Source organism: Choloepus didactylus, chromosome 2 (assembly GCF_015220235.1).
Source record: "Choloepus didactylus isolate mChoDid1 chromosome 2, mChoDid1.pri, whole genome shotgun sequence".
Taxonomy (NCBI): Eukaryota; Metazoa; Chordata; class Mammalia; order Pilosa; family Megalonychidae; genus Choloepus; species Choloepus didactylus.
The window spans coordinates 49,242,064-49,310,971 of record NC_051308.1 but is presented as its reverse complement, the minus strand read 5'-3'; the positions used below and the strand labels follow the sequence as shown (position 1 = coordinate 49,310,971).

The following is a 68,908-nucleotide window of genomic DNA, read 5'->3' as shown; positions in this document are numbered from 1 at the left end:
ACTAACACCAGAAGTTGCTTTTGAAAAGATCAACAATATTGAAAAACCTTTAGATAGAATGATCTAGAATTAAAGTAAAAATCTAGAATTAAAGCGGGGACATTACTATGTAGCCTACAGAAAATAAAGGAATATTAATATTTCATCAACAAATTTGGAAACTTATGAAATGGACAAATTCCTACCAAAACTCTCAGAAAGAAACAGAAAATGTGAAACAGGTAAAGAAACTGATTTGCAATTTAAAATCACATGACGACACCCACTAGAATGGCTACTATTTAAAAAAAAACAACAAAAGAAGTGTTGGAGAGGATGTGGAGAAATAGCAACCCTCGTTCGCTGTTGGTGGGAATGTAAAATGGTGCTGTCGCTGTGGAAAGCAATTTGGCAGTTTCTCAGAAAGTTTAGTATTTTTACGTTTACTCTGTGACTTGGCAATCCCACTTCTAGGTTTATGCCCAAAAGAATTGAAACCAGGATTTGAACAGATATTTGCATACCGATGTTCATAGCAGCATTGTTCACAACTGTCAAGAGAGGAGCAACCCAAATGTCCACCAGCAGATGAATGGATAAAGAAAACATGGTATATGCATATGATGGAATATTATTCAGTCATAAAAAGGAATGAAGTTCTGATGCATGCAACAACATGGATGAATCTTGAAGACATCATGTTGATTAAACTAATCCAGACACAAAAGTACAAATACCATATCTCACTGATATGATATAATTTAAATAAGCAAATTCTTAGAAACTAGAATACAGGTTACCAGGGGCTGGGGTTGGGGTAGGGTATGGGAAATTAATGCTTAATTGGTACAGAATTTCTGTTTGGAGTGATAGAAAAGTTTTAGTAATGGGTAGTGGTGGTGGTAGCACAACTTTGGGAATGTAATTAACACCACTGAATTATATATTTGAATGTGGTCAAGAGGGGAAATTTTAGGTTGTATAATGTTCCTAGAATAAAATTTAAAAAGAAAATTCACAGAACTATACAGCACAAATAGTGAACCCTAATGCAAACTGTGGACCATAGTTAAGAGATTATTATAATAATACTGTCTCATCAATTGTAATAAAGGTCCCACATTAATCCAAAGTGCTAATAATAAGGAAAACTGCATGAGGGGGACTGTATGGGAACTCTATTATCTGCATAATATTTCTGTAAACCAATAACTGTCCTAATTTTTTAAAAAATCAAATGTAGAAAAGTCCTGGCCCAGATAGCTTCACCAGTGAATTCTCTGAGGAGGAAATAATAGTAAGCCTAAACAAACTCTTTCAGAAAATACAAGAGGAAGGAACACTTCCCCACTCATTCAATGAGAACAGTATTACTCTGATTCAAAGCCAGACAAAGACATCACAAGAAAAGAAATTTTCAGACCAGTATCTCTCATGAACAGAGATGCAAAAATCCTTAACAAAATATTAGCAAATCAAATCCAGCACCATTAAAAAAGGATTATACAACATTACTCTGTGGTGGTTATATCAAGAATGCACATTTGGTTTAACATCTGAAAATCAACAAATGTAATACATTAAGTTTTCTCAACCTTGGCACTATTGACAATCTGTACTAGTTAATTTTTTTGTCCATTGTAGGATATTTAGCAGCATCCCTAGCTTCTACCCACTAGATGCCAATAGCACTAACTACACCCCCACCATCCCCACACCCAGTTTGACAGTCAAAAATGTCTCCAGACATTGTCAGATATCCATTGGGGAGCAAAATCACCACCAGTTGAGAATCACTGTAATCATCATATTAATAGAATAAAGGACAGAAGCCATGCAATCACCTTGGTAGACATAGAAAACACATTTGACAAAGTCCCAAACCCATTCATGATTAAAAAACAACAACAACAAAAAACTCTCAGAAAAGTTGGAATATAAGGGAACTTCCTCAACTTGATAAAGAGCGTCTACAAGAAGTCTAGAGGTAACACCACACTTAACGCTTTCCCCTAAGATTGGGACCAACACAAGGATTTCTGCTCTTACCATTTCTATTCAAGATTTTACTGCCAGTTCTAGCCAGTGCAATAAGGCAAGAAAAAAATTAAATGCATAAAGATCAGAAAGGAAGAACTGAAAGTGTCTTATTTGAAGATGACATTATCTGGCATCCTAAGAAACCTCTAAAAACCTAAAAGAACTAATAAGTGAGTTTAAAACTGCTGCCAACGTCCCAGTGGAGAAACTGAGGTTAACATCAAATTTGAAGTATTTAAAGTATATAAAAAGCTATTTCAGCAATACAGACAATTAAGTATGTTGTTGTGGGTGATGGTGTCATTGATAAAATATGTCTCCTGATATCCTACACAACAAACACATTTCCATCTGAATATGCACTGTTTTTGATAACTATGCAGTCACAGTTATAATTGGTGGAGAGTCATATACTCTTGATACCACAGGACAAAAGAATTATGACGGATTAAGATTGCTGGGTTATCCACAAACAGATGTATTTCTAGTTTGCTTTTCAGTGGTCTCCCATCCTCATCTGAAAATGTGAAAGAAAAGTGAGTACCTGAGATAACTTGCCACTGTTCAGACTCCTTTCTTCCTTGTTGGGATCCAAATTGATCTCAGAGATGAGAAACTTGCCAAGAACAAACAGAGGCCTATCACTCAGACTGCTGAAAAGCTGGCCCATGACCTGAAAGTTGTCAAATATGTGGAGTGTTCTGCACTCACACAGGAAGGCCTAAAGAATATTTCTGATGAAGCAATATTGGCTGCCCTGGAGCCTCCAGAACCTAAGGAGAACCCCAGGTGCGTGCTGCTAGGAACATCTCTCCAGAGCCCCTTCTGCACAGCTGGTGCCAGCATCATACTAAAAGCAATGTCTAAATCAAACTAAAAATTAATTAAAATTCATTTCTGCAATAATGACAAATGCCCTGCAACTAACCACATGTACTTATGTGAGACAAGGCCCATAGGTATGGCCCTCCTCCCCCCTTCCCAATACTAATTAATTTTGAATAATTGTATATCATCAGAAAAGTTATCAGCACTACTTTTTGTTTTCTTGTTTCAAAAAAATTTTTGTTGTTAAAAGCAAGGCATGCATGTGATGACTGTAACAGACAAACTTGAATTGTGGAAGCTGCTCCCTGGTTCCACTCTGGAGAGTAATCTGCAACATCTTAGTGTGGTTTTTCCTTTCTTTCTTTCCCTCTTTATGGGGGAGTGAAGGGAACTTAAGGGAGGTGGGGGGCTATTTTTATTTAGCCTTGTCTTTTAATTCATTAACCAGTGGTGGACAGCCCTTAAGGGGAGCAGGATGGATTGATTCCACATTCCACTTCCTAGATCTAATTTAGAAAACATGTTCCCCACATGGTGCTATTAGAAAGGAGTACAGTAAATGCCTCATTTAATAACATACTCCTTTTAGAAAGTTGCCTTTCTGTCCATCCTTGAATAGGTTCAGTATTTGATGAAACTCACGAAAGTGGGTGGAAACTATCTTGTCCCTCCTCTTTTTGGGGATGCACTATATATGTGACTGTGACTTCCAAGGGAATTTGTTTGCCATTTGCTGAATTTTTTTAAAGTTAATTTCTAACTTCTTTTACTGATAAATGAAGAAAAGTGTTATACCTTTTTAAATACACTAAATGGATTGAGTAATAATTTTTAAAAAATGTTCCATCAGTCATTGTCTAATATGCTTAGCATAGATGTACGACTTAATAGTATATGATATGATGTTCCTAGAACACGACTGAAGACCTGGTATCTACAGGAAATATGGGGGTGGTGCTAAAAGCCAGGTGTTTATGGAATAATTCACATCCTCTTTCAAGTGATGGGGATGGAGGCTCGCTTCATTAAGAAGCTGGGGGTGAGGGTGGGGTGGGAAAACATTTAACAACATGGAGACAGTAAGGGGAATCCCCTTATTTCTATTTTGTGTATGAGGAACTACTAGAGCAGCCAGTTGAGGCTCTCTAGTGCAATAAAAATCATGGAAGGAGTTTTATGAAGACTTTCATAAATGTGTAACAGGGATTTTATTAGCTTATTTGGTTACAGTTCCTTTTTTTTTTTTTTTTTTTTTTTTTTTTTTGTTTAGGTACTCTGTTCTGGGGTTGCTAGAGCTGCCAGAATGCAAAATGCCAGAAATGGATTGGCTTTTACAATGGGGGTTTATTAGTTCACAAATGTACAGTTCTAAGGCCATAAGAGTGTCCAAACTAAGGCATCAACAAAAGGATACCTTTACTGAAGAAAGGCCAATGGTGTCCAGAACACCTCTGTCAGCTTGGAAGGAACGTGGCTGGCATCTGCTGGTCCTATGCTCCAAAGTTGTGTTGCTTTCAACTTCTGATTCCAGTAGCTTCTCCATAAGCATCTGTGGGTTCTTACTCAGTTTCTCCAGGGCAAACTCTGGGCTTCATCTCTTAGCTTAGCATCTCCAAATGTCTGGGTCCGTGTCAGCTCTTAGTGTTTCCTCTCTAAGCATCTCTCTGAGCTCTCTTCAAAATGTCTCTGCCTTTTATCCTCTCATAGAGAATGCCAGTAAATTAATTAAGACTTCTGCTAAGTTCCCTTATGCTTGTGCCATTCAATGCAGTCTACCAAGTAATAGAAAGCAATTTTATTGACTCATAGCAGTGTTTTGCTTTGTACTTTTTCCAGTGTTTTCAATCTTTCACTGTTGGATTAAATATTAGTCTTGTTTGTGAATGTGGGTTTATGTCAAATAATTCTTGTTATTATTAGCTTTTGTTAAAATATATGTTTAGCAAGAGCCAAGCTTTTTAAAATAAATGCAAACATTTTACCATTAATAAAACTTATGAGGTAATATTTAAAAAAACGGAACATGGCTTTTGTGGTGGACATAATGGATTCAAACCAGCATATAATCTTTCCTCCTTCCCCAAATCCTAATTCTTGTAGATTCATTATTATTGAAACTAGGCTTTCTCATGTCTCAATTCTTTGTATATGCATTCTCTATAGATGTATTAAACAAACAAAACTTCAAAAAAAAAAAAAAAAGATTGACAATACCAAGTGTTATCAGGGATGTGGAGAAACTGGAACCTCTCACATGGCTGGTAAAAATGTAATATGATGGCAGCCAGTTTTGGAAATTGGCAATTTATTTAAAATAACTCTGAACTCTGTGCTTAAAATATGACCCAGTGATTCGCAATCCTAGGTAGTACCTGACGAGAAATGAGAATATATGGTCACACATAAAAAGTCACATTTAAATTTCATAGCAGCACTATTCATAATGACCAAAAAATGGAAATAATACAAATGTCCAGCTGGTGGTGAATGAATAAACAAAATGTACTGTATCTATACAATGCAATACTATAAACAAAAAGGATTTATATATGCCACAAAATGGATGAATCTCAAAATATTTGCAATTGAAAGGTATTAGACACAAAATACTATATTTATATAAATTTTCCAGGAAGTGCAAAACTAATAGAGACATAAAGCAGATCTGAGGTTGCCTAAGGCCACAACTGAGAGTAGAGATTGACTGCAAATGCACACAAGGTGATTTATGAGGTGACGGATTTGTTCTAAAATTTCGTTGTGGTTATGGTGGCACAATGGTATACATTTACTAAAATTCATTGATTGGGTGAATTTTATGATATTGATAGCATGACTCAGTAAGTTGTTGAAGAATAAAGGAACAAGAATGGAACACAAGGGGCTGCCCAATCGATACAGTATTCTCAGATAGGATACCACAATGTGGGGTTTTCACTGTGCCTACAGAAGATAACACAAGATGTCAGAGGTGGAGGGGGCAAGGTCATGGAACACTGAGGTGGGGTCTGAGTCAAAGATATTTGAGCGTTGTCAATTTTGCCCAAGACGGATGGGCCCTTCCTGAGGTTATATCTTTCCTTCCTAATACTTCTGTCCTGTTCTCTGTGAAATGGAGAGGATGTGGCTTACCAGGGTTACATGAGCATTGTTTGGAATCTCTCCATATAGAGTAGGCACCATTCTCAAAATGAAGATAAATCGAATAAATGGTCTTCCTTGTTAATCAACCTATTACAAAATCTAACAAATCCAAATTATGCCAGTCAAACCCATGATCTTACTTTATGTTTTCTGAAGGCTAATAACAGTTAAAATTTATATTTAATGCTTTACAGTGACAATACAGAATTAATACATTAAAATGTTTTTCAAAACACTGATGGGAATGGCATGCGTGAATCTTATGAAAGGAACTCTTAAAATAGACGGAATCCACAGTTAACTAGGCATATAATAAAGAGATCAAGCCAAAGTTTAAAATAATAAAAATCTCATTTCTCCAACCAAAAGGCTGTCAGATAATAAGACCATGAACAGAGATGGGTGTGTGTATGTGTGTGTCTGCGTGTCTGTATGTACATGTGTGTATGCTGGGGGGCAGGGAGAACCCCTTGGAGCAAACACAACACAGGGCCACAGGCACAGCATAGGCATGCTTTTTTCAAATTGGTATTGATCCTACTCACAGTAGAGAAGAATAGAGTGAAGCAAGGAAGAAAATAAGAAAGATAGGTCTTTCTTGAGCTCCTAACTAGGATGCAGCTGCTGGATGCACATGAATAGACCCCTTTGGAAAAGGAGTGTTGTTGTTGTTGTTTTTAATTTACATCATGCCTGGCTGAAAATCCCCTATGGTCCTGATTCTCTTATGTGGTCAGCACACAGACAGGAAGAGCTGGAGTAATGATTATTTGATGAAAGCAAAGGGACCATATTTCAGTGGCTCAAGAAATTAAGTACAGAAAAACTATAGGCATTCATTCATTTATTCTCTCCGTGCAGTACCTACTTAGTGAGCAACTGAACATTCTCTGGGGCCCTGAGGTTTTGTTTTTGCCTGGGAGTGGTTTGCTGCTACATAACACTTTCCATGTGTGGTTCCATCATGGGCAAAGACTTTCCATTGTAACTTGCAATGGAAGTTAGGGGTGCACTCTAAGGCCCAATGAGTGGGTTTTTCTTCCTTGTCTGATCTCACTGGTGTTTAGGTGATGACTGGTCTCTAGATATGACTGTTCTACCCTGCTCTAAACCACCAGATTGGTCAGTCTTGTCCCAGAAGAGCAGTCTGACGGAGATAATGCATTTGTCTACTATTCCTGTAGAGGGCATCCTCACCTTTCCATCAGCACCATGTTTCCCCTGACAGCCAGGACAGCAAATTAATCACCCAGGTCCCTCTCAAGTCTGAGGCAATCGTAGGGCCTTTAGAGGTGATAGATAAAAGGGTTAACCCTTTTCTTCTGTGTGAAAATTCAGCATATAGTCCAATCCTTCCTGTATTTTGTAGGCAAATTTAGTTTGAAGACTGAATTCTGTTTATAACAACACACTGTTAAATCTAATGTGGAATTTAATGCAAAATAATTTAAAAACAGTAACTCTGCTAAAATTTGTCTCCTTCTTGAAGCTGCTTTGTTTGAATTCACACCCCAGCCATTTCTTTGAAGGGCAGGTTGATGTAGTGGCAAAAAGCACAAGTACCAGACTCTTGAGGTTCAAATCCCATTTCTCCCAAACAAAGAGTTTTGCAATCTTGGAGAAGTCATTCAATAGATGAGTTTTCTCATCTATCAAATAGGACTGATGATTAAGTGGGTTAATAGAAATAAAGCATTCAGAATAGTACCTGGCATATAATAATAAGACTTAATAAATGTTAGTTATCATTTGCAAGGATTTCATGTTGGTTTATATGTACATCTATGTCCTGTCCTTCTCATCCACCTTCAAGATCCTTAAGGAAGGGGTCATGTCTCCTCCATCAAACTGGGCTGTGTCCCAGGGTTTTTATTCTCTGTTCTCTCAGATGCCCTGCCTAAGATTCTCTGATCAACAAGGGGAACTGGGAACATGTCCTTGATCCTGACTAAAATTCCTCTACCTCCCCACTTAGACTCCTAGCCCTAGAGTCTTGGTCCCCCACTTCCCAACAATCTAAAGATTCACCATCTATCCCAGCTTCTGATTCCACATATTTAAAGTTTGGGTATCATGCCTGGAACAAATTGATGACTTGATTCAGTTGGTGGGGAAGAGACAGTGAAAATACCAGGGGCCCTGAGCATCCCTGCATGTATTCATACTGGGCATTGACGTTTCTAGCTGGTGAAAATAGATATAACATCTTAAAAACATATTGACTTGTATTATGCTGTGAGAGTAATTAGAAAGCAGGCACAAGTAGGCAACCAAAAGAGAAGTGTATTGTATGGTGCAGCAGGCAGAGGAACCAAAGTCCACTAAGCACAAACCTTGTGTCAGTTCTATCAGGAATGTCATCTCATTTAATTCTCACAATATCACTGTGAGGAGAATCTGGAGTCCCAAACTCATGCCCACAGGACCCATCCCTCCATGGAGTAGTTAATCTGGCTCACAAATTAAAAGGTTTGGAATCTGGTTTCTGGCTGTTGTTGAAAACAGGAGACCAGGCAACAACAGGCTGGAATTCTTCTCCTCTAGGACAGGCTTGGTACAGAATTCCTTCCCCTGATCTCCAAACCCCCAGCCCACGCAACCATCACTACCACCTTGGCCTCTCTCCTATAGGTTTCCTGCCTTGCTCCTGTGCACATCTGAGATGTTGACCTCCAAGGCAGATATTATTCTCCCCTGTTCCTGATGAGTAATTGAAGCTCGGGGACAGTTAAAGAACTTTCCCTTTGCCTAACTAAAAGTGAATGAGGTAGGATTAGAATTCTGCTCCATTTGGTTCCAAACTCCATGCTCTTCATGCTCTTTAAATCTTCATAGAAGAGAATTATTTAGAATATAAATACTTTTCATAATATGTGCTCTTGGAGAATGTGTTATATGAAAGGCTTATATATAGGAGCCAGGAGACATGGATTTAAGTTCCAACTAATGGCACTTGCTAGGTGTCTAGCCTTGGGCAACTGCGAGTTCATCGCACTACTTTGTACTTCAGATACCTCCTCTGTAAATTCTCAAGGTTGTTTTGAGTATCAGATGAAATGTCTGGGAAGCCCTCGCTATAATGGCAAGCTCTACTACTCTAAGGGATAGCTAATATTAGTTCAACATCTAGGAAGGAGGGCTGGCAAAGGAATGTCGGGGAAGGATTGATTTGAGCCAGACCTCAGGCTTGGAATTAATGGGTCAAATACGAAAGGATTGGCGGGGACTGGCTATCCCTGGTTAAAAAGCAAGATGTGTATAATCCAAAAGCACCTGAGGAAAATCCAAATGATTTTTGTTTATAGGTATTAGTGAGTCTGGAAACGGCAGGTCAAATTACTACCTGCTTCGGTAACTGTCTTCTGCCTAGCACCTTCCTTCGCGTCCGCTCGTCCCCTCCCGTCGCCGGCGCCCCTCCCCCGCGCCCCTCTCCTCCCCTCCCCACAACCGCTCCCCTCGGCCCCGCCCCGGTCCCCGCCCCTCCCCTGGCCGAGCCCGCCCCTTCTTCCAACCCCGGCCCTGCTCTCGCGCGCGGCGGCCCCCAGGGCTGAGAACTTCGTCCGCGGCGCGCCCCGCCGCAGCCGAGAAGTACCCGTGCGCCTCCGGGCCGCGGCGGCGGAGCCCCCTTGCGCCCAGCCAAACGTAAGTCCTGGCTCGTCGCCGCCCAGGTGGCGGTTGCGCCACAGGAATTCAGCCTGACGGCTTTGGGGCTAGGGTGAAGAGACCGAGTTTCGTTCTTTTTACTTTTCAGTTTGTCTCATTTACTTTGAAACCGAAAGCGAGGCAGCACCGAGATTCCCCGCAGCCCCTTCCCCGCGCCGGGCTTCGGGGGCCCGGGTCCTGCCCTCCTCGCGTCCGCGAGTCCCCGGGAGGGCGCGGGGGGTGGAGGGGAGGAAGGGGGCAGTTCGGGCGTGGCGGGGCCGGCGCCCGCGGGGCCGGGCGTGACATTGGCGGGTCCCCTGACCGAGGTCAGGGGAGACCGGCGGGGCAGGTGGCTTTTGATACGGGCGACTGGATGCGGTGCTGGCTGCAGCGCTCTGGTGTGGAAGCTGGGCTTGGAAGCCTGCAACGGGTTTTCTTAGCAGGGGAGGGGTGTGGTGAGGACGGAGACGAACTCCTGAGCCGTGCAGCGCGGTTGTGGTCTGGAGGGACCAGGTCAGGTGGAGGATCACTTTCAGGCATGCCCGCACATCCGCACTTGCAAACCCTTGCTCCCCTCCACACCCTTAGGCGTTCCCTTCGCCTTTGCAAGCCCTTCCAACCAGAGCTACGCCAGAATGAAACTTTAATATTGGAGCGAATAGAAACCTCTATGCACTTGTTCGACCCCAGAAGGTGAGCTCGAAGAGGGGTCTTGGAAGAAACCAAGTGTCAGAGAAGTGAAATGAGTTACCCGTAGGCAGCCAGAGAATTCGTGGAATCTTGGGTTCTCTCCACACCAGTCTCCCCTTGTTACCTCTCTGCAGGGTCGTGGCGATTCTGTGAATTTTCAGTGAGTATCAGGGCCACGCTCTTGCTGCTGGCCCCACTGGGCCGCTGTGGCAGACTTTCACCGCTCCTGCAGTTTCCATATTTGGCTATTTCAGATTTACTTTCATCACAACCCAGTTATCGCGCCGAGGCAGGCAGAGCTCCCGTAGGCGAGTGATGAAGTTGGTGAGATGAGGCGTCCTGCCCAGGCTTTCCTCTGCACACCCCACTTTCCATTCCCCCAGGCTCTGACCTCTGTGAGGACAGGCACCTAACGACCAGTTTAATGCAGTAAATATTTATCAGGTGCAGGTGCTGCATGAGAACTAGGCTAGGGTCAGTAGAATACGGTTCCTTCCTCCAGGCATATTTGCATTTTAAAAGGGTTCTGGAAGACATAAAATGCAAATAAATTGGTTGAGGTACCAGGACAGATCTGTGTGTGTGTGAGAGAGACAATTTTAGGCAGAGAAAAGCTGAGCTACTACAACCTCTGAAATAAAAACTGCAGCTGTCTTGTCTGCCTTATACACACACTTTCAAAGATAGTGGTGTTAGCAAGATTGATAGTTTGGGTGAAGACCTCATCATCTAAACACTCCCACTCCCAACTTTAATTTGAACGAGAGACAGAAATTGCTGCAGGAGATGGGTGAGATAGAAGGAGATATATGTCTAGACTCTATAAAAGTTTTTTTGTTGTTTTTGTTATTGTTTTTGCTTTTGACTCTGGAATGGGTTGATTCTCAGATTCTGGAATGTCCGTCCCTGGGTCTTGGACAAAGGCAGGAGAAAGCCTCCTGTCTGAGCCACTGCCTGGAAGTCCTGCCAGAGGAGAGGTGGTAGAGGAGGCCTTCCCAGGTCCTTTGGACTGAGGTCTGTGGTAATGGGCGTAGGGTGGGTGGTTTTTCCATCACTTGAGTACCCATTGTATGTGGGTGGTAAGGCGGTGGAAAGAAGATGGAACAAGAGATGGGGCCCCATCCCCTGCAAATACTAACGATAGTGATTGGGAAATTCAGTGGAGATGATTTGCAGAGTGAGGGAGCTGGATGCCCTTCCTGACTCTGTTTCAGTCCCATTAGGCTTGCAGTGGGCAAGGCATGTCAGCATTTAGATGAACAAACTTTGGATGATTATCTCAGCTTTAGTTGAGAGGACCCTAAAGAAAAAAAAATTCCTTGTTTGTAAAGCTCTTTCCTTTTCAAAGCAGTTTCTCACTGCTCATATCATTTGTTCTCATTTTGTCCTTTACCATAACCTCATGAGTCAGGCCAAAGCAGGATTATTCTCCACATCTCCCAGATAGTGCGGGAAACACACCGGAACTGTAAATAAGCCCTTGAGCTCCTGGCAGGGCTGGGCATGGATCTCCAAGGTCTCTGGTTGCCCTGCTCCAGGCTTCTCATCCTGGTTTCTCAGGGAGCTGAATCCACCATCTTCTGCTCAGTATGAGGAGTCAGCAAGGGGACCCAGAGGGCCTGCTCCCTGTTGGAGACTGCACTGGCCACCACATGAACGGATAGATGCCCACTATGTTGGCTCCTCCCAGCTGAGGAAACTCAGGGCCAGACCTGTGTCTGTTCTTTTTTGTATCCTGGAGCCTGGCATAGAGTAGGCCTAAACAAGTGTTTGCTGAATTGCACCAAATTCATTTGGCATGTGCTCCTTTGGGCTATGAGCTGCCAGGGACATGTGCTCCATGGGACTCACTAGAAGAGGGAGGTTGGACTGCCAGCAAGACTTGCTTAAGTCTCAGAAATCAGAAGAGCACTGTACAGTTTACACCATCTCATTTGATGACCCCTCACTACCTCCTGTGAGGAGAGGCAGGTGCTATTCCTTCCACTTTACCTGGTTGTATCTCACAGCATGTGGGGAAGAGTGGGGGAGGATCTAAGGTCTAGTCTTCTGACTCTGATTCCTGCTTTTCCCATGGTATCTTGGCTAGAGAGAGCCAGGAATCTGTGCAGGCGGAAGGTGAAAGAACCATTCCATCAGGAGGGTGAGGTGCAACAGCTGCTCCACATCATTGTCACTGATCTGGGAATTTTGAGAGTTAATAGATAGGGGAAGGGGGAACAGTGGCAGACCCAATCTCTGGAGAGCTTTTTTGCCCAGGGTGTGGCTTTCTCTGGGTTCCCCCTGGGGGCAGGAGCTCAACCAGAGTAGAGCTGTAACAGGTGGATATGTGTGTGTGTGTTGTGGTGTGTGTGTTGGGGTAGGAATGTGCTCTAGGGCGGAGGGTCTGCAGCTGTTCCCGGGAAGCCATCACCAGGCTGGTGGGTTCCTGCTGCTGCTGCTGAGGCCCCGTGAGTCTTTTGCTTTGCCCAGAGGAAAACCTTAGTTGGGGGGCCAGACAGTAGTCTTGACCTAGACCGCCTCCAGCAAGCCCTGTGCTGTGGGGGAGAGGGACCAGGGAGGAGATAAAGGGAAAATATTCACCAGTCCTGAGAGAGTAATTCAAAGTCCAATTGAGTGACTGCCCAGATTATATTTTACCTCTAGCTGTCTGGAGGTAGGCAGTGGTATCCGCATCCTTAGATCACGCTGTAGCAAAAGCAATGTCTGTCCGAATGTCTCTGGAGATACTGTGGACCCCATGCTTAATGACTGGGCAGGTGGGAACTCAGCAATCTACCACACCCTCAAGGCAGAGGCCAGTGAGCGCCCCTCTGCAAGGTGTGTGTGTGGGGGTTGGGGGTACACATTCTCACTTTCAGCAGATCCCCAGACTTCATTTCTTGACCTGACAGAAGCAGTCTACCTGGGCTCCAGTAGCTTCCCTCCTCACCAATTCAGACCATCCCTGGAACTTCCCTCACAGCTTCTCTCTGTCAAGGAGAAGGCTCACTCTCATTCTTACCAAAGGGAGAGACCCACCCTACCTATACACTCTCGATTCAGTTCTTCTCCCACTGAGACCCATTTCCTCCATCACTCCCTCTTCACTGACTTCTTTTCCTTTCTCACGTGCTCAGTCTTCAATTGAACAAGAAGACCCCATGCTTCCCCACCTCTCTTTCCTCTCTCTCTCTGTCAAGCTTCTGACAAGAGGAGTCAGCACTTGCATTCTCTACTTAGAGGGTGCCGTACACCTGCTGTGCTACTCAGATTGCCTCTGGTGTTCCCTGCCTGACTCCGAGCTTCTTGTCCACTGGTGTGGGGCCGTGCTCCAAACTTGGGCCTGCTTTCTGTTCCCTGTGCACTTTTCCTTTACTCCTGAGGCTTAACCCAACACTCTTAAAGGCTGAAGAGCTCTCCATCTCTCATCCAGCTCTCTTTCTTGGCCAGTTTCATTGTGATATATAAAATCTTAACCATGATGTCTCGAGAGCCTCTCAGACACTCATCCTAAACTCCCCCTTCTTCCATATCCTCCCTAACTGTTGCAGCTTGCTGCTCTCCCTCGGTCACCTCTGCTCTGTGTCAGTTCAGTCCTGAGCTGCCGTCCATTCCCAGGGCCACTCTCTGAGTTCAAGTCCACGTGACCTCTCTCCTGGACAACTTTAATAGTTTACTTGCTTTCCTGCCCCAGGTCCATTTTTATTCTAATCCCTCTTCCATAGTGCTGCAGAGGGGCCTCTTAACACAGGTCAGATCTAGTGCCTTCACTAATGGCAGAGCAGAAATAGTGTGGATCTGGATATACCACTTGAGAGTTGTATTTCTATGATTTTTGTAATGTCACCCACCTGGGATTGCTGGAAGGCTTGAATGAGACAATATATACACAAGAACCAGCTTTACTGGGTACTATGGGTACCATGTGTACCCAGTAAAGCTGGTTTTCTTCTTATATGTATTCAATAGCATTAGGGAGTTATGAGGTCCCTGGAGAACTGGAAAATGCATGCTTAGTCTGAAGGCACTCTAATTTAAATTAAAAACACACATGCAGAAGAGCTACCAGTTGCCAGGGTACATTAACATTTAAACTAGCCTGTTGCTGCCAGTTTGCCATCTCTGGACCCGGCAGAGCTCAGGGGCCCCCTGGGGTAGGTGAGCAGGGATGGGTTGGGGCATGTTGGGGGTAAGCTGGGAGAGCCCTCATCAGGCAGTGGGCAGAGAGTGGGGCAGACAGCAGCAGAGAATGAAGACTCAGCCATCGGATCTGTATTTCAGGGGTAGGATTCCAGTCCTTAGAAGGACTTGTGGGCAGAGCAGACCACAGCCTTGGAAGAAGAGAAGTGCTGGGCAGGATGCCAACACAGGGACCCAGGAGAAGAAATAAAATAGATGTGGGAAGCCAAATAGAGGTATTGGCTTCATCACCAGGAGCAGAGCAGTTACTTTAGTGGGATCCAAATATGAAGTCAGAGTAGGATGAGCATTGAGTTGGCCTGATGCAAAGCCACCAGCCAGGGCCCTCTCCTTTCTCTCTTAGGTGGCTTAGAGCAGCCTGGGGTAGCCTGAGCCTTCTGTGTGGGAGGCCCTGGACCTGGAGGGTGGAGGCAGATGGGTGGGTTAAACTAAGCAGTTCTTGAAAGTGCCTGTTTGGCTTTTATCTTGTACTATTCTAGGGAGAGGCTAGGCAGATACTTGTGATGTAACTAGGAAAACTTACCATGCCTCTTGGGGTCAAGGCAAAATAATTTAACATGAATTGAATGCTTAAGTCATAGTAGATGCAGAGTAAAAGAAATGATTAAAATGAAAATGATGGTGGTACAACATTGTGAATGCAGTTAACAGCCCTGAAATATATATCCGAATGTGGTTAAAAGGGGAAATGTTAGAGTGTGTATATGGTAACAGAATAAAAAAAATTTTTTAAATCCATGGAATTACACTACGCAGTGAACCCTAAGCTAAACCATGGGCTTTAATTAATAGTACAATTAATTCTATGTATATGGGAGTCCTGTATTTTATTTTATTTTATTTTATTTTATTTTATTTTATTTTTTAATCATCATTTTATTGAGATATATTCACATACCATGCAGTCATACAAAACAAATTGCACTTTCGATTGTTTACAGTACCATTACATAGTTGTACATTCATCACCTAAATCAATCCCTGACACCTTCATTAGCACACACACACAAATAACAAGAATAATAATTAGAGTGCAAAAGAGCAATTGAAGTAAAAAAGAACACTGGGTACCTTTGTCTGTTTGTTTCCTTCCCCTACCTTTCTACACATCCATCCATAAACTAGACAAAGTGGAGTTTGGTCCTTATGGCTTTCCCAATCCCATTGTCACCCCTCATAAGCTACATTTTTATACAACTGTCTTCGAGATTCATGGGTTCTGGGTTGTAGTTTGATAGTTTCAGGTATCCACCACCAGCTACCCCAATTCTTTAGAACCTAAAAAGGGTTGTCTAAAGTGTGCGTAAGAGTGCCCACCAGAGTGATCTCTCGGCTCGTTTAGGAATCTCTCTGCCACTGAAGCTTATTTCATTTCCTTTCACATCCCCCTTTTGGTCAAGAAGATGTTCTCCGTCCCACGATGTCAGGTCTACATTCCTCCCCGGGAGTCATATTCCACGTTGCCAGGGAGATTCACTCCCCTGGGTGTCTGATCCCACGTAGGGGGGAGGGCAGTGATTTCACCTTTCAAGTTGGCATAGCCAGAGAGAGAGGGCCACATCTGAGCAACAAAGAGGCATTCAGGAGGAGACTCTTAGGCACAAATATAGGGAGGCCTAGCCTCTCCTTTGCAGCAACCGTCTTCCCAAGGGTAAAACTTATGGTAGAGGGCTCAACCCATCAAACCACCAGTCCCCTATGTCTGTGGTCATGTTAGCAACCATGGAGGTGGGGTAGGCGAATACCCCTGCATTCTCCACAGGCTCCTCAAGGGGGCACTACATCTTTTTTTTTTTCCTTGTTTTTCTTTTTTTTTTTTTTTTTTAACTTTCCCTTCTTTTTTAAATCAACTGTATGAAAAAAAAAGTTAAAAAGAAAACAAACATACAATAAAAGAACATTTCAAAGAGACCATAACAAGGGGGTAAGAAAAAGACAACTAACCTAAGTTAACTGCTTAACTTCCAACATGTTCCTACTTTACCCCAAGAAAGTTACATAATATAGCAACATTTCTGTGAACTTGTTCCTACTATATCCATCAGAAATTAACAGACCATAGTCATTTCTGGGCATCCCCAGAACGTTAAATAGCTTATCTGTTCTTCTTGGATTATTGTTCCTCCTTCCTTAATTGCTCTCTACTGCTAGTTCTCCTACATTCGACATTATAAACCATTTGTTTTACATTTTTCAAAGTTCACATTAGTGGTAGCATATAATATTTCTCTTTTTGTGCCTGGCTTATTTCACTCAGCATTATGTCTTCAAGGTTCATCCATGTTGTCATATGTTTCACCAGATCGTTCCTTCTTACTGCCACGTAGTATTCCATCGTGTGTATATACCACATTTTATTTATCCACTCATCTGTTGAAGGACATTTGGGTTGTTTCCATCTCTTGGCAATTGTGAATAATGCTGCTATGAACATTGGCGTGCAGATATCTGTTCGTGTCACTGCTTTCCGATCTTCCGGGTATATACCGAGAAGTGCAATCGCTGGATCGAATGGTAGCTCTATATCTAGTTTTCTAAGGAACTGCCAGACTGACTTCCAGAGTGGCTGAACCATTATACAGTCCCACCAACAATGAATAAGAGTTCCAATTTCTCCACATCCCCTCCAGCATTTGTAGTTTCCTGTTTATTTAATGGCAGCCATTCTAACCGGTGTTAGATGGTATCTCATTGTGGTCTTAATTTGCATCTCTCTAATAGCTAGTGAAGCTGAACATTTTTTCATGTGTTTCTTGGCCATTTGTATTTCCTCTTCAGAGAACTGTCTTTTCATATCTTTTGCCCATTTTATAATTGGGCTGTCTGTACTATTGTCATTGAGTTGTAGGATTTCTTTGTATATGCAAGATATCAGTCTTTTGTCAGATACATGGTTTCCAAAAATTTTTTCCCATTGAGTTGGCTGCCTCTTTACCTTTTTGAGAAATTCCTTTGAGGTGCAGAAACTTCTAAGCTTGAGGAGTTCCCATTTATCTATTTTCTCTTTTGTTGCTTGTGCTTTGGGTGTAAAGTCTAGGAAGTGGCCGCCTAATACAAGGTCTTGAAGATGTTTTCCTACATTATCTTCTAGGAGTTTTATGGTACTTTCTTTTATATTGAGATCTTTGGTCCATTTTGAGTTAATTTTTGTGTAGGGGGTGAGGTAGGGGTCCTCTTTCATTCTTTTGGATACGGATATCCAACTCTCCCAGCCCCATTTGTTGAAAAGACCATTATGGCTCAGTTCGGTGACTTTGGGGGCCTTATCAAAGATCAGTCGGCCATAGATCTGAGGGTCTATCTCTGAATTCTCAATTCGATTCCATTGATCTATATGTCTATCTTTGTGCCAGTACCATGCTGTTTTGGCAACTGTGGCTTTATAATAAGCTTCAAAGTCAGGGAGTGTAAGTCCTCCCACTTCGTTTTTCTTTTTTAGAGTGTCTTTAGCAATTCGAGGCATCTTCCCTTTCCAAATAAATTTGATAACTAGCTTTTCCAAGTCTGCAAAGTAGGTTGTTGGAATTTTGATTGGGATTGCATTGAATCTGTAGATGAGTTTGGGTAGAATTGACATCTTAATGACATTTAGCCTTCCTATCCATGAACATGGAATATTTTTCCATCTTTTAAGGTCCCCTTCTATTTCTTTTAGTAGAGTTATGTAGTTTTCTTTGTATAGGTCTTTTACATCTTTGGTTAAGTTGATTCCTAGGTACTTGATTTTTTAGTTGCTATTGAAAATGGTATCTTTTTCTTGAGTGTCTCTTCAGTTTGTTCATTTCTAGCATATAGAAACATTACTGACTTATGTGCATTAATCTTGTATCCCGCTACTTTGCTAAATTTGTTTATTAGCTCTAGTAGGTGTATCGTTGATTTCTCAGGGTTTTCTAGATATAAGATCATATCATCTGCAAACAATGACAGTTTTACTTCTTCTTTTCCAATTTGGATGCCTTTTATTTCTTTGTCTTGCCGGATTGCCCTGGCTAGCACTTCCAGCACAATGTTGAATAACAGTGGTGACAGCGGGCATCCTTGTCTTGTTCCTGATCTTAGAGGGAAGGCTTTCAGTCTCTCACCATTGAGTACTATGCTGGCTGTGGGTTTTTCATATATGCTCTTTATCATGTTGAGGAAGTTTCCTTCAATTCCTACCTTTTGAAGTGTTTTTATCAAAAAGGGATGTTGGATTTTGTCAAATGCTTTTTCAGCATCTATTGAGATGATCAATTGATTTTTCCCTTTTGACTTGTTAATGTGTTGTAATACATTGATTGTTTTTCTTATGTTGAACCATCCTTGCATGCCTGGAATGAACCCCACTTGGTCATGGTGTATGATTTTTTTAATGTGTCTTTGGATTCGATTTGCAAGTATTTTGTTGAGGATTTTTGCATCTATATTCATTAGGGAGATTGGCCGGTAGTTTTCCTTTTTTGTAGCATCTTTGCCTGGTTTTGGTATTAGATTGATGTTAGCTTCATAAAATTAGTTAGGTAGTGTTCCATTTTCTTCAATGTTTTGAAAGAGTTTGAGTAAGATTGGTGTCAGTTCTTTCTGGAAAGTTTGGTAGAATTCCCCTGTGAAGCCATCTGGCCCTGGGCATTTATTTGTGGGAAGATTTTTGATGACTGATTGGATCGCTTTGCTTGTGATGGGTTGGTTGAGGTCTTCTATTTCTTCTCTGGTCAGTCTAGGTTGTTCATATGTTTCCAGGAAATTGTCCATTTCTTCTACATTGTCCAGTCTGTTGCCATACGGTTGTTCATAATATCCTCTTATAATTTTTTTAATTTCTTCAGGATCTGCAGTTATGTCACCTTTTTCATTCATTATTTTGTTTATATGGGTCTTCTCTCTTTTTGATTTTGTCAGTCTAGCTAGGGGCTTGTCAATCTTGTTGATCTTCTCAAAGAACCAACTTTTGGTGATATTTATCCTCTCTATTGTTTTTTTGTTCTCTATGTCATTTATTTCTGCTTTAATCCTTGTTATTTCTTTTCTTGTACTTGGTTTAGGATTGGTTTGCTGTTCATTTTCTAGCTTCTTCAGTTGATCCATTAGTTCTTTGATTTTGGCTCTTTCTTCCTTTTTAATATATGCGTTTAGTGCTATAAATTTCCCCCTTAGCACTGCTTTTGCTGCATCCCATAGGTTTTGGTATGTTGTGTTCTCATTTTCATTCGTCTCTATATATTTAGCAATTTCTCTTGCTATTTCTTCTTTAACCCACTGATTGTTTAGGAGTGTGTTGTTTAACCTCCAGGTATTTGTGAATTTTCTAAGTCTCTGATGGTTATTGACTTCTAATTGTATTCCATTGTGGTCAGAGAATGTGCTTTGAATAATTTCGATCTTTTTAAATTTATTGAGGCTTGTTTTATGTCCCAGCATATGATCTATTCTGGAGAAAGTTCCATGAGCACTAGAAAAGTATGTGTATCCTGGTGATTTGGGATGTAATGTCCTGTATATGTCTGTTAAATCTAATTCATTTATCAGATTGTTTAGGTTTTCAATTTCCTTATTGGTCTTCTGTCTGGTTGATCTATCTATAGGAGAGAGTGATGTGTTGAAGTCTCCCACAATTATTGTGGAAACATCAATTGCTTCCTTTAGTTTTGCCAGTGTTTCTCTCATGTATTTTGTGGCACCTTGATTGGGTGCATAGACATTTACGATTGTTATTTCTTCTTGCTGAATTGCCCCTTTTATTAGTACGTAGTGGCCTTCTTTGTCTCTCAAAACATCCCTGCATTTGAAGTCTATTTTATCTGAGATTAATATTGCTACACCTGCTTTCTTTTGGCTGTGGCTTGCATGAAATATTTTTTTCCATCCTTTCACTTTCAGTTTCTTTGTGTCCCTGTGTCTAAGATGAGTCTCTTGTATGCAACATATTGATGGTTCATTTTTTTTATCCATTCTGCGAATCTATATCTTTTAATTGGGGAGTTTAATCCATTTACATTCAACGTTAAAACCGTGAAGGCATTTCTTGAATCGGCCATCTTATCCTTTGGTTTATGTTTGCCATATTTTTCCCTCTCTCTATTAATATCCTTTATTGTACCCATACCGAGTCTCTTTAGTACTGAACCTTTCTCCAAGTCTCTCTGTCCTGTCTTTGTTTCTCTGTCTGTAGGGCTCCCTTGAGTATCTCCAGTAGGGCAGGTCTCTTGTTAGCAAATTCTCTCAGCATTTGTTTGTCTGTGAAAAATTTAAGCTCTCCCTCAAATTTGAAGGAGAGCTTTGCTGGATAAAGTATTCTTGGCTGGAAATTTTTCTCACTCAGAATTTTAAATATATCGTGCCACTGCCTTCTTGCCTCCATGGTGGCTGCTGAGTAGTCACTACTTAGTCTTATGCTGTTTCCTTTGTATGTGGTGAATTGCTTTTCTCTTGCTGCTTTCAGAACTTGCTCCTTCTCTTCTGTGTTTGACAGTGTGATCAGTATATGTCTTGGAGTGGGTTTATTTGGATTTATTCTATTTGGAGTTCGCTGAGCATTTATGATTTGTGTATTTATGTTGTTTTGAAGATTTGGGAAGTTTTCCCCAACAATTTCTTTGAATACTCTTCCTAGACCTTTACCCTTTTCTTCCCCTTCTGGGACACCAATGAGTCTTATATTTGGACGTTTCATATTATCTATCATATCCCTGAGGTCCATTTTGATTTTTTCAATTTTTTTCCCCATTCTTTCTTTTATGCTTTCATTTTCCATTCTGTCATCTTCCAGGTCACTGATTCGTTGTTCAACTTCCTCTAGTCTTGTACTATGAGTGTCCAGAATCTTTTTAATTTGGTCAACAGTTTCTTTAATTTCCTTAAGATCATCCATTTTTTTATTTAGTCTTGCAATGTCTTCTTTATGCTCTTCTAGAGTCTTCTTGATTTCCTTCATATCCCGTACTATGGTCTCATTGTTCATCTTTAGTTCTTTGAGTAGCTGCTCTAGGTGTGTCTCTTCTGGTCTTTTGATTTGGGTGCTTGGGCTTGGGTTATCCATATCGTCTGGTTTTTTCATATGCTTTATAATTTTCTGTTGTTTTTGGCCTCGTGGCATTTGCTGAACTTGATAGGGTTCTTTTAGGGTTTGTAGACCTATTGAAGTCCTTATCTCTAATTTATCAGATCTACAGCTTCGTGGAGTACACTTTCTCTAACTAACCAGCAGGTGGCGTCCACGAGCCACCTGTTCTCCACAAGCCAGTTCTCCCCTGCTTAGCCTTTTTTTTGGTGAGTGGGGGAGTGAGTCTTGTGGGGCCCAATTGGTGTACCAAGCTTGCGTGTGTAGTTGGTGTTGCCTGCCCTGTATATGGGGCGTGTTTCTGGGCAGTCGGGGAGGGGGGTGGCCCTAACAATCAAATCTCCCTGATGATCCTAGAGTTTTAAAGCTGCTGCAATAGTCTAATCCTTCAGTTCAGTCCTGCCACAGTTTGTCTCTGCCACTGACCCACAAGTCTTTGGTATTGGCGTATGGCTCCTGAGACTTGCAAGTGGGCCCCTCTTCCAGGCCGTACACCCCGGGTCCTCTGTTGAGGGATGACTGTGCTATGTCACAGGTGAGTGCCGTCCCCCCAGGGCAGTTCTGGGCTGCTGGGCTGTGTAGGGAGGCTCCCAGTCTGCTGAAATGATGGCTGAATGGGGCTTTGTTAATTCACACTGCTCCACCTTCCCAGCTCTGGGACAATCAGCTGAGGTTGCAGGGAAGGCTAATGTCCACGCCCAGTTTTGTGGTGTGTGCCTGTTATTTGAAGCACTTCCGTCACACTGGGTTGTCTGGGGCAGCTCTGGGCTATGGGGCTGGCGATGGGCAGGAGTGTTTCCTGTCCACCAGGATGGTGGCTGTGAGCGGACACCCCCCTTTTCTTGTGAAGTTGTGGTGTTTAGTGAATTTTCTCAGCCACTGGATTATTGCCTTTTGTCTCAGAGCTCTCTTAGTTCTGCTCTTGACTTGACGTGCCCAAATTGCAATTCTTTGAAGCTTTCTGTATTGGGCTTCTTAGAGTAATTGTTTTAGAAAAAGAAAAAAGGATTAAAAAAAAAAAAAAAAAAAAAGGGCCCCTCCTCAGAGATCTAATGGGTTATTGAAATGCTAAGAGACAAAGCAACCAGGGCCATTAAGGAAAGGTCCACAGGGCAGAGAGATCAGCTTTTCTTCGGGATTTGCATATGCGCCTCAGGGCCTGAGCTCCGCCCTTCCCCTTTCTGTGTTCACCAGAACTCCAAAAATCCTCTGCTTTTATTTTGGAGTTTTTCGTGTTATTTTTTTTTTCTATGCCTGTCTCCTCTCTGCTGGGCTGGCAGCTCTCAGATTCTCTGGTGTCTGGTCTCAGTCTATCTATGGTTGGAGTTTGAATCAGTAGAATGAGTTTCTGAGAAGGGCTACCACTGCAGTTCTCCCTTCTCCTTCCCGGAGCTGGCAGCCCCTCCTCCCACGGGACTGAGCCTGGCAGGGAGGGGCGCGGGTCCCCTGGCCGCAAAAACTTACAGATTTCACTGATCTCAGCAGTTCGACATTTTCATGAGTGTTGTATGAAGTATGCCCAAAGACAGATTGCTCTGTGGTGTCCAGTCCACGCAGTTCCTGGCTTTTTACCTACTTTCCTGGAGGAGTAACTAAAACTTACAGCTCACCAGTCTGCCATCTTGCCCCGCCTCCCGGGAGTCCTGTATTTTATGCAGGATTGTTCTATAAACCCACAGTGTGGGGAACTGAATCTTCCATGTTGCCTGAGGCATATCTGGGGTGGTGGCTTAGAACGCTGAGCCGTAGGCCTGCATAGAATGCCATGCAGGCCCGCCCTGTAAAGATGTGTGTCTTTTGACTACCATTGTCTTAAACCTAGATTGTATGCACCTGATGTAAATACACTTGATGTAAACAAGTATCTGGTGGGCTCTCCCCCACCTGAGCACCTTTAGCATATACACCTGATCTTCTGAAATAAATAGATGGAGCAAGGCTGCATTGTCATCCACTTAGCACGAGATGCAAGTGGGCCCTCTGCTCCCTTAATTCTTAGCTTTGTGTCCGTGTCTCATTCCTGTGTTGCCCTGTCAGCAATACCACAGCTTCTCTAATAAAGAAAAAAAAAATGGGTGGGGTTATTCCAGAAAGCCCTGAAGGCAGAGGGGTGGATAGAGGGATGAGGGAGACTATTTGACTATGGGCAATGGCATTTCAAAGGAATAGAGGAAGGAGTGAATAGTTTTGCTTAAGGGATGGGAGGTAGATTATTTTGGAGCATAATAATTTGAGATGGTTGAGCTGGTTTATTTAAAAAACCAAGTATCTTATTGGAATGTTGCCTCAAACCCTCAGTAGTGCTCCCACAGACTGCCCTCAGAACTGTTCAATGCCACGTATTAGCTGTGGACAGCCAGACACTACATTCTCTCCTTCCTTGATGACTTTAAGGGGTTCACTCCTCTGGGACTGGGTCTTTCTAACAGGGACGGTGGCTTGAACAGGGGGCTGGCCGTGGGAATGGGGAGAAGTGGATGGAATTTAAGAGGCACATTCAGGAGGCCCTGGGGACTTAGTGGATGTGTGGGAGCAAAGAGAAGGCATTTCCAGGAATGACATCATTTGTCTGGCAACAGTAGCAAAGGGAAAAGTGGGTCTTACCAAGAGGGAGCTCTGAAGAGAGAGTTTAGGAGAGGGCCAAATCGGTTCGGTTCTGAATGTGTTGTCTTTGGAGTGGTTGCAAGACTTCCAAAAGGAAACACTTAGATTTAGCAACATGTATGGGTCTAGAATGCTGAGACTTTCGGGCTGAAAAGAGAGAGGAATTTGAGAGTTGTCAATTTATACACGGTCTTTGATGCCAGGACAGTGTGGTTTCAGGGAAGCTAAATGGAAAGAATATTTGAAAGAGGGAGTGGGGTTCAGCAAAGTCAGATGTTGCTGGGAGGACAGGTAAGATGAAAACTGAAAATTGGCCATTGAATTTAGTGACCCAGAGGTCACTGGAACCTCGGAGAGAGCAGTTTGGGTGGCTTGGAGGCATGTAAGCCAGGCTGGAGCGGATTGAGGATTGGATTGAAGAAAAGCTAGTAGAAATAAGGGGTGAGAATGAGTCCAGAAATGTGGCTGTGAGTGGAAGGAGAAAAAGAATTTTAGGGAAATAGGAGAGTGAGAATTTTTTATTTTGTTTTGCTTTACCGTATCTTAGGAGAGACTCATGAATGTTTAAATGCTGACTGGGAACAGCCAGCCTGAGAGGGAAAGGTTGATGGTAAAGCAGGTGGAGGTGGGTAGTAGTTGACAACACAAGATCCCTGAGGGCTGGAGAGGATGGGCTCCGGGGCAGGTGAGGGGTTGGCCTAATGCAGAGGGTGACTTCTGCCTCTTGGGAGGAAAGGGGAGAGCAGGGCCCGGTGCAGGGAGACCTGCAGGCCTGGTGCAGGAAGCTGAGGTAGTTCTGCTCCGATGGCTTCTGTTTTCTTCTGTGCGGTAGGAAGTCAGGTTTCCTGGTGAGACGGGGGGAGTGGTCGAGGTTTGTGGAGAGGAGAGAGGTCTGAAATAGGCACTGAAAACAAGAGAGTGAGCTGAAAGGGAAGCCCTGGCCCTGAACTGTTTTAATCCTTGACTTGATGAAGTCTCCAGAGATGGAACCTGGCAAATGTATCCTTCCCTCTCCGGCACCTTGGTGAGGGCCCCACAGATGTTAATTGAGTTGAATTGTTGGCCTATTATCTTTCTGTATGCTTCTCAGCCTTTTCCTCTTATTCCCAGATCCCTGGCACCCTCAGGCTGCCCAAAGCTCCCCACGGTGACCCCTTACCTGGGGTCAATTCATGTTAGTATGTGAGTAAGGAATTGTGCAAGTGCCACTCTTCCAGAAATATTTATATTTCAGAGCTCATCCCTAAATGGTTACTCTCCTCCTTTCTTTACTCTGACTACCTCCTACCCCTTTCACCACTCCCCCCAACTCCAGCCCCTGCCCTCCCCGTAGGCAGCTCTCACCAGCCAGCTTTGCTCTGTCTAGATGTCTCTGGTAGAATTTCAGGACTTCCAAATAAGGTGAAGTGAAAAATTTTAGGTACTAGAAAGTAGGCTCAGTGGAGACAGGCTCTCCTGCTTTCTGTTAGAATACTCTGAAGGCAGCCATTCATTCTTTCACTAAGTATTTATCGAGTGCCCATCATGTGCACCATTCTAAGTGTTGAGACATCAGTGAACAAAAAGACAAAAATCCCTGCCCTCATGGAGCTTATATTCTGGTAGGGGGACATAGACAGTAAAGAAGTAAGCATATAATATGTTAGATGGCAATATGTGCTTTGCAGGAAAATGGAACAGGGCGTGAGATCCCAGGGATGTTGCATTTCCATGTAGGGCCTACAATGGCTTTTACCCTGAGTGCAACTGGACCACTGGAGTACGGAAGGGACATTTTGGACTTTCCCTTTAAAGGGATTACTCTGACTGCTGGGTTGTGAATAGTTTGTAGAGGAGCAAGAATGACCCCAAAGTTAGGTGTCTAAGCAACAGGGTGCTTAGTTGGCACCATTATGCTGAGATGGAAGGAGACCACAGGAGGACCAGGTTAGGGAGGGTCCCAGTGTGTTAAATGGAGGTGCCTATTAAACAAACATGTGAAGGTATGGACCGGGCAGTTGGGATGAGTCTGGAGTTCAGGGCAGAGGTCCAGATTGCAGATGGGAATCAGGGCATTGTCAGCCACAGATGGTATTTAAGTTCCAGAGCTGGGATGGGATCACTAAGAGTGTAAAGAGAGGAGGCACCATGGCTGGGCCCCTCAAGAGAGTGGGGAAATGAAAAGTGGCCAGTGAGGGGGGAAGGTGACCTAGATGCTGGCATGATGGTCTAGCCCAGTGCTCCTCACACTCTAATGGGCTACAGAATCTAGCCTGTGAACTTGTTAACAAAGCAGACTTCTAGGTGCTGCTGAGAGAGCCTGATTCAGAAGTATATTTATCAGGGCAGGCTAAACTATTGTAACAAGGGGACACCCCCCCCCCCCTCCACCCTTCCCCAAGCAGAGATCTGTTTCTCTTGGGTAAGGTAGCCAAGTCAGCATTTTTATCATGCTTCTGTGCAGATTCTTAGGCCCAGTGTCCCGGGATCTGAGGATTCTGAGAACAGCTGCTGCAGTTTTAGTATAGGCAGAATGCCCACCTGGACTGAAAACTTGAGGATGGGAACCAGTAACTTGGGCCCTTCTTCCACCTCACTCCCTCCCATAAGAGAAGGACGTGCAGGCCTCTGCACATAGTAAGCACTGAATGAATGCTGGCAAGGAGGGAAAGATGGACATGCATGGATATTAAATGCTTATTTATGTGCCAGGTACTGTGTGCTAATAATTTGTGGTTTGACACATTTAATCATAACTCTAAGCCTTTGAGGTAGGTATTATTGTTGCCCTGTTTTCTGGATTGGAAAAAGGTGGCACAAAGGAAAGTGAATGGCAGAAGCGGTTGAGCCCCCACCAGCCTGACTCATGAGCTGCTCTTTAACAACAGCTGTACTATAGTCTCTCTGCAAGATCTCAGGCTCCCTTTTGGAGCTGGCTGGAATCGGAAGCATTTTCTCCTAGCTGTGGCACAGAGCAGAGAGCACTCTCATTGATTCTGTTTCCAAGGAGAACCCTAACTAATACAACTAATAACTTTGGTACCTCAGGTACTTCCTCGGAAATATGATGATGGTAATATTGCCACAGGATTAGCGGGAGGACTAGGTGTGATAGTGTGTATAAAAGTGCAAACTGGAAAGTACTAATACATGTAAGGTGTTAGTAGTACTAGTAGTAGTAGTAGTAGTAGTAGTAACTTGAAAAATCAAACTGTGGAACCACTAGGATTACCTAAGAGAGTGCCAGAGGGATAAAGATTGTGGGGAGACCCAACAGCTCATGCTTCAGCCAGAACAGCTTCGCCGTTTGCTCTTTTATTTATTGAAGTTTCTGCATTAGATTTGGTTTGAAGAGTTTCTCTGCTTTAAAAAAAAATGTGGAACTCTTGGCTAGCTGATTTCGTAAGTCCTAGAGCTGACTGGCTCAGTTGTGTGTTGGGGGGGGAGGTGAAGCCACGCCCCTTCTTCGCTCTCTTTTCTTGAATCTCCTCTCTGAGCACCCCTCTTCTGCTGTCCCATCAGTCCCAACAGCCCCTTCCTAAGTGTTGCACAGAGGGACTGTGTTCTGTGAGCCAGACTCTGGCGTGGTCTGCCTGGGTTGAGTTGGTCATCCGGGGTGCACCTGGGCTCATGGACCTCAGAAACTGCTATACCCCTCATCACGGCTCTGGTGAGAGGCCCCCCCCCCCCGCCCCCAGTCCCCTCTGCTTTCTCCCTGGGCTTGGGGCAGAGCTGGCCTTGCACTGCTCAGGAGGAGATTGTCCTGTCTGCGTCTCATAAAACACCGTCTCCTGCCCCAGCCACAGACTCTCCCAGCTCTGGGGCAGTGTTCGCAGTTGCCAGTATGTCCCCAACATCTGTGGTCCGCTTGAGAGATAGAAACAAGAAGCAGTGGCAACTGTGGATGTCCAGTTGTGGGAGGTATGGGGCCAGTTAGAATGATGTTGGCCTTGGGTCACTAAAGTCACCAAAAGGTCAAGCCAGGATATTCTGACTACTCACCAGTGCATCCTGTAACCTCTCTGAGGTGGTCTCAGGTCTTTCCCCTTTGCTTGGAGCGCTGGCCATGGACAATGGTCTGGATGAAAGCAGGGCCCAGGCCTCACTTGAAAGTGCTTCTGAATTCTAGCTAAAGCTGAATTGTTGTCCGCAACTGTGTGTCCAGGCTTTCACATCCCTCTGCTTACAGGGCCCCTGGAACCTCATTTGCTTTCTGAGTGTGTGTGCTCTGTCTGCCTATGTGAGAAAATAGGAAGGGAGAAGGGCAGAGAACTGTGAATTTGAGATGACAGCTTCCTAACACAAAGAAGTGGAGAAACCTACTACCCGCATTTGGAAATACAATCTGGCCCGGGGTGGGGAGACTTTCAAGTGAGGTGAGGTTGGAGCTGTGGCAAGAACTAAGAACAGAGGGCAGGCCCAGCCTCAGGGAGCTCCACAGGGAGAGGGGTGCTGAAAAGGAGCCTTCTAGAAGTATGGTCGGGGTGGAAAGAGAACTAAAAAGTACAGTATCCCCAGAGCCAGGACCAAGGGACCAGGGAGTTTCAAGAAGGAAGTGTCAAATGCCACTTTCGAAGGGCAAAGATTTACGAGAGATTAGTGGCAAATCTGATTATGTGATTAGAGTTTAGATCATTAAACTAATATAATATGTGTTTGCAAACTACAGAGAACCCCCCCTCCCCACACATACCCCTTTCTCCAGATGACTCGGGCAGAGCACAGGGTGAACTCAGGAGGGTAGGGACAGTGCAGGGAGGTGCTGAGGGATCTGGTGAGGAACATGGATCTGCACTCTGGAGCAGGGATGGCAGGGAGGGAGGAGGAGGAGAAAGTTGCTGGTGGGAGTATTGATGGGCTGGGGTGCTGAGGGGTGTGAGGGAGCAGGGCCCAACCCTGGTGCATGTCAGTTTCCCCATCAGTGTCTGCATGTGGTTGGTTCTTAGCAAAAGACTGATTGACTTACAAAAAATGATTGACTAATTAAATAGATGTTTAGTGGGAGATTGTCTAGCATAACCATAGATTTAAAATATTGCACCGAGTGAAGTGAGATTCTAGTGAGGAAGAAAATATGACTGGAGGCTGTAATAGGGAAATGAGAAAAATGCATTAGAAAAGCAGCTGTGTGCAGAGGGAGAGCAGTTAGATTAGGGAAGGGTCCCGGATGAGGGGGGCAGCACCATGTGTTCCGGGCTCGGGAGGGTGTCTAATGAAAAAGGGAGTACATATATACCTAGGAAAAAAACACAGAAATGTGCACAGCTTGGTGAATACAAATGACCCAAAGGGTTTTAGAGGTGCCCCTAGGCCTTAACAGAAGCGCTGGCTGCGGCTGTGGTCTGGGGAGGGGATCCCCGGTCCTTGACTCTGTGGGTCACACTCACTTCTGGGCCCGGACAGGCGGTCGGGGTGGGATCTGGGCATACAGAAAAAGCAGAGTCCATTTTCAGCAGACAGGTAGGTGAGGGAAAAAGAACATGGGAAGAAAACAGGAACATTTTGCCTAGGAAAGTTTTGGGGGGTGGGGGGATGTGGTAGCTGTTCCCCCTTGAAGAGGTGTCTTCAGGAGTGGGTCAGGCTTTCTCCCTGTGGTCCCTAACAACTCCTGAATCCCTCCCCAGGCCCTCGCTTTTCTCCATCTCGGTAAAAAGTGCCACCTCTGCCCAGGTGTTGAGGCCCCAGTCCTGGGTGTCAGCCGTGATTCCTCCTGTGCCTTCAGGCCTCCCATTCAACCAAGTTCCCTTGATTCTACCGTGAAAATAAATCTTGAATCCCCTCCATTCGCTCCGTTTCACCCCACCACCATAGTCTCTCTGCAGACTCCTGCAGCTCCTCCGCGTGGGTGTGCACCGGCCTCCCGGCCACTCTCCCGGCCCCCCCCAGCCCGGTCTTCTTCAGCCTCTGGATGTCTTGAGATTAGAAAGCAGACCCTGCCCCTGGCTGCTAAAAGCCCCCCTGAGGGGAATGCTCAGGAACGACTATGGTTTGTTAATTTCTGGGGCGGAGTATGGTAGGAACAAGTTGGCAGAAATGCAGTTATTTTAGGTTATTTATTCTTATTCCTTTGTTGGGTTATCGTCTGTTTATTTTCTTGGGGTAGGGTAGGAACATGTTGGGAGCAATGTAGTTATTTTAGGTTATTTGTTTTTTTTTATTCCTTTGTTTTGGTTTTGTTTGAAATGGTTTTTTTATTTGTTTTTTTAATTTTTTGATAAAGTTGAAAAGCATAATGAATGAGTGTGAAAAAAAGTAAATCAACAGTGGGGGGAGGAGGGGAATGGAATGTTTTGGATTTTACATTTTATTCTAATTTTTATTTTTTGGAGTCATGAAAATGTTCAAAAATTGTGATCAGTGCACTATATGATGATACTATGAACAACTGATTGTACACTTTGAAGGACTGTATGTTATGTGACTATAACTCAATAAAATTGCGTTTAAAAAAAAAAAAAGCCTCCCTGTGGCTTCCCACTGCTCTGCCCTTGAATGACTCCCAACGCCTCCTCCTGGGCCACAAGGCCCTGCGTGATCTGGTTCCTGCCTCATCTCCTGCTGCTCGCCCCTGGCACATAAGCAACACTGGCCTTTCTGGTTCTCATATGTGGCCTTCTCCCAGAACTGGTCTCCGCCTCGCCGTCCCCTCTGCCTGCAGCATCCTCCCTCCACCTCCTCACATCGTCTTCGCCTTCAGGTTGCAGCTCAAACACCACCTCCTCCGTGAGGCCTTCCCTTCTAATGTGGTCACCCCGTTTCTCTCTCTACATCCTGCTTGCTTACTTCAAAGAACTTACACGTCCGTGATGATCTCGCATTCTGTTAGACCGTAAGCGCCACGGGAGCAGGCTTGGACCATCCCTGTCTTGTTCACCGCTGAACCCAGAGCCAGATGCGCACCTGCTCACCACAGTCAGGGTCTCTTCAGAGTGGAGGATGCTGGGGGAGCGCCTTGGGGGCACACACTTAATAGCAATATCAGCCCCTGCAGTGTTTACTGTGTCCCACCATTATAAGCTCTTTATGTATAGCAGGGGCCAGCAAACTTTTTCTATAAAGGGCACAGTACATATTTTAGGCTGTGGTCTATGGTAGTTACTCAATTCTGCCGTTGTAGTGCAGAAACAGCCGTAGATGATTCGTAAATGAATGAGCCTGGCTGTGTTCCAGTTTAACTTTATTTACAAAAGCAGGTGGCAGGCCAGCTGATCCCTGACCTAATCCTCAGAATTTCTTTGCAGAAACTACTGTTATTGTTATCACCATTTTAAAGATGAGGAAACTGAGAAGCATAGAGCCTCAGTAACTTGCTTGAGTTCACACAGCTATGAGGGGGCAGAACCAGGTTTGAATCCGGGCAGGTCCAATCCAGAGTCCACACGTCTAAGCACCATGCAGCACTGCCCCTCAGCAGACCTTGGAGAGGTGGGAGGACTGTCTGCTCCTCCTTATCCCCCAAGGGCTCCACCACTGCCTGACCTCTCCATGTCCCAGTATCCTCAATTGAAAAATGGGGATGATTATATCAATAATATATTATATATATATATATAATATATATTATTGTAGGATTGTTGTTAGGATCAAATGAGCTGATGCATGTAAATGGCCTGGCTCTGTGCCTGGACATAGCCTCATTATTGTGATCCTAACCCATACCCAGTCCAGCACTTCGAGTCCATTCACATCTTTTCATATTGGCCCTTTGCCCTCTGCCTCATTACAGTCCCAGGTTGTCTTTGGCCTCATGCAGCAATCCTACATTTGTTTCTCATCCACCAAATATTTATTGTGTGTGGCTCAGTGCTGACTGAGGCTCTGGAGACTATGGAGAACAGTCCTGTGCTCCAGGGCACTCGCTGAGCCGCCTCCAGATGGCACTGAGGACTGTCGTAGACTTGGAGCTGAAAAACTGAGGGTAGGGCCAAGCTAAGCAAAGCTTCCTGAAACATCAATAGTGTTTTCCTTATGTTTCTTTCTGTCCAAATTCTGAGAGCAAACCTAAGGTCTCTTGCAACACCACTTGGGGCGATGTGGACCCTGGATGCTCCTGAGAAGTAGTTCCACTGAAGGCTTCTCTATGAGTGAAACCGACACGAAGGCTGCACAGCAGCACCTCAGGGCACACGTGGGTGTCGGGCCCAGGATGGACCGCGCTGCCCTTCAGCTGTTTGACCTCCTTGTCTTCACCAGCACTGCTTTGCTGCACTGACAAGAAAATGCGGAACTAGAGGTTTCCTGACCGCTCAGAAAGAAATCACACTTCTCTTCCAAGGAATTAAAATCATACCCACATCATTCTTCATCCTGTTTTCAAGAAAACTCTCTTCTGTGAAAGTGTTAGAAAAAGAAAAGCACCCTCTGCCTCTGAGACGCCAGGGCCAGTCATCCTGGTGACAGGATGGTGGTTGGCGGACTGTTGTCACCTGTTGTCAGCCTGTCTCTGCACAGCCTCCCCACCAGTTTAGGCCTGATGGAAAATGGAGTTGTTACTTCTGCGTTTCTCCAGGGTCCTTCCTCTTTGTCCAACCTGCATGATTAAATGTCCATGAAAATAAAACCACTTTCCCCCAGAGGTCAGACAGAGGTGCTTTTTGTTAGTGCCGTGGGAATCTCTGTCCCCCAGTGGAAAGGAAGAGGAGGTTAAGGGGTTGGAGCAGAGGCCTAGCAGTTGTCTTGAGGCATTTCTTCTTCGCTCGCAGAGGAAAGATCTCTCTGGGGCACTGCAGACAGTCTTTAGAAACAAATTCAAGCCCATTTCAGTTTCCCTTGTGTCAGGCTGTCAAAATAAAGTGTCTCATCCTGTTAGTTTTGTATTTCTTCCTCCTCCTCCTCCTCTTTCTTTTATAAACTTCTCTGATAGTAATCATTCCTCTTCCTGAAAGAGCAGAAGCACAGAATTCAAGGGCCAGAAGCACCTTGAAAGAGGGCACTGTCTCACCTCCCAGCAGGTGTCCCAAGCCAGGGCTGCTCTCCTAGAATTCTGCCTCAGGCTTGGATTCCAGAGTCTCCTTAGGTCACTGCTTACTGGGGACTTGACACCTATGTTTTCCTTATCTCCAACCACCATCTCTCCTTCTTTAACTAAAACCCAGGACACTTTGTTGGGTCTTGGGTGGGTTTGGGGAATAACATAACCCCTTCTCATATTGCTGAATGTGGGTGGTGGGATGTGGGCCCCTTACATGCGACACCTGAGCAGAGCTGACAAATGGGCGGTTTGCTTCTGGCTGCCATCTCATGATGTGGCAGCTCTCACTGGCCACTGTGATAGGACTCCATAGTTGCCCGTGGCTCAGGGACCATCCTGAGGTACCTCGCCAGCCTTTGCTCCCCCACCTCATCATCTTATCCCCGTAAGTTTCACTTCCCAAAGAAAGCAGTCTCTCTTACCTCTTCAGCAGTACCCTACCCTTACAAAGGAACCTGGGGAAAAGGCTGTAGGCCTCTCCCCATCCTCAGACTCCTCCCACGGGCCACCGTACATTTACCAACAGCTCCTGGAGCCTGTGAGTTCTTGTCTAATCCAGTCACTAATAGTGGGAATCACAGGCTGAGTAAGGGGGCTGGTGGTTCATGCAGGGCTGAAGGGGCGATGCTTTGGTGGAAGGGACACCAGTGAAATCCCATTAGAATGTGACACAAGAACTGTGCTCCAGAAACGGGTGTGAGTGGGCAGGATTTGGCAGCAGATCTCAAAGTCCCAGCTTAAAGGCATTTTTCTGTGCTCTCTCTCTCAGGTGTCTTACCTATCCAGATCTTATTTTCCTGGCACAGATCTAAAACAACTACATCAAATTGTTACATTGCTAAAACAACAAAATCATCTGTGAAGTGAAAACATTTAATGTCCTGGGCAGTTTTAAAACCATCATTGATACTACAAAGGAAATGTGGCCATTCCTGGAAATCATATAATTTATCCTGGAAGAGATGTCAGGTGTCAGCTGGTCCAACCCAACCCAAGGACCTAGGACTATCTGTTAGGCACCCCAGCATCTCTTGCCATGTGCACCCTTCACTTCTCTCTTTCATTCTGTCTCATTGGTGTCATCATCTGCCTAGGCTCCTAAACTGGAACCTGGGAGTTGTCCTTGACTCCCCTCTCTTCCAGCCCTTCCATCGATTCCATCTCTAAATCTGCTTTTTATCTCAGAAATACCTTGCAAGCATGGCTTTTCCTTGCCACTGCCTTAGATCAGGCCATTGTCATCCTCCTTTGGCCTGATGCACTAGTCTCTTCCCCTAAACCCCCTGCTCAGGTCTGCCCTCCATGTTTATCATCCCTAAAAGATCAAAACCATGGAGTAAAACTTGGAATTCCCAACTGTGGCCACATTCAGGGCTCCTCATGATGTGCTGCAGCTCCCCTCCCTCTCCACACTTAGACTGCACAGCGCCCTTCCTCGGTGTTTCTAGTTATGCAGGAATTGGTCACACAGGTGATGGGGACGCTAGGAATCCAAACAGGGGACTCAGAGTGAGCAACTCTGAGATAAACTCCAGAAGGGAGCTGTCTGTCTGCTCTAGAGCTGAGGGGGCAAAGGAGATAGTGTTTTCAGAGCTCAGGAGCTGGGGACCATGCTGGGCTTGCTGGCAGGACCTAGTCCACAGCCAGAGGGGCCACTGGTGGTTGTGAGGACCTTGGAGAGACCCAAGACCTGCCAGAGATGCTGCCCAAAGCCAAGGGATGGGGAGAAATGCCCTGGCTTCTTCCTCCCACCCACCCTTCAGTCCCCTGCCAGTCCCTCTCACTGGCTATACCCCACCAGAAGCCAGGGAGCAGGGGAGCAGGGAGCAGCCCTCACCCAACCTCAAGGTAAAGACCAGGGCAGAGGAAGAGCAGGGTGTGGATCTGGGAGCAGACGGACAAATGATTGGCATATTCCCTTCATTCCACTCTGCTCCAGGTTAATTGTTAGCCATTCCAGAACTTTTCTGATACCCTCTGGGAAACTCTTTTCTCTCCATCTAGAAAATACCTACTCTTTAATTATGACCAGCTGAGACGTTTTCTTCTTGGTGCACCTGGTACAGATACCCCAGAAAGTGTTAGCTATCCCTCATCTGAGCTCCAGCAGTTCTTGGCTTAAATCTCTTTTTATGGTACTTGCCACCTGGGTACTGTAATTTATCGTTTCCATGTCTGATCTCTTCTCAGCTTGGAGGGCCTCAAGGGTAGATGCAGTGTCACTTGTTTCTCTGTCCTCAGGACCTAACCCAGGATATATCACACTGAATCAGGAAAGGGAAGGACAGGCCAGGGTGCTGCAGGGGTGCGTGACCCAAAGTTTCACGGCTGGTGGTGGCAGAGCAGGATGGAGCCCAGGTCTCTGACCTTGTATACTGTGTCTGGGATTTCTTCTGTAGTAACCAGTAACTCCCCAAGAAGCACACAACTTGAAAACTCCAGAGACACGTCTTGAGCTTATATCTTACTAACTATAATGTAAAGAAAACATCCTGAGTTTTCCAAACTTCCATTAACCAAAACAGAATGTTGTGGGGTTTTAGACATAGTGTAGACAGAGATAAGAACCTATCTTTCTTTGTTAAGCCTGAGACTAAACTCTATAAAATATGTGTACCTTTTTTTGTAACTAAACGCTTAACTCATGCTGCTTCAGAATCTTAGATTATTTGTTTCCAGAAATGAATCAGAAGAGATGCAAGGAGTCCTATGTAAGTAGAGAATTTAAATCATGGCATCCATAGCTTTCATTTGGAATTCCCAAGAAATCCACACAGGAAAGATGCATCAATTTGTGAAGCTAAAAAATAGCATTTAAAAGAAACTCTCAGTAAGAGATCTTAGGGAACCGCTGGGATATAATTTTCTCTACTCCTTTTTGGTTTGAGTTGATAACTCTTTAGCTGGAGGGCCATACTTTATATTCAATCAATAGCAGGAAGAAGTCACTATTTACCTCAGAAGGACAGATAAACAAAGTCCAATATTGGTAGTTTCGATTATTTTTTTTATTTGAGAACCGAACTCCTTTGCTGTTCCTGTATAATAAGATATTATACACAGAGGGGAAGGACTTTTAATAAAATGGGGCTCTTATTTCCACGAAACAGCTGCCTGGGAATGACAGTATACCCACTGGAAACGGCTTACTTAGAGAAATGTATTATGTGAAGAAACGTCAGCCTTTGTAGTTCTATTATTGGGCTTTCTCATGTCAGTGAGCACAGTGGGTTGATTCTGTTTTCACAGCTAAGCCAAGGTCATGAGGAAGCTACAAAGGAAGGAGACAGACCGTGTCCTGGGAGACATATATTACAGCTCAGTTTGTATGCAAGCACATGGCCCTGAAACAACTAAAGCCCCTATCTTATAGCAGAACGTAAGTGATTATTTTCTAAAAGAGCAGAGAAACCCATTTTCATAAAAGCAAATACCGGACAAGACTGCAGCAGAGTAGAGGGTGACTGAGGTCAGCAGATGACCTGGTGGAGCTGAGAGTTGCATAGGGCTGCGAAAGGCACACAGTGCTGGGAGAGGAGGGACGAGGTATTCAGGCCTCTCCTGGCTCTTTAGCAGGAACAAAGAGACTGTTACGAGGGTCAGAAAGTGCTGGACTCTGCGGTACAAAGACTGACAAGACGCAGACCTGCCCAGTAGTCTGGTAGGGCGGTGGTTCTCCAAGTGTGCTTCAGGGACCCCTAGAGTGCTGGAGCTGACAAGAGCCGAATGTGCACGTCTCTTCCCAACTCCAAGTTCAGTGACCTCTCATGTTGGTAGAGTGAAATTGGCCATGGTGGGAGTATTTACACCACAGAAATTAGCAAATGCTATAAACTAGGGCGGCTCCCCCAGGAAAGCCTGTTGTTAACTATTTTCCAGCATACCATTGCCCTGGGCTCCCTGAAAACGTTTCAGGGGATCTGCATGGTCAAAACTATTTTCATAATGACACTAAGGTGTCATTTGCCTTTTTTTACTCTTAATCTCTCACAAGTGTTACATGCAGTACGTGACATGATACTTACTGCAACACACTGAATGCAGATCCAAAAATCCAGCTGTTTTCTATTAAACCAGACATCGAAGAGATGTGCAAAAACAGAGCCACTCTGCTCAGTAATTTTTTGTTTTAGAAAACAGTTACTTTTCTTAAAAATATGTTAACATATAATTGGCTTATTATTTTAAAGTGAATTAATAAAGACATATTTTTAGAATCCCTGGTTTTAATTTCTAATACAGTAAATAGATATAACCTGTACAAACAAGAGCTCTTTGGGGTACTCAGTGCTTAGGAGTATAAAGGGACCCTGAGATCAAAAATTTTAGAACTGTTGTAGAGAAAGAGGGACGTAAAGACAGATGAGTCCATAGACTTGTGTGCCGGGGAAGAGGACAGAATGTAGCAGAGGGGAAGCTGAGCTGAGGTTTGTATATCCCACAGCCTTGTTCTGGGGTCTGTTGCTTTAGTGGACATCACTGAGAGCCTGGATGTGCTGTTTTCACAGACTTGAGCCTGGTCATGAGGGAGTATCCCAGAGGGGCACAGGACACCAAGCTTCCTCCTTCTTTGGGACTAGAGAACACAGGGCAGATTAGGGCAATTTGAAATTGTTTTTTCCACCTCTGTGAGAAAGGTGGGTCTTGTTTATTAGGGTTGTGCATGTAAACCAAGTGACGTGCCTCTTCATCTTCATAATGAAAACTTTTGTTAATCCCAAGGGTAAACTTTGTTAAAAGGGGAACACTCACACCTTGTATTACTTACCTACCAACCTTGAAGTGTTGCAGGAAACACATGCAGAGAGGAAAAGGCAGGGCCTTGGTTTCAAGCCCCAGAGTGATGATAATAATAAAAAAAAACCCTGGCTTGCTGGGCCCTTTGGGGAGAAAGCTTCATTTGCTGAAAGAGGCCAGTTGTTCCTTTTACCAAAACTCCCCCATTCAATCAGTGAAAGAGGCCGGCCTGGAGCACACAGGTGAGTGAGGAGAGAATGGTCATCAGGTGGTAGGCAGAGCTGAGTGGTGAATGTGGATTATAAGGGAAGGCAGTTAACAGGCCTTACTTAGTTTGGGTAAGAACTGAGGTGGCTTGGTGGCAGTAATATATATTGCAAAAAATAGATGGATTTGCATGCAAGGTTCTTCTTTCTAAAAATTTTTAACTTAATACTGAAACATTTGTTTAGTTCTCTCAATTGAGTGAAAAAAAAATCCACAAAAACAGTTAACATCCTGCTGTAGGTTTTATCCAAGGAAATGGTGAAGCTGACATGATATTTTAGCATGGTTGATGGACAGAATTGAAGGAGCATAGAATCTTGCTAGAAGTCACTGCAGGAGCCCTTCACTGGCAGGGGATTGTTATATAAATAGAACTATAGTGTGGCTGATGCTTGCTAATTATGAAACAAATCATAAAAACACCTGCTGGCTGTAGTTGTTTTGGTGCCTGTACACTTAATTTTCTTTCTCTTCCCCCAAACCCCCAGAATGGCTTATTCTGAGGCACAAGGAGGTGTCCCCTGTGGTTTCATCCGCCAGAATTCCGGCAACTCCATTTCCTTGGACTTTGAGCCCAACACAGAGTATCAGTTTGTGGAACAATTAGAAGAGCGTTACAAATGTGCCTTCTGCCACTCCGTGCTTCACAACCCCCACCAGACGGGTTGCGGGCACCGCTTCTGCCACCACTGCATCCTGTCCCTGAGGTGAGCCCAGGGGCCTGCAGCTATGGCCAGGCAGGCCAGAGCCAAATGGGGGTGTTTCTGGGATGTAAATGTCAGCCATGGCTACTCGACTGTAATGGTTTTCAGAATTGCTGTGGTTGCCCACAGAGCCTGCCAGGGTCCCTCCCTGAGGACCTGAGGAGTAAGCTTCATTTTTGCTACTCATTTATAGATATTCACCATTTCCTAAGCTTCAGCCCACACCTGTTTTGCATGCAGGGGCAAACCTGGGTGCACAGCCTGTCTTGGGATTTAGCTGCTGGAAAGGACCTGCCTCGCCTAGGTATCTGTTGTGGTTGCCCTGACCTTTCTCTGCATTAGGGCAGGGGTAGTGTAACATCCAGAAGGGGCCTTGCCGCAGTGACGCTGCTGCTCTGGGCAGCTGTAAATCCTGAGTCATGGGATGCTTTTCAAACTTTTTACTTTAAAGTAATTTCAGACTTCAGGAGCATTACAAAAATAATACAAAAACAGTTCAGACATCTCCAGTATACCTCCTCCCATATACACAGATTTACCTACTTTTAACTTTTATGACATTTTTTTGTTTCTCCCTCCCCCTTTCTCTCTTTCTCTTCTTCCTTTCTCTCTTTCTTTCTTTATCGATCTATTGATCTGTCTTCTAAACATTTGAGAGTAGGTTGTATATATCCTGCTCCTTTAACAGTTAATACTACCATGAATATTTCTTGTGAACAAGGAACAACCTCATTAGGTACAGTTATCAAGTTGAAGCAATTTAACATTGCTGTAAAGCATACATCTATTTTTGAAGTTTTTCAATTGTCCCAATAATGTCCTTTGGACATTTTCTCCTCCATTGTTTGACCAAGCCCAGAATTATTGCATTTAATTGTCATTGTCTCTTTAGTTTCTCTCTCTCTCTTTTTAAGTTGTGATAACATACGTACATATATAAGCTTCCAATCTCAACAACTCTCAAGTATACAATTCAGTGGCAATGGCATTAATCACATTCATAATATTGTGCTACGATCACTATCATCCATTACCAAAATTTTTCCACTTCCCCCTCCCCCTCCCCAATAAACAGAAACACTGCTGGGTCATATTGTTGCACCCTGCTAAGCTTTGAAAGGGGGTAACTGGATCCTTGTTATTTGCAGCACGTTCTCATTCATTCACTTGTGCATTCATTTAGCACCTCTCTGTTCCAGGCACTTTTTTTTTTTTTTTTTTTTTGAAGCAATAGAGGTACAGTGTGGAATAAGACCCAGTCTCTGCCCTCTAGGACCTCCCAGTCCAGTGAAGGAGATGGATTATAGTACAGTGTGATAAACAAATAACTGTGCAAAAGGCTGTGGGACAATGAGATACCATCTAACACCGGTTAGAATGGCTGCCATTAAACAAACAGGAAACTACAAATGCTGGAGGGGATGTGGAGAAATTGGAACTCTTATTCATTGTTGGTGGGACTGTATAATGGTTCAGCCACTCTGGAAGTCAGTCTGGCAGTTCCTTAGAAAACTAGAAATAGAGTTACCATTCGATCCAGCGATTGCACTTCTCGGTATATACCCGGAAGATCGGAAAGCAGTGACACGAACAGATATCTGCACGCCAATGTTCATAGCAGCATTATTCACAATTGCCAAGAGATGGAAACAACCCAAATGTCCTTCAACAGATGAGTGGATAAATAAAATGTGGTATATACACACGATGGAATACTACGTGGCAGTAAGAAGGAACGATCTCGTGAAACATATGACAACATGGATGAACCTTGAAGACATAATGCTGAGCGAAATAAGCCAGGCACAAAAAGAGAAATATTATATGCTACCACTAATGTGAACTTTGAAAAATGTAAAACAAATGGTTTATAATGTAGAATGTAGGGGAACTAGCAGTAGAGAGCAATTAAGGAAGGGGGAACAATAATCCAAGAAGAACAGATAAGCTATTTAACGTTCTGGGGATGCCCAGGAATGACTATGGTCTGTTAATTTCTGATGGATATAGTAGGAACAAGTTCACAGAAATGTTGCTATATTATGTAACTTTCTTGGGGTAAAGTAGGAACATGTTGGAAGTTAAGCAGTTATCTTAGGTTAGTTGTCTTTTTCTTACTCCCGTGTTATGGTCTCTTTGAAATGTTCTTTTATTGTATGTTTGTTTTCTTTTTCTTTTCATTAAGTAGTTAGTCCTGATGACCCTGTGAATGAAACTTAGTCTCAGTGGTATTATTTGTAAATAAATACTTCTTACTTTGCTAATAAAAAAAAAAAAAAGGCTGTGGGAGCATGGGAGGGAGCATTTAACTGTCTGGGGGGCTCACTATTTGAGGATGAGTAGGATTCTTCAAGCAGACTGGGAGATGGGGAGGTGTTGAAGAGGGGTGGAGAGGGGGCCTTCTGGGCAGAGGAAACAGCATGTGCAAAGACAAGGAGGAAGGAAAGGTGCCAACTGTGAGGGTAGAATGTGGCTGGAGTGCCAGGCTATACTTGGAAGACTTGTGGAAGTAAACACCTAACTTTGACTCCATTTTTATTTTTCTCTCCAGAGAATTAAATGCAGTGCCAATCTGCCCTGTAGATAAAGAGATTATCAAGTCTCAGGAGGTAAGAAAATCCCTTCTTTGGTTTAGCAGCTCTCTGGGTGATGGAGAAGCCAGTGTCTGGGTTTGAATTAGAGGTAGAGGGTGGAGCCTGAAGAAGGAGAGATGGGGACCTTCCTTGAAGCCCATATTCCTGCTATGAGGTCAGGTCAGACCCCTCTCCTACCCACATTGGAAGGAGGCTTGTTTGGGTCTTTGCTGACCCCACCAAACCTCCTCTCCTGCTCCTTCCTTACTCTCTTCTTAGACTAGCTCCAGCTACATTGAACAGCTGGGAGAAATGAAACATTCTGTTTCCTGGAATCCTACTTCTCTTCTGGTTAATCCCTAAAAGTTCCTTTTATTTTTATTTTTAATACCAGTTTTATTGAGAGATAGCTCACATACCATATGTATTAGTTTCCTAGGGCTGCCATAACAAATGATCACCAACTTGGTGGCCTAAAACAAGAGAAATTTATTTTTTTCACAGTTCTGGAGGCTAGAATTCTAAAATCAGGGTGTTGGTGGGGTCATGCTCCCTTTGAAGACTCTAAGGAAGACTCTTTCCTTGCTCTTCTTAGCTCCTGGTGATTGCTGGCAGTCCTTGGCATTCCTTGGGCTTGCAGCTGCAGCATTCCAATTTCGGACTCTGTCATCACATGGTCTTCTTCCCTGTGTCTCCTTTTTGTCTCTGTATCCAAATTTCCCTGTCTTTTCTTTTGTAAAGACACTAGTTATTGGATTTAGAGCCCACCCAAATCCCCAAATCCAGTATGACATCATCTTAACCTGATTACATCAGCCAGGTCACATGCTGAGATTCCTGGACATGAATTCTGGAGGGATACTAATCAACCCAGCACACCATAAAATTTTCCTTTTAAAATGTGCAATTCAGTGGTTTTTTGTAAATTCAGAGTTATAAATCCATATCCGTCATCTCATTTTAGAGTACTGTCTTCACCCCCTAAAGAAAGCCCATATTCACTAGCAGTTACCCTCCAATCTCCCCTCTCTCCAGCCACTGCAACCACTAATTTACCTATACTGTGACTAGCTTCTTTCATTTAGCCTAATGTACTCAAAGTTTGTCCATGTTGTAGCATGTATCAGAACTTCATCTCTTTTCATTGCCAAAAATTATTCCATTGAATGGACATACTGCATTTTATCATTCATCACTTGATGGACATTTGGGTTGTTTCCACTTTTTGGCTATTATGAATAATGCTGCAGTGAACATTCATGTACAAGCTTTTGTGTGGACATCTGCTTCCTCTCTCTAAAGTATATACATTAGAGTGGAATTGCTGGGTTATGTGGTAACTTGATGTTTAATATTCTGAGGACCTGCACCATTTTACAATCTCACTAACAATGTATGAGGGTTCCAGTATCTGAAGATCCTCACCAAAATTTGTTATTGTCCATCTTTTTCATTTTAGCCATCCTAGTGGGTTTGAAGTGGTATCTCTTTGTGGTTTGATTTCCATCTCAGTGATTAATAATGTTGAGCATCTTTTTATGTGCTTATTGGCCATTTGTATATCTTCTTTGGAGAAATGCCTATTCAAATCATTTGCTCATATTGTACTGGGTAATTTTCCTTTTTACTGTTGAGTTGTAAGAGTTCTTTATATATTCAGGATATTAGATATATGATTTACAAATATTTTCTACCTTCTCTGGGCTATCTTTTCTATTCTTTTCTTTCTTTTTTTTTTTTGGATAGTGTCCTTTGAAGCACAAAAGTTTTTCATTTTGATGAAGTCCAGTTTATCTTTTTTTTTGGTTACTTGTGCTTTTAGTGTCATATCTAAGAAACCATTGCCTAACAAAGGCAATGAAGATTTATTCCGTAAAATATACTTTCTTCCTTTAAAGTTCTATTGAAGCATCACTTCCTCCAGGAGGCTTTCCCTTAACACCTAGTCTGATGTACATGCTTCTCTATACTCTTATGATGTGCTTTGCAAATGCCTACTAGAGATCTGTTGCACTAGACCAGGGGTCGGCAAACTATTGCCTTTGGGCTAAATCCAGCCTCCCACCTGTTTTTATAGCCCAGAGAGCTAAGAATTTTTTTTTTACATTTTTTAAATGGTTGGAAAAAATCAAAAGAAAGATATATGAGAAATCTGTGCACTATCTCTGCAACTTCTTGTGAGTCTTAAAGTATTTCAAAAATAAAGATTTCAAAAATCAAAAGAAGTGTTTTATGACATGAACATGAAATGAAATTCAAATTTCAGTGTTCATAAATAAAGTGTTATTGGAAAACAACCATGCCCATTCATTCATGTATTGTCTGTGGCTGCTTTAGAGCAACCACGTTATCAGGAAAATGAATGGGAAAAAATATTAGCAAATCGTATATCTAATAACAGACTTGTATGTGGTGTACAGAGCCAAAAATTTTTACCAACTGGCCCTTCACAGAAAAAGTTTGTCGACCCATAGTTTGTGTTGAAATAGCAAGTCAGCGCAGCCTAGGCAACACTACTGACGAGTAATACAAGTGTATACCCTAAGATAGGAAGGTGAAAGTACCACCTTGGCCACAGCCTTGCCTCCTGACCTTTGAACATGTGGGGGTCAGATTTACCATGAGATTCTCCTAGCTGCAGCCAAGGTGATGCTTTTTTGAGAAAAACTTTTCTTTTAGTGTGATGGTGAGTCTGATATTTCCATTCCAACCACTGTCCGGAAGTTTCCATGTGTCTTTTATGAACCAAATTAATAATAGCCTCATTTGCATTGCTGTAGGGTTGAAGGAGTGTGTGTGATCTGTAATTTTTTCTTTTAGGTGTTTAAAGACAATTGCTGCAAAAGGGAAGTCCTCAATTTATATGTATATTGCAAAAATGCTCCTGGATGTAATACCAAGATTATACTGGGGCGATACCAGGTTGGTATTACTCATGAACAATATTTGCCTATGCCAATTTTCCAGTGACATTATTGAATACCTTTATGTGACAGTACTGGGCTAGGCACTGTAGGAGAATCACTGTGTTTGCTGTCATAAAATTCAATTTCACGACACAGTTAGCTGCAGGGCAGCATGCCAGCGGTGAAGAAGTGGGTAAAGAGGTTTGTTCTGCATGCACATGTAGAGAGCATGCTATATGCATTAGACCTTAAATTATGGCGTAGGGGTGAAAGAGCCAAAAGAGAAGCCATGTGACATGCTAAGCAAAAGGAATGCTCAAGCAAGGACATGTCATATTGGGGAAACCATGAAGGATTTGGGGTGCCTAGTGTAGGTGGTACTGAGCAGTGATTGCAAGGTACCCTCCCCCAAAGCACTTATTCTCTCCCCTGGTGCTCTGGTGGTGTTTCCTAGAGCCATGGGTGCTGGCCTCTAAGGGTTTGTGATTTAGGACAGATAGCACAGACCAGGACAGAGATGGGGTGTACTTTGAAGGCAAAGCATTGGTGTGAGATGCAGACAAGGTGTAGGGGAGGTGTAGGGGAAGGGGAGTTAAGTTCCTTTCAAATGAAACCTTGCTTTTTCACCCAGCTGGGGAAGCTAGTTGTTCAATGGAAACCTGCACGCTTGTGGCTCAACCACATCAGGCCTGTCTGCATCAGGTTTGATCACACTATGAATGAATGAGGCACAGGAGTTCTCTAGCTTCTAGGGAATTGCTTGGAAGATGCTGAATTTTCCCTCACACCCACACATTTTGGGAGATGTATTTCAGGTGATTCAGTCTTTTCTCTATCACACCTCCAAAATCCCCAGGCACTGAATTTGTAAATGGGTAAATGATTTCCTTGTTAAGTCAGAGATTTCTTTGGAGGTTCATGGAACTTTTTGTGCTTTCTTATGACAGTCCTTAGACACTTGTTTTAAATAGTCAGGCTCTAGAACTGGGCTTCTTTTCCATCTTTGCTGTTACTAAGCCTGAAAGAAACAAGGCTCAAAATGGACCATTACACAACTGTAGTGACCAGATCATAAGCTTCTGGAGAACAAGGACTTATTTCTTTCTACCTATTTCTTTTGTATTTCCTCTCATTCCCTGTTCTCCCCACTATCAAGGTAAGTTTAAGATCTTAAAGTAGCAGAGTCTTGTTGAATGTTGACTTTCAGTGAAAGTTGAGGGGTAACATCAATTTCGGAGAAGATATGAATTTCAATTGCCATTACGATTTGTTTTTAACTACCAGAGGCAAAGGAGAATAGCTATAATAATTATTTATCTCACTGTGAAAAAAATTGCATTTCTTTAGAGCAGGGGTTAGCAAACTTTTTCTGTAAAGAGCCAGATAGTAAATATTTTAGACTTTGCGGGCCGTAGTATCTGTGGCAGCTGCTAAATTCTGCCATTTTAGTGGAAAGCAGCCATAGACAACATGTAAATGAATGGGTGTGGCTAGGTTCCAATTCATTTACAAAAACAGGTGGCAGGCCAGATTTAGCCCTCCAACCCTATGCTGCCAACCCTTGTTTTAAAGAATCTTGAAGGAAGACAAGTTCACTAGGATTTTGATAACTTATCAGCATCACAATAACTTATAGTGGGCCAAAGGTTTTTATTAAGAAATATCTGCTTTAAAAAAAAAAATCTATAATATGAAGAACACTGGAATAAGTACTATCCATGTCATCATCCTCTCATAGCCTGGTTAAGGATATTTCCTGATTTTACAAGTCCAACAGTTCCCAGCTTCTCTTGGGCCTGTGAACCTGTACTTCTTCTATTTCCGTTTTTTGTTTTTTTTTTTTTAAACCATTTCTGGACCAGCTTCCTTTCCTTTTCTTTTTCTTAATCCTTCCTCTTCATTCATTTAGTAAGGATATACCCATTTCTTCTTCCCTTTTTTCCTTCTTTCCTGTCTTTTACCATCTTTGTTGCAGAGACCAGTACTTGGTGCTGGGGATGGACATGGTGGGTATATAAAAGAAAGAAAAGATGTCCTTGAAGAACTGCTGAATTGTCAAGCCAAAGGAAAATATTCAAGAACAAACCTGAGAACATGAGCACATTATAAGATAATCTAAAATAAACTTGGCATGCCTTCCTTCTTCACTCATCTGTCCCTGTCTTCCTAATCCCCACCAAACTAGGTCAGCTTTCACAGCCCCCAGTCCAAAGAGCCCTCTTCATGCCCTTTGCTGAGCAGAGGCAGTGGGTACTGGAGGCTAAGATCCTGAAAGTGGAGGCTGCTGGCCAGTGTGGTCCTTTGGCCTGGCTGTCTACCAGTATTCTCTCACCCTCATCATGCCTTCCCTGCTGTTCTCCCTCCTGCTGCCCTGGTTAATGGTCACACTGGCCTGTTGCCCCTTGCAGGACCACCTTCAGCAGTGCTTATTTCAGACTGTACAGTGTTCTAACGAGAACTGTCGGGAGCCAGTCCTACGGAAAGAGCTGAAAGAGCATTTGAGCTTATATTGTCAGTTTCGAGAGGAAAAATGCTTTTACTGCAAAAAGGATGTGATGGTGATCAATCTACAGGTAAAAAAACAAAAAACAAAAAAAACAGACAAACCCATTCAACTTCATGGTGCTAAATTCTGCCTCAGTGACCACAGTGAATCAGGTGTTATGTCAGGAGCATATTTCTGGATTTATTTTTGTACAGAATCAGGTCTAAAGAATAAGCTTATCTAAGAGAAGTTCTGTGAAAAGCTTAAAACTTTCTGGTTGGTAAGACTCTTCATTTACCATTGGTAAAAATATTTCAGCACCTGCTGTGTGCAAGTGCGAAAGGAGAAATGCTAGGCCCTGGGTGATGTACTGTCTGAGGTGACAATACTGTTTGCCCTCAGAATGATCTAACTGGAGAGGCAGGATGTAGGCATAAAAAGAGCACAGGCTACCTTTTACATGTGCTAAAGAAGCCACACTGATAACTCTCACAGTCTGCCCTTCCTCAGTCCCATGCCCTCTGACCTTATTTTGGAATAATTGGAAAATTTAATTTTTTAATTAATTAATTTATATCAAGAAAGCAGCCATCTTTAATCCCTTTGGAACTAGGCCATACCTTCCTGTAGAGGTTAAGCCACATAAACATATATCTCCAAAGGGATATGCGTGTGAACACTGTGAGGCCATAAAACCCTTAGAAGCAAAGATTGGTTTTGTTTCATCATATTTTCTCTGTTTCAGAATCATGAGGAAAATTTGTGTCCTGAGTACCCAATATCTTGTCCCAACAAGTGTTTGCAGATTATTCCAAGAACTGAGGTAACCATGAATAATCCACTCAGTAGACTTCATGTAAAATAGAGTTTTAATACTGTGGTGCATGTTTGATTAAATCCCAGAAGCAGAGGCCCAGGGCTTAAATTATAACCATCATAACTGTATCTGTCTTCTCCTTGGCTAACTACTCAGTTTTCATCATTGCTTTTCTCCACGAGGCCTTGGCATGTCTTTTCTCCTTCCTGATGCCCATGGAAGCTCCCATGTTCCCTCCCTTCTTCCCCGGCCGCCCTTGCTTCCCTGCTTGCTGGCTATACCAGGCAATTGGAGAATCAGGGAAGAATTTCTATAGCTTGAGGCTTTCCATTTCATAGGTGGATAAACACCTTGTTGTGTGTCCTGAAGCAGAACAAGACTGTCCTTTTAAGCACTATGGCTGTACTGTAAAGGTATGATTTTTTTTTTCCTGCTTCTACATTCTACTGTATAATTCATTTGACAAGTTCACTTTACTCTTTGATTCCATTCAGGATGCAGGAGGACGTATAGTTCTGAGAATTTTAAGGTTGGCAGTTATTTCTAATGCTGACTCAGCTGCCTCTACCAGATCTTGAGACCTTCTGGAATCACTCCTCCCATGATTACAGACCCTGGTTTTATGGTACTCCAGTCTATCACCTGGTATTTTGAAACAAAATTGATTTGAAATCATGTTTTAAAATGTATACTCATACTTTTAAATATTTTTAAAAGTATTATACAATAAATTCATACCTTAGGATTTTTAACAACTAATTTTGGTTGGATCAAAGTTTTACTCATTAAAATATATCATGCTCTATATCATCATTGTAAATTTTCTATAAGTTTATGACTCTAAACTAAAAAATTTACTTTAAAAATCATTAAAATACTACAAAAAATGTTTTTTATTCTTGAAACATTCTCTTTCTGAGATGTCTAACACAAGACCAAAAAGCTATAATTTTGGTAAGTAGAAACACAAATATTTAGAACTTCTATGTGATTAAAAAAATACCATAAATAAAATCAAATAGCAAACCACAAACTGGAGGGAAATATTTACAACATATAGAAGACAAAAAGAGACTGTTTTCCTTAATAGACAAAGGATTCTTACATGTACGTTATTAAACTTAATAGAAAAATAGGCAAAGGAGTATAAATATATAGACAGTTCCACAAAAAATTCAAATGACTGATAGATGTAAGAAAAAAATGCTTAATCTCACAGCTAGTACCTGGGACATTCATAGTAGATGTCAATAAATGCTGATTCCATTGAGTATTTATTATGAAAATTAATTAGTTTGTGAATTATAGTGAGAGAGATAATTTTCACCATACGATTGACAAAGATTAAAACATTTGATAATATCCAGCTTTTTTGAGGGCAGTTTGGTTATATCTATGAAAATAAAAAACAGACCTACACATTGACCTGGCAATTCCACTGATAGAAATTTTTCTCTGATATCCTTTCATAATATGCAATAATTACACAGATATAAACATACACACAAAAAGATGTTTATATAGAAAAAAAAACAAACTAAATATGACATAAATCCATTACTAAAGCAATGATTACATAGTTCTGTGATCATACTTTGGAATACTACACATCTTGCTAAAAGAATGAGCTGATAATAGAAATATGCCCAATTTATATTAAGTGAAATATACGTTGCAGAATATTAAATATATTATGATCTCACTTGTGATAAAAATGTACATATGTTTTAGCTGACTCTGGTGACTGAGACTAAGGGATTGAGATGACTTTTGCTTTTCACTCTACATCTTGCTACATTGTTTGTCCTAAACATGTATTTCTCATTTTAAAAAACTGAGAAAATATATAATATGAGAAGCCTTTAAAAAATTCAGCGAAGAGTGATAAATTTGTCATATATCAGACTGGTAGTTGGCTGTCTTGGCTGCAAAAAAAGATAGGGTGTCTTTGCTGCAACAGGAATAGTTTTCCAGCTCAAAAAGAGATGTCTGCAGTTAGGCCCAAACCTCTAGTTGCTTTATACTGTGGGAGAACTTAACCTCAGTAGCAGCGCAGGGGATGTCTAGGGCAGTTGTTCTCTGGAACTTCATTTTGTGAGAACTAGCCTAGGTTAAAATTGATCCAGAGATACCTCACCAAGGAGATAGGTTTTATATGGGGGTTTTTGAGAGGTGATAATAACTGCACTTAACCCACAGCCATATACTCCCAGGGCAAGGAAGGAAATCACGCTGAGAGTTTTGACAGTGGTCTGATTCTGTCTCTGTAAGTGTTAGATTGTCTTCATGATAGAATCTCAAAGCTGGTTTTCATAAGGGACCTAGAGGAGTTGTTTCTTCTGCAACCCCACCTTGAGACAGATGAAGGTTTAAATTATTAAAGTAAGCAAAGTTGTTGCAGTTTTGCTTTAGCAGAATATCCTACCATATCCCTCATTTTTGAAGCCTTTCAACTCCGACTTATTTTTCTTTTCATACTGAAGGATAAAAGGGGTAACCTGAAGGAGCATGAACATTCAGCTTTGCGGGACCACATGCTTTTGGTTTTAGAAAAGAATTTCCAATTAGAAGAACAGGTAAATAAATATTCAAGGGTTCAAATATAAAGGAGGGGGCAGAATTGCTGAGATTTGCTTGCTTTCTCTTGGTAACTTTATATTTTTGTTTCAGTATAAGTTGAATGGAGATAGATGTTTTTCTATTAAGTGGTAAAACAAATCCCTAGGATTATATTATGGAAAATTAGAACTAGATGTCTTTGAGATCATTAGATCCAGCCCCTTCCTTCAACAGATGAAGTAACTAAGCTGAAAAAGGTTATGATGGGTTTGTAACTTTTAAGAGGCAAAAATGGATCTCTCTCCTCATGGTATTCCAAACTGCCTTCTGCATCTTTCCTGCAAACCTTTTAGTTGATGGCTGGCACCTAGTAGGTATTTGATGTTTTTAAATTAAATCAATATTACAATGAAATAATAGTTTACTGTCTATTCTAAGCACCATGAGTTTTATGTATTTTGTTGTAGTCTTAATTCCTGCCTTTGAGAACCTTGCAACCTGATAAATGCATAATGCATACATATTTCACAGAGTTGTGATAATCAAATGAAATTATATATGCAGTATCGACCATAGCACCTGGGACATTCATGGTAGACCTCAATAAATGCTGATTCTATTGAGTATTTACTATGAAAATTAATTATTTTGTTAGAACACCTCAGTGGATCAGACTTTTCAAGCCCACATAGGGAAGAAAACCATCCATCTACAGAAAGGGAGCTGAGTTTTACTATGCAGATTATCTTTTTATGTCTTTCATATGATTCTGTATTAAAGTAGGTGTGTGAGCTCCAGAGTCAGATCCTGGAGAAAATTAGAAAGACTGAGAACTTAACTCTGGCATAAGGCATACTTCTTTTCTGTATCAGTCGTCCCATTCATCCATCAATTCATGCAACAAATACCTACCATATGGCAAGTACTGTGTTGGTTGCTAGGGACACTGAATTGAGGAAGACACAGACCCTGCCCCTAAAGAACTCACAGAAATGTAAACAAATAAGTTATGGTACCTCACAGGACATGCTGTAACTCAGTGTGGGTTCAGAGGCTGCAGCAGTTCCTCTGGGGGAGACAGGGAAGGCTGCTCAGGGGAGGATACCTGAGCTGTGTCTTGAAGGAAGAGTTACCAGATAAAATATTTTGGGAGGGGGACATTCCAGAAGGGAAAGGTTTGTGCCAAGGCAGGGAGGCATGAGAGAGGATGATGGTTCAAGGGAATGGGATTCTAGTGTGGATGGACTTCAGGGTATGAGATGGGGAGTGGCTGGAGACTTGATGGTTGGATCCAGATTGCGATGGCTTTCCGTATAAGCTGATAAAATTTAGGACACTGTGCATTCAATTATTTTTTAATTCATTCATATTCAGCCTTGTTTCAGAAAAGCTTTAAGGGGTAAAACTTTGAACTAATGTCTGTAAGTGATGGGGAATTAATTGAGGTTTTTACATAGGGAAAACCTGGGCCAGCTAATTGTTTGGCAGTAATGTGGAAGTTGGGTAGGAGGGAGAGAAGAGAATGTGGACAAAGGAACCAGGCCGAGGGATGTTGCACTACTCTAGCCAGTGCAACAGTAGAGCCTGGTAACTGATAATATGAGGGCCCTGGAGCCAGGATGCTCAGGTTCAGGCCTGGCTCCACACCAGCCATCTGAGTTTGAGCAGGCTCCCAATTTCCTGTGGTGAGGGGTAAATCAGAGAATACATTGATGCTCTTAACATGTGCTTGACATATAATAAGCATTTCAATATTAGGTGGAGGCAAGATGTTGAAGTTGGTGGTGGTGGTGACTATGGAAGCTCAACCAAGGCTGTGACGGTGAGGATGGAAAGAGGGGATCGAGAGACATTTCTTAGGTTGCAATGGTGTGCTGTAATCTTGGAAGATAGCAAACCTGATAAAGTTACTGAGATGGAAACTACAAGAACAAGAGTAGGTTAGAGGTGAGGCTGGGGAGAAGAGACTAAATTTGCTTTTGGATGGGGAGATATGTTGGGGTGGTGGGTGGTACATGGAAGTCAGCTCTGCAGCCTGAATGGCAGATGATTGTTGCAGCCATTTGTGCATTCATTGATAAACATGTACTGAATGCCCCCTGTGACCCAGGCAGTGTGCTGCAATTTGGGGATATAGAAATAAGTGAGACATTGCCTGAAAAAAGTTTAGTGGAGAAAAAAAGACCAAAAAACAAAACCAAAAACATCAAGTTTTAAGAGTAATAAGGAAAGTTATACACTAGAATTATGGACAGGTGTCCTGGAACTTGAGAGGTGGACTGGGTAGGTGGTACCTATAGGCAAATATTTTTGAGATGTGCCCTTGAGCAGAGGCTTAAAAGGTGGTATTTTCTAGATGAAGGGAAGCAGTGTCTGGGACAGCAGGGCCTGATGGGAAATACAAGTTGTTGAGACTTGCTGGGCAGTGCACACATGGGATGTGAATGGACATATGCTGAAAGGGAAACCAGGGCAAATCATGTAGGACCCTGAATGGCCTGCCAAAGAAAGCCACTTCAGACATTTAAATAAGGGAGTGACCAGATTTGTCTCTTAATATTATTCCAGTCATAGTATGGAATATGACTTAGAGGAAACAAGACTGGAGGCAAGAAGAGCCATTCATTCTTTCATTCATTCATTCAACAAATATTTATCAGTTACCTATTGGTGCTAGACACCAGTCCAGTCACTGGGGTTACAGCAGTGAACTGTGAGCTCCATACCAGTCTCACCTCCCATAAGTGGAGGACCAGTTAGGAAGCTGTTGTAGCAGCCAGGGTGGGAAATGATAAATGCCGAAACTTAGTGCTGAAAGGAGATGAGATGGAATGAGAAATGGTTTTAGGAGTTTTTGTTTCTTTTGTTGTCTTTTAGGAGTTTAGTTGGCAAGTATTGCTGATTGAATGGGTGTGGGGTTGAGAGAGGAGTTGTCTAGGATCACTCATAGGTTTCTGATTGTTTCCCTCAAATAGACGATAAATTCAGAGAGGGTAGCATATTTTTCCTACTGCTTGCTAACTGTATGCTGGGCAGGCTACTTACACTCTTTGCCTCTGTTTCTCACCTGTAAAATGGGACTAATATTCACACGTACCTTATATGGTGCTTTGAGGACTAAAAGATAAAAGAGGATATGGCAGACATTCAGGAAATTTCAGCTATTATTACTACTCTTGATACTGTGTATATAGCATCTAATGTATGGTGATCAGTATTCTGTACTTGTTTAGTAAGTGCAAACTGAATGAATGAAGAGAACCAGTTCAATAAATTTAGTCAAATGGTGTTACCATCATCAGATGAACCATCATTATAATAGGTTAGGTTTAGAAAAGACTGATGACAAAGTCTGTGGATCTGACTTCTTGGAACCACCTGTAAAGATTTTTCTAGAATTGTATAGTAATTTACCTGTAAATATTTCCTAGAAATACATATGTATACATTTTTGCAAGTATTTTTCTAAAACTATTTTTATCATTTTAACTTATATGCATGCATTTAAATGACCTTATTTTTCCTCATTTACATTCCTGTTATTAGATTTCTGACTTATATAAGAGCCTAGAACAGAAAGAAAGTAAAATTCAGCAGCTAGCAGAAACTGTAAAGAAACTTGAAAAGGACTTCAAGCAGTTTGCACAGTTGTTTGGGAAAAATGGAAACTTGCTATCAAACATCCAGGTGAGAAATGGCCTTTCCATTCAAAGCCAAGATTTAGCTTTCAGTTGGCAGTGAAGGGTTTTCTTTTAACTTTTTATATGGAAATAATTTCAAATGTACAGAATAAGAATAGCACAAAGAACACTTGCATACCCTCCACCCAGATTCCCCCACTGTCAATGCTGTGTCCCATTTGTTCCATCCTTTGCGCTCTCTGAACCATTTGAAAGTAACCTGCATATATTATGGCTCTTTATCCCTATACACACCATCGTGTATTTTCTAAGAATAAAGATTTTCTCTTACATAACTACAGTACAGTTAGCATCTTCAGTAAATTTAACATTGATACAATAATATAATCTATGGCAATTAGGGTTTTAATTAATGCTGGGTCAATATTGAGTCACTTGATTTTGATTCATTGAGAGCATCTGTAGTTCTGTATTATGTAGTCAACAAAGTTGAAACTGTTAATTCCTTTGGGAAGAAAATGCTTTAAATAGCAAAAAAAAATTTTGTAAATCATGAATGTTAAAGAATCACAGATAAAATTCTAATAAATAATGTTCATTATAAAATTTACAGTGAAAAAGATTTCAAGACATGTAGTGTGGGCGATATATTTGAAATTTGGATTATTCCAGAAAATCTAGGCTATATAATTTCCATACTTTATGAGAACATTTTATACATATATAAAATATATATAATTATATTGTTTGTATCCAGAAAAGGGAAATCCATCTTATGTTGTTATCCCAGTGCAGACCTTTTTCTAACATAATGACCAGTCTTAAGGCATTTAGAGCAAGGGTGGAAAAGAAATACAGAGCGAATGTCTTATTTAATCTCTTCCATTTTAACAGAGCAGAGAGAAGTTCAGACCTGACCTTAGGGCACTTCTGTACCCATCTGTAGTGCTCAGGCCAGAACAGGTGGGCTACTTCCAGCTCATTCTTCTGCCTTCCGGCAGAGCAGAAGTGAGTCATGAGAGCAGCTTCTAAGGAGGGAGGGACGTGATAAGTCAAAAAAGAGACAACATGAGAAGAGAGATGGAAAAATGAGTTAGATAACCAAGTGGAGAGAAACTGAGGGAGGAGTAAAAGTCAGATGAAGAGAAGTTCAAGAAGGAAGATAAGAGATGTCTGTGATCTCAGTGAATGTTCTCTTCTGGATGGTGTCTTTTTCATCTCATTAATTGAGTAATTAAGTGTGAAATGTGTGCCTTGAAAAATTTTAATCTCAATGAATTACTAAAATATTAACTAATTTTTTTCAATGTTATGATTCATTTTATACTAAAGGTTCTTGCCTGTCACATTGACAAATCTGCTTGGTTAGAAGCTCAAGTACGTCACTTATTACAAACGGCTAACCAGCAACAAAATAAATTGGACCTGCAACCTTTGGTGGAAGCTATTGATACAGTTAAACAAAAAATTACCCTGCTAGAAACCAATGACCAAAGATTAAGTATGTCTAATATTTTACTTCTCTTTTAGTGGCTTGTTTGTCTGCATGTGTTTATGAAATAAGCAAACATCGGCCAATTGGAGAGTCACAGCTCTCCAGGATAAACAATGGTTGAATCTGACACATGTGAAAGAGCAGCCTGCAATTCTGTCCACTCAAGCAAAAATGAGAGCGGGCCATGAGCAGGGGCTGGAAAAAGGCAAGGGGTGGAAATGTGCCAGAAAATTCCAAGAAGAACAGGGAGTGGTGGTTTTTGAGGAGAATGAAAAATAATGAGAAAGCAGAGGAAGAGATGTGATGGGAACCTGTTTTTAAAGTATGGAAACATATAAAAGAGTTTGGCTGTTTAAAAACTTTGTAATTAGAAAACAGTGGGGCTCACCATGCTAACTCATGCTAGTTGAATGCTGAGTGTACCTTCTTTACACTTCGGTGAGCTTCAGTTTAAGAGTACATATTCAGGTTTCCTTGGTGCCATACTAGCCATGGCGTGATATTTGCTGAGGTAATATTATTCATATAAATGGTCCATTTGTAGCTGTTGGGTTAAGTTCATCTTTAGGATGTCAGAATTTTTTTGGTCCTCTTAAGGTAACAAAATTCCACTTAGGGCAAAGTCAAAGACAACTTTCAAGCCTATGGACTCTTTTTTCTTTTTTTTTTCTTTGCAGTTGTTTTGGAAGGGCAGACTAACAAACATGATGCCCATATTAATATCCATAAAGCACAGCTGAATAAAAATGAGGAGCGATTTAAACTGCTGGAGGGTGCCTGCTATAATGGAAAGCTCATCTGGAAGGTGACAGACTACAAGATGAAGAAGAGGGAGGCAGTGGACGGGCACACAGTGTCCATCTTCAGCCAGCCCTTCTACACCAGCCGATGTGGCTATCGGCTCTGCGCCAGAGCATATCTGAATGGAGATGGGTCCGGCAAGGGGACACACCTGTCACTGTACTTTGTGGTGATGCGAGGAGAATTTGACTCACTGTTGCAGTGGCCATTCAGGCAGAGGGTGACCCTGGTGCTTCTGGACCAGAGTAGCAAAAAGAACCACATTGTGGAGACTTTCAAGGCTGACCCCAATAGCAGCAGCTTTAAAAGACCAGATGGGGAGATGAACATTGCATCTGGTTGTCCGCGCTTTGTGGCTCATTCCACATTGGAGAATGCCAAGAACACCTACATTAAAGATGACACCCTGTTTTTGAAAGTGGCTGTAGATTTAAGTGACCTGGAGGATCTCTAGCCATTGTTTCTAGGGGGATAAGAGGACTTTTTGGATACAGAACTATGGAGGAGGAGAACCTTGATTATATTGTATTTGGCTTTTTTGCCCTTCATGTTTGAAGTCAGTTCAAAACTTCTGAAGTGTGCTGTCTGCTTTTTACTTTTTTACTCTTAGTTTGAAACTTAAAACATTTAGAATATTCTCATTATTTATATTTTAAAAATAGATGGTAAGTTTCTTGAAAGCAGGATCTAGGCTTATCTTTTTTACTGGTGCTTAGCAGTATCTCAGGCAGGTAGTGTAATATTCACTGTTATTTAGGAGACAAGTAACAGCATTCCCAACTGAAAATGTTCTGATATTTTATTATTTGGCCCATTGATCCTAGACCTGACCTTAAACCTGCAAAAACAGTCTTTTAGGGTAGGTTGTTCCAGTTAAGTAGATGAATGATGTACTTAAAAGACAGTATGCCCAACTTGGACCAGACTTTTTTTTGGTTAAATGCTAAACTTTTGGAAACTACTACCCATCTAAATATTTTCAAGAAATTCAGCAGCAGTTTATAAGCACAGTTTAGCAAGGCTGCAAAGGAAATGGTGAATGGGGTAAACATTATTTTTGTCTCTGCTGAAGTAAACCAGAATGTACTGTGTGTGTGTGTGTGTGTGTGTGTGTGTGTGTGTGTGTGTGTGCGCGCGCGCGCGCATAGGTCAGAGATGGTCAAATATCAGCAGTTTCATAAGGTTCAACCAAATAAATATATGAACAAATGTAAGTATACAACTAGTTTAAAGGTATTTTGGTAATAATAGTGAATTAACTTGAGGATGGGCAGAATTTAATATATGATGGAGAAAATGTCATAAATGGATAGATGAACTTTAAAATCTAGGTTGAAAATTGTTGCAATTTCCTGAGTGTTAGAAGTACTCCCATCCAAAATTGTTGTTTAAACATTATCTTCTGTTGTTTTTGAGAGAACTTTCAACTTCATAAATTGGTATGAAAACGGGCATTTCTGTAAACCTGGGAAATTTCTTGTCAGAGTCCTGAGTATTTGGGGAAGAACAGAAATGATCATGTCCTTAAGAATCTATCTGTATGGATCTAAGGGTGTATATACAAATTGAGGTGGCTCCTTATAATTCTTGAAAAGCCTAAGCTTGACAGAAGAATACCAAGTGTTCCTGAGCCCCCACTCATTGTTATGCCCTTTACCATTGCTCACATGTGGGCTGGCCCTGGGCATGCCAGCACAAGTGCCATGTGGCACAGGGCCCTTTCCAGCAGCTCTCTTGGGTAATGACCATGTGCTTTACAACTTCTGAGCAGCTAACCTGATAAAAGAAGCACTATTTATGCATCTTCTGTGAATGACAGGAAACTTCTTAATCTCTTTTGTGAGATTTTTGCAGACATAATGCAGGAATCATCCCAAAGGATTAAATTCAAAGAAATAGATTCACAATAGAAATATTCTAAAGAACTAACTTGCCAGTAGCGAACTGTGGTCCGGTTGGCCGGCACATCACCTTTGATAAAACTAAGGAAGTGTTTTTCTAGCCCACATGACCAGACGCCGATGATTCTGCCTGTTTATTTTCAATGTTTCTAATCAAACTGAAGGTCATCCTTGTACTCTTCAGGAGTAGAAAATCATGTTGTGGGTAACTCATTTTAAGTAGTTGATATGAAAACTATTTTAAAATGAATTTGTCAAAATACTGGTTTGGTGTTTTAACCAACTTCTTTACGTAAAAAGTGTAAGTCATGGCATGGTTTGCATACAAGTTCAGAGTCCTTTCATCCTTGAAATAGTGATTATATGATCATAGAACAAAGAATTCTAGAGTAAAAAGCATTCCTTTTTCACAAAATAGGAGTTGTTTTGGTTTCCTAGGCTGCTGAAGCAAATACCATGAAATGGCTTGGCTTAAACAGTGAGAATTTATTCGCTTACAGTTTTGTGACTGGGAAAATGTCCAAGTGAAGGCATCTTCTAGGCAATGCTCTCTCCCCAAAGACTGTGGCGTTCTGGGATTGGCTGCTGGTGAGTCTTGGTCCTTAGCTTATCACAGCAAGGCACATGGCAGCATCTCTGGGTCTTTTCCTTCTCTGCAGGTTCTGTTTCAGATTCTTGCTTTCTTTCTCTTTGAATTTCATTCTCTTATAAAGGACTTCAGTAATAGAATTAAGACCCATCCTGGTTGTGTGGGTCATACCATAACTGAAGTAGCCTCATCAAAAGGGGTCACCCTACTTACAATGGGGACATACCCACAGGAATGGATTAAATTTAAGAACATGGTTTGCTGGGGTACATACAGCTTCAGACCACCACAGGAGTTGTGATTTTTGCTTTTAAAAAGTGGGTCCATGTAAACTATTCTTCCTCTTTTATGATTGAATAGTTATTTTTATTCCATATCTATAGGATTTAAATATTTATTTCCATTTTGCTCATTTTCTAATGAAAAAAAATACAACACACTAGACATAAAGGGGGAGTTGATATCCTTGAGAAAGGTATGCACAGGATTAAAGTACGATGGAGGTGAGGGTGCATACTAATGCATATTAACAGTTCTGCATTCTGGCCCATGATCTACAACTTTGATGCTTTTATGAAAACAAGAAATAGTCACAGCCAGGTTCAATTCACAGTGTCAGTCTTGAATACTAGTAAATGGGATGGTGAGGTATAAACCCTTTGTGTGTTCCCTGACAATCAGTCCACACTGACTATTGATTTTCTCTAAAATCCTTAGAAAGGGGTTGGAGAGATGGATCTTAAACCTATATAAGAATTCCCAGTTGGAGAAAAAGGTTTGATGGATGCACAGTAGAGGAGCTGGGGGTGAAATCATTCAGGGACGTCACATTTTACGGGAGGAGAAAGAGAAGCCTGCAGAACATTTGGAGAAAGAATAATCAAAGGTGAGAGAAATACCAAGGGAGGTGGGTCATAGAAGCCAAAGGAAAAGAATGTTGTCAGGGCCAAATGCTCCCCTGGGAAGAGCAGTGCACTCCATAGCTGACTCTTGAACTTAGTAGCACCTCCATTCTGCTCCTTCCTCAGTCTGTATCCCTGGGCCTGGCCTCCACTTTAAGCTGTAAATTTGTATATCCAAATACCTGCTGAACACTCAATCTTAGAAGCCATGGGTACTTTAAATTCATTTTCACTGTAAATGAACTGGATATCTTTCTACTCTCCCCACCACTGTCCACCTATTACTTCTCCCATTCTACCTTGGTTACCTTGTCCAAGCCAGAAATTTGGACATTATTCTAGACCCCTCCCTCACCTTCCCTATCCAGTCACCCACCCAGTACTGCCAACTTTACCTCCAAATGTTTATTTAAACTACTACTACTACCTACTCCTACTACCTGTCCTGCCCTCCTTCAGACCTGCATTAGTTTTTCCTTACAACTATTCTCACTGTTTTTAGTTTTGCTTCTTTCAAAGCCAACCTCCACACTGCCACCCAGTGTTCTTTCTAAAATGAAAATCGGAGTATGACTCCCCACCCACATCATGGCTCCCATCACCCATAGGAGAAAGCCCAGCCTCCTTGGTGTGTTGTACAAGCCCTCCATGCCCCACCTCTGCCCCTCCAGCTTCAACTCCTGGCTCTTCTACTTTGCAGTTAGCAATGCCACACCAAGTGGTTTCACATTTATCTTTGCTTTACTACACTTCTACCTGGAATGCTCCTTCTCTACACTCAACCTGCTGCTTTGCCTGGCAATTTCCTGCCTTTAAGATTCTGCCTTTGCTTTCCCTCCTTCAGGGCACCCCCCTACACCCTTCACTAAGCTGAGAGACCCTGCTCTGTGCTGCATGGTTCCTTGGCTGTGCCTCAGTTACTGGACTTTTTTCCTCAGAAAAAAGAAGTTAATTGATAATTGACTAAGTGTTTGTCAGATTCTGTGTTAGATGCAAATAGAACAAACAGTGTCCTTGTCTTCATAAAATCTATAATCTGGAGGCTGTCCATAGTGGTGAACAAAAATGATCAATGTGTCAATGTTTCCAGCCTCTTCTATGTGATAAAGACTTTTCCTCTCAACTTTTCTCCCTTGTGCCCTAGGAAAAAAATCTCTCTCTCAGAACCTGTTCAGATGTTTGTGATATGAAATAAGGCAAAGGTTGAAAAAATTTGGAGAGTTGTAGGAGTAAGATTAATGGAGAAAAGCTAAACAGAGCCACATAAGCATTGGGGAGAATTTAAGAAGAGAGAAAAGGGAATATGAAACTGTGGGAATTCTAGTTGGGAACTGTGACTTTGGGCCCTTTGATGCTTTTTTTTTCTTCCCAGAAAGTCTTAACCTTAAAGACTGAAATACATTTTTAAAAATTATTTTTGGCTGTTTGACCTGTAGTTCTTGTAATGAAGCTCCATACTGAGACTAGACTCTGTGGCTCCATGATTTATAAGTCAATTGAACAAATAAACATATAACAGTATACTAAGTTGTACTAAACTACTTTGAATATCAAATGATAGAGTGCAGTGAAAGAACAATGGCTGGAGTTGGGGGTGAAGAATATATTTAGGGCTGTCTGGGAAGTCCTTTATGCTGAGGTAACACTATATTTATTGTTCATATGAGATGTTTTCTTGAAAGCCCAGCACTGTTGAACAACCATCTAACATGTGAGAAATTTCCTGTGAGAATTTGCTTCCTTGAACACCTTTGGCATGCAACCTAGACCTGCCAATCAGGCATAACTATGCAAAACTTCAAGTTGAAAGTGAGCAAGAGGAAGAAAGAAACATGCTGAATTCCCGGGCTATACAGTGGTCAGGGTCAGGGCAGAGCTTCTGGTACCCAGTCCTTACTTTCATAAATGACCACCCATGTTTGGGGAAGTTGTATGTTTGGTGTCAAGTACTGGTGGCAGCAGATTTTCACTAGAATCTCTGGTGTGTTTTAGTATTTGGTATTGCGTCCATGTCTGGTTTGTGGCCCTCCTGGAGAGTCTGTGGGCTACATAATATTGTTTCACAAAGTCCCTTTCTTTCCTAGCTACAGTGGATTCTATTCTTTGCTACTAAGAACCTGTACGAATGAAGCTGAAACCTGAAGTCAGCCATGGGAAGAGCAAGCAGGATGAGAATTCTGGGCAGAGGACACTGAGCAATAAAAGAGTTGGTTTAAGGAACTGAAAAGAGGCCTGTGTGGTTGGAGCCCAGTGGAAAAGAGAGTGGCACTTGATGAATGTGTAGTGCTGAGGACATAGTGAGGAGTTTGTGGTTTTTATAAAATGAATTGAAAGGATGTATTTCTGGCAGGCGAATGAATGATCTGATTGATGTTTTTAAAAAGATCACTCTTTGTGAAGCATAGATTGGAAGTGAGGCAGGAGAGGACATGGGAAAAGTGGTAAGTAGACATCACATTGACATTGTGTTTACATGTTTGTTCCCATACTCCCTGAAGCCAAAAACCATGTTTCATTCAAGTGCATAGTAGGTGCTCAGTACATTAAACTGAACTACATATACCCACTAATGCACTGAATCTTTATAACTCTGATAGGCAGGTATTATGCCTGTTTCATAGATGAAAAATTGGCAATCAGAGAGATTAAGTTGCCTTAAGCATATCAAAGCACACTGTACAGTAAAGTTCAAGCTGAGGTTCTCTAACTGTTCATATCAGGAGTTGCAAATTGGTAGCCCACAGACCCATCCAGCCCATGGATGTGTTTTGTTTGGCTTGCACACTATTTTAAAATCTAAATAATTTCATATGAAATTCTGGATTGCCAACTTCTTTTGAAAAACTGTTTAACCCAAAGCCCACATTCATTCCTCAAAAAGCCAGGCTCAATAGAGGCTGTCCCCATTAGACTAAGTATGCCAACTCCAGTTTCCACTCTCCACCACCCCCACTGTCTTCCACTAAAAACACTTCTCTCACTTCTTTTTCTTGCAAAGACCTTAGAGACATCTGATTTGCTTATCAAACATTATTCGAGGCTGTCTCCTTAATGACAAAAGAAGATGGTTCAGAAAGAGTACAGCAAAGAGGTTATTAGATTTTTATTTTCCTAAGAATTGTCTCTGGAGATATGTTCATTACTAGTAACAATTTTTCCATACATTTCCACAAATGTGTAATGTACACAAGTGTCCACTGCCTCATAGATTTTCTGATGAGTAGTAACTGGAGTATTCTTAATAGATTCCCCACTAAGTATGGGCCCTTCAATGACTAATAGTACAACTCAACTTAATCAGATTGAAACTTTTCCCAATCATGGTGTTTATATAAAGAACTTTCCAGTGGTCTGGTTTTAATCAGTTAACCGGCCCATTTTCTGTGCACAATCTGTATCTGATTGATTATATTCATGTTCTTTCCAGTTACTGGTTATTTCAGGATCAGCAGTCACTAAACACAATGCTTTCTTCCATTTTCAAGATGGTCAGCAGGAAAAAGATCTGGCTTATATACCTGCACTACCCATGTATCCTTAAGCAAGTCCCTTAACTTCCTAGAGCCTCAAATTCCTCATCTGTAAAATGCAGTGATAATGCTGGTCAAGGGGAAGAACATGTGAGGTCAGGCACAAGACAGCAGTTGCCTTCTGATGTTCCTAGAAATTTGTTATAGATAGAATTTCGGGGACATGCTGGGGAGTATCTTGAAATAAGGCAATATGAAGCTGGAGGAGAAAGCTGGTCTTGGGGGTGGAGTGGGGTGGGGTGTCAGATCATGATGGGCTGAGATGTTTAAAGTAATGGCCAAGTTTTTAAACTAAGCAAGGGCTGTCAAATTCGCTCAGGTGGCTAAATACCTGAAATTTGTGGCATTCGTGGTGGAACACCATATCCTTTATCCAATACCATTTATTATTGGGTAAATATATCAAATTTTATTATACAAACAGCTAATTTTATTATGTGTTTACTATGTTTTAGATACTATCCTTTATATGTACTATGCCATTTATCCTAAAAATAAACCTATATGGCAGGTACTATTATGATCTACATTTTATAGCTGAGAAAATAGTGTTTTAGGTAACATGCCCAAAGTGAAAGGCTAATAAATAATAGTATAGCTGATAATTTGAACCCAGACAATGTGAATCCAGAGCCTTTACTTTTAGCCACTACACTATAGCCATCTCTCCTTAAATAAAGTAGAAATTAGTTAATTAGCAGAAACAGGACTATGTTTTACAAATATGTAGTATAAAATTACAAATTTGTAATAAAAATTACAGAAATGTAATATAAAATCACATGTGGTAAAACTTCTTTGAGGTTCTATCTTGGGAATTTCTAGACTTTTTTTTCTGTGAAAATGACATTTTGTTAAAGAGAAATTTTGAAATAGTTTTTTTTTTTTTTTAAAGAATAACAAAAGACAGTAGGGAAGTAAATATTCAAGGATATAACAGAAGATTTTGCAGAACAGAAGAAAGAGAGTAGTTCTCAAATTAAACAGATTCACTATACCAAGCAGAATAACTATAAAAAAGATTTATACTTACAAAGATTGTGCTAAAATTTCAGAATACTAAAAATATTCTGGAGAAAGAAAAAAGAGGAAAGTCTTTAAAGGATCAAGATTCAGGCTGATATCCTACTTTTCCTAGCATTTTTGCTTCTAGGAAAACAAAAGACTAATAACTTCAAGATTTTATGATAGAAAGTGATTATAGGTCTAGAACTCTATATTCACCAAACTATTTTCAATTGAGTGGGCAAAATAAGGACATTTTCAGGCATGCAGACTCAGACATTGTAAAAGTAATGACCCCAGGCCAAAAGAATTATTATGTGGATGTACGCTAGCCAAAAACTAAATAGAAAGTATTCATTAAGATATGGGATGTAAGTTGCAAACAGAGAAACCACTAAAAATACTGAATCAGACTAAGTATTCATTGTAAATAAACAGAAAAGTATCTGTCATTAAAATCCCAGGTATCTTCCATCCGAGGAGGAGAGGAAGAGGAAAGTAAGGGTAATAAAACCATGCTAAAATTATCTTGTTTGGAGGTGGCAACTGAGGAACAGAGAGGACATGTAATAACTCCTAAGTGGTAGAGCTGGGATCACCCAGGCAGCCTGGCTTCAGAGCCTCTACTCTTAAACACTATACAAGACTGCCTCATATGGATATATATTAACTCAACATATTTATATTAAGATGTTAATAAGTTAAAATGTAAGAGACCACTAGAAGAGAAATAGAATATATAACTTTGAAACTACTAGAGAGAAAGAAAACAAAAACCTGAAAAAGACATTTCAATTCATCAAACCAAAGGCAGAAAAGAAGAAAACGGTAAGCTTAACTAGAAATAACAATTTAGAAATAAGTCCAAACACATTGTTAGATCCCAGAAGAATGTGATCATTTGAATTTTTACCTAGTATGGGATTAAAAACCTACACAATAAAAAATAGTCATCTATCATGCCTAAACTATAATTTAATCAGAAAAAAATGCAATAAAAAGTACGACATTTTCAGAAATGCTTCTCTACACCTAACATCTCAATACCAGATGTATCTTGATTTACTAAACGGATACTTGAAATAAGTCAACAATCTACATAAGAAAGTAAACATATATCATTGGTTTGAAATACTCTGAAAAAAATATTTTGAATATTTAAATGCATAATAAAACACTGTTTCTAAAATTAGGAAATACTTTAAATATACCACGTGAATGGTCATCATTAAGAATTTTCCTGTGTAGTTGAAATTATTTTAAAGGACTAAAGAATCTTCACTTTAACACAGGAATTAAATATTCCTGATTACTATGAGGTAACCTTGGAACATATGAAGAAAATATTACCTTGTAATATCAAGGGCTTTCTGAACTTATGCCTGAACAGACTCAAGCAAATCAGCACCCATTTTTTTTTTAGTAGTTGAGTCAGCAGTACAAACAACCAATCTTGAAAATCGTCTTTGTGGACTTGTATGAAGTCCACCAGTGTCTCCAAAAACATGCTGAACACCTACAGCTGATATAAAGGGAAAGGGGAGGGCAAAGGGGAGGGCGGAGAGAAAGGAGGAAATATTGACCTCTATGCTCAATTCAAAACTGAAATAGGAATACAGGAATCAGAGGCACAGCCATTGGCAGCCAAGTGGAAAAACAATCTCTTGCTTTTCATTGGACTCTGTGATACAAGAGAATATTTGAACTGTTATCCAACTTCTGCAGAAGTTCAACAATTAGCTATTCCATGCAGCATCACTTGGTAAAGAAACTTTGGCCATAACGGCTGGCACACCTAAGGTTGTCAATGACACCAAAACTTAAAAATGGTTAAATATGAATTCCATTTTATCTGAAATTCAGGGAAAGGAAACACACATAAATGTGAATTAAATTTTACTATTAAAAAAGGAAAACTCTTAAAATGGGGAGTGTGGACACATGCACATGGTTTTAAAAACATTATCTAAAGCAAAACGAAGTTAACTCCCATACTAGGTACAGATCCAGAGAAACACTTGGACATGTGCATCAGCAGACAAGTACAAGAAAGTTTACTATCAGCACTGTTTGTAACAGCAAAAAAATAGAGGAAAAATCCCCCAAGTGTATATCCATACAAAGAATTGATAAATAATCTATGGTATATTCATACAATGGACTACTATACAGCATTTAAAAAGAATAACTTCCATTTTATGCTTCAACTAGATTATTCTTACAACACTGAATGAACAAACAAGTAGGAAAAATACATAAAATATGTCATTTATAAAAAGAACAACAACACAAAAACTCAAGAATATGTTGTTTAGGAATACTTACATATGTAACAAAACTATGATGCAAGAGACTGATAAAACAAAATTCAGAGGATGGGGTTAGTGAAGTAAATGGAGTTTCAAAGACCCTAGTACTGGGCACTTATGATTTTTTGGCACTGTATGTACATTGTCATATTATTATTTATTTATGAAACATGTCATAATAAACATCTTATAAGAAAAAGATATATTGGGCAAAATGTTAACCAAAAAAAACAAACAGATGTAACCATGTAAATATCAGACCAAATAGAATTTCAGGAAAAAATAAGAGGAAAAAGGGACAGTAGTGTTTTATGATGATAAAAGGCTCAATTGACCAAGAAATTACAATTGCAATGAAACTTTATATATGTAACATATAGAAAGCCTAAAACATTCCTTGCAAAAGGCAAGGAAACACTGATATACCTACAATCATAGTAAAAGACTTTAATACAACTCTCTTTTAAATCAGCATCATATAGACAAAAAAAATTAGATTACAGAATATTTAAATAACACAATTTGGATTGAGAACCAATTAAAAAGAATATTCATTTCAAACACACATGAAACATTCTGAAAAATAGACTCATGGTCCACAAAGAACTTCAAGAAATTCCAAACAACAAATTATACAGGACATGTTCTCTGCTCCTGATGACACTACATTAGAAATAGTTGCTAATGACACTAAAAGTGACAACTGTAACAAAAAGAAAAGGGGGAGAAAAGGGAGGAAGGGGAGGAAAAGTTAATGGCTCATATAAATGAAAACTCACTTATTTTTGGTCTAAGCATGGCTGGATCCAGTTCCTTAATGGTGTCCGCAGAAATTGATTCTCTCCCTCTCTTGATTCTATGTTCCTTGTATTATCTTCATTTTTCAGAAGAATCTCCCTTCACAGAAGCCAGATGGCAAGCGGAATCTCCAGAATTACATCCTATCAATTTAGCTACCCCAGATGAAAGAGAATGTCTCAATAATTTCAAGAAGTCTTGGAACAGAGCCTAATTCTCCAGCTTGGGTCCTGGGTCCTTGCTCGGACCAATCATCGTGACCAGCAGGTGGTACTACTCTCACTGGCCAAGCGTGGCTCACCCACTTCTGAAGCCACAGATGGCAGTTAGCTGGACCTGAACCACAAGCATTGAGAATGGGAAAGAGGTATTTCTAAAAGAAAAAACTCTATTAAAGGAAGAAGGGACACTGAACAGTCAGAAATAACAGATATCTATTATAGAAAGAGGGAAATCATCTAAACAGCTGTTCTGTTAAAAAGGAAATAAAAGTTGAAATTACAACTTAAAGTTGAAACTGAAAGATGATGAGATCACTTTATATCTAAACTGGGGAGTTGGAGCCAGTCAAAGTGATACCTAAGTAAAATGTATACATTTAAGTGTGTTTATCACAAAACATGATTGAAAGATAGATAAATTAGTTAAGGCAATTTTTACAAAAGAACAACAGGGTGGTAGGACATAGCAACCCTACATCAAGAAGTATTTTAAAGCTATAATAATTAAGACAGGGCAATGCTGGTGCAGGAATAGACAAGTAGACCCATGGAAAAGAAGAGACAGCCCAGAAAAGGACCCATATACATATGGAAATGTGATATATAATGGAAGGGGCACTGACAATCAAGAGAAGAATGGACAGTTCAACTAGCTGGAAAATAAAGCACCTGGAGAAAATAAATTAGATCCCTATATCACAGTAACATTTGAAGGGGGATTAATGATTTTAAATATTTTAGAAGAAAACACAGGAAAATATCTTTGAGACTGAGCTAGGGAAGGATCTAAGAAATAAAATATAAACAACAAATCAGAAAAGGAAAAAAAAAAAGATTGATGAATTTGCTTACCTTAAAATTTTAAACTCCCGTTCATGGAAAGATACCTTAAACAAAATGAAAAGTCATTGAATTAAAAAATGTATAACACTGATGATTAGTATAATTATAGAGAGCATACAGATTAATGGATAAAGAAAAACTCAGTAAAAAAGGGGAAAGTCCACAGATATGAATAGGCAATTAACTGTAGAGAATACATGTTCAACTTCACTAGCAATCAGGGAAATGCAATTTAAACCACAGTAACATACCATTTCACGCCCACTGATCGGCAAAAATGTAAAAATCTGAAAATCCCAAGTGTTGACATGGATGTGGAATAATAGAAACTCTCATACACTGCTGGTGGAAGGGTAAACTGGTACAACCACTGGAGAATAATTTGATAATATCAAATAAAGATGAATTGTGCAGTCCCTTCCACCTTGCAATTCCATTTCTAAACATACACCCTAGAGAAATTCTTGCCATGTGCCTAAGAAGATGTGTGTAATAATGTCCATTAACTCATGTTGTAATGGCAAAAATCAGGAGTTATAAAATGACTAACAACAGGAGAATGAGTAAATTGTGATATAGTCATACAATGGAATACCATTCAGCAGTCAAAATGAAAAAAAAAAAAAAAAGAAAACTAGAGCTACATGAATCAATATGGATTAATTTCACAAACATCATTTTTAGTGACAAGCAAGTTATGGAATGATGTCATGTATATTAGGTTTAG

General features: G+C 41.5%; 1 protein-coding gene and 1 long non-coding RNA gene across 6 annotated transcripts in view; one reads left to right on the top strand and one right to left on the bottom strand.

Annotated features, from left to right (window-relative positions):
* The first annotated feature begins 9,515 nt into the window (after window positions 1-9,515).
* Window positions 9,516-58,618, top strand: TRAF5 (TNF receptor associated factor 5). Of its 5 annotated transcripts, none has more exons than XM_037824451.1 (11): window positions 9,516-9,633; window positions 38,591-38,809; window positions 41,358-41,415; window positions 44,200-44,301; window positions 46,694-46,858; window positions 47,516-47,593; window positions 47,926-48,000; window positions 50,071-50,163; window positions 53,693-53,833; window positions 55,120-55,288; window positions 55,960-58,618. In XM_037824451.1, exons 2-11 carry the CDS (start codon window positions 38,592-38,594, stop codon window positions 56,535-56,537), a joined length of 1,677 nt encoding a protein of 558 aa, XP_037680379.1. In that variant the 5' UTR covers window positions 9,516-9,633; window position 38,591; the 3' UTR covers window positions 56,538-58,618. The 5 variants fall into 5 exon arrangements, with proteins under 5 accessions (XP_037680379.1, XP_037680372.1, XP_037680401.1 ...); XM_037824444.1 differs by lacking the exon at window positions 9,516-9,633 and adding an exon at window positions 36,365-36,477; XM_037824459.1 differs by lacking the exon at window positions 9,516-9,633 and adding an exon at window positions 37,683-38,077.
* Window positions 58,619-66,533: 7,915 nt separating this feature from the next.
* The window catches only part of LOC119525654, a 4,123-nt gene continuing 1,748 nt past the window's right edge, over window positions 66,534-68,908 (bottom strand). Inside the window, exons 2-3 of the long non-coding RNA XR_005214986.1 lie at window positions 68,191-68,225; window positions 66,534-67,272 (exon numbers count right to left, since the gene is read on the bottom strand). This is a non-coding gene — a long non-coding RNA (uncharacterized LOC119525654). The remainder of the gene's footprint in view (window positions 67,273-68,190; window positions 68,226-68,908) is intronic.

What these genes read in the sequence shown, in the direction of transcription:
- TRAF5 (XM_037824444.1), top strand. Translation starts at nt 36,437, where the DNA reads ATGGCCCTGAAACAACTAAAGCCCCTATCTTATAGCAGAAC. An exon ending in AGATTATCAAGTCTCAGGAG is followed by an intron (nt 41,416 to 44,199) that starts GTAAGAAAATCC and finishes TTTTTCTTTTAG; the next exon opens with GTGTTTAAAGACAATTGCTG. An exon ending in AACCAATGACCAAAGATTAA is followed by an intron (nt 55,289 to 55,959) that starts GTATGTCTAATA and finishes TTTTCTTTGCAG; the next exon opens with TTGTTTTGGAAGGGCAGACT.